At 46.6% G+C, this 72089-nt stretch overlaps 3 protein-coding genes and 1 pseudogene across 3 annotated transcripts; 3 read left to right on the top strand and 1 right to left on the bottom strand.

Moving 5' to 3' along the window:
- Positions 1–21856: 21856 nt before the first annotated feature.
- On the bottom strand, positions 21857–22753 carry LOC120851078. Its single transcript, XM_040223628.1, has one exon. The coding sequence runs from the start codon at positions 22751–22753 to the stop codon at positions 21857–21859; it is 897 nt and encodes a 298-aa protein (XP_040079562.1).
- A 3125-nt stretch (positions 22754–25878) lies between these two features.
- LOC120851069 (sulfotransferase ssu-1-like) lies at positions 25879–27223 on the top strand. The gene is made up of 2 exons (XM_040223618.3): positions 25879–26063; positions 26428–27223. The coding sequence occupies exons 1-2, from the start codon at positions 25879–25881 to the stop codon at positions 27194–27196; spliced, it is 954 nt and encodes a 317-aa protein (XP_040079552.1). The 3' UTR covers positions 27197–27223.
- Positions 27224–37162: 9939 nt separating this feature from the next.
- On the top strand, positions 37163–51265 carry LOC120851068 (annotated as a pseudogene).
- Positions 51266–62889: 11624 nt separating this feature from the next.
- LOC115320497 lies at positions 62890–64659 on the top strand. The gene is made up of 2 exons (XM_040223627.1): positions 62890–63334; positions 63956–64659. Exons 1-2 carry the CDS (start codon positions 62890–62892, stop codon positions 64657–64659), a joined length of 1149 nt encoding a protein of 382 aa, XP_040079561.1.
- The last annotated feature ends 7430 nt before the right edge of the window (positions 64660–72089 follow it).

Consider the following 72089-nt stretch of genomic DNA (forward strand, 5'->3'; position numbering starts at 1 on the left):
TCGAGCACCTCGAAGGGCGAGGGGGTACTGTCCCCCGTGTCTTCTCGAGAACCCTGCCGACTTTCGTCCTCCGACAAGGTGTACTTTACAAGGAGAACTTCGGAGACAACAGCAGACCATGGCTGCTGGTAATCCCCATCGACCTTAGAGCGGAGATCTTCCAAGCCTGTCACGACGACCCGACGTCCGGACACCTTGGTTACAGCCGTACGCTGGCCCGAATTCGTGAAAGGTATTACTGGCCCAAGCTGCCGAAGACCGTTCACTTCTACACACGGTCCTGCCACGAGTGCCAGCGACGCAAGAAACCGCCGACAAAGCCGGCAGGTCTCCTGCATCCGATTGCTCCCCCGACCGCACCGTTCCAGCAGATTGGAATGGATCTACTTGGTCCTTTTCCACCATCGACGCAAGGAAACAGATGGATTATCGTCGCCACCGATTATCTCACGAGGTACGCCGAAACGAAAGCCCTTCCTGCAGGGACTGCTGTGGAAGTCGCCAAGTTCTTTATCGTGTCCATCGTTCCCCGGCACGGCGCTCCCGAAGTTTTGATCTCTGACCGTGGATCATCGTTCATGGCCCAGCTGACGCAAGAAATCCTTCGTCTCAGCCACACCAGCCATCGGCGCACAACGGCGTACCACCCGCAGACCAACGGGCTGACGGAGAGACTCAACAAGACCATCGCCGACATGATCTCCATGTACGTCGACGTGGAGCACAAGACATGGGACGAGGTGTTGCCGTACGTCACATTTGCCTACAACACGGCCGTGCAAGAGACCACCGGGGTGACACCCTTCCAACTGGTTCATGATCGTAAAGTAACGACAATGCTGGACGCGATTTTACCCAACGAACCGGCTCTCGACGGAAGCGACGACGCCCAGGTGGTTGCCGAACGGGCAGAAGAAGTCCGCCAGCTCGCCAGACACCGTATTCAAGCCCAACAACGTGTCGACACTGGCCGCTACAACCTTCGTCGTCGGGACGTCCACTTCCAGCCCGGAGACAGGGTGTGGGTGTGGACACCGATCCGCCGCCGTGGTCTTAGTGAGAAACTCCTAAAGCGCTACTTCGGACCCTACAAAGTACTTCGTCGACTCGGGGATCTGAACTACGAGGTGATGCCCGACGGAACACGGACTTCATCACGCCGCGCTCCTCGACCGGAAGTCGTCCACGTCGTGCGCCTCGAGCCGTACTACGCGCGATAAGACTGCGAATAGTGATCTTGTGCATCGCTTGATAGAATTGTGTTTCGCGAGCCTCCGTATGTTTTTATCTTTTGTTTCTTTCGCTCTGTTTTGTTGCCTTTTACGTAGCATCGAGACGATGCCTTTTTAAAAGGGGGAGTAATGCCGCGCGCGCAGCAGGCGAAGTAGGCAGCGCGTGCGTGGCCTAACGGTTATCGCGCTTGCTTTCCACGGTGAAAGCCAGGGTTCGATTCCTGGCCGCGGAGGCACATTTTTGTTGACTCTGTAAAGTAATGTTCTGGTAAATTCGAGAATCATCTTGCTGATTCGATATTAGAATGTTCTACGCGCCGAACCTTCTACGCCGAACGATCCAGAAACCCACGAGGGTACATAAGGGATTCCGCCAGGCGAGCGGAGTCAGTTTTTCGCCCAGCGTTCGACTCAGCTGCTACGCCGACTTCGACGCCCGCGACGCTCCATTATTATCTTTTGTACCCTTTTAATTTTGGCACAACTTCGCCACATTAAACGTTTATTTCTTTCTGTTTATTTATTGTTTATTGGTCACCACCCGTGACAATATTCCAGTCGTGTTCAAAAATAGTTTGAATATGATCCACAATATCCGTAAATGACAATCGAACGTTAGTATTTTGAGCCTCATGGCTGTATTTTTTGTTATAAGCGGCCCACTCTGGCAAGCGCTCGGAGGCCAGCCCTGCAGAGAGCATGTGACATCCAACGCAATCGTGACGTAGTTCGTCTCGGAACGAGCAAAGCTACGGCGAGGCTGACGTCGAGAGGATGGCCTAGTCGTTGAAGCCACCGAAGCGGCTGCTTATTGAGTGACGGGTTAATCTTCTATTATCTTGAAGGGGGACAATAGCGACGTCTGGGACACACAAAAGGGATTCTCGGGGAGAGGGGAGTTCCTCCTCCCCCTCTTCTCGCGTCGTGGCCGGAGGCGAGACACTCACCGTCACTAGCTGTCAAGGTTCCTAGACGGTCATTACAAACGAGGCGTCAGCGACATCCCCCAGGTGCTCTTTGCTAATCGTTTAATTCGTTTTAAAATTCTTTTTCGCGACTTTTTTGACAAGATATTGGTGTATTCGGTGTGATACTGCTCCTTTGAACAAATATAGACCAAAAAATGAGCGCCGAAAGTTTGTTGTATTATCAGAAAGAGGGTTACCTCCTCGTGGACCCCAGGCCGAACACGTTTCAGGCCGCTTGAAAGACGTTTTAAAAGCGTCTTCCAATCGCCCACGGTGACTTTCATGACAATATTACTATAGTGCAGTCCGCCAGAATCATCGCAAAAACATCTTCTTATCGCCTTTAAATAGGGATCCTTTACATGTTCTTCTGAAGAGCTCTTCATGTATTCCCTTAGGGTCATGCGCTTGGCCATAAACGGGATGCTGCTTTTCTGCACGACTATTTGATATGCTTTTTTTATTGGTTTCCAATTGTTATGTGTACTGTTCCCCGAGAAAGCGAGCCAGTTTCACGACAGTGTTTTGAAAGTCCCTCTTGAGCTCCCCGTAGCTTCTGAATTTCGAAGAGATGAAAAATTTGAAAACTGAGTGAAATCTGCCATACATCTAAAGAATCTGTTCCAGGTCTAGCGAACTTCTCACAGCTGGAAAACCGACTGCCTTCTTGGCGTAGATTTTCGCTCTGGTTACCCAGACGAATTTATAGCCCTGTTCCTTGCCCTTCTGTCTTCTCCGCCAAAACAGCTCCTTGTTCGCGTGGGCGTTGTCATAGAAGTACTGTATCAAGGGAGCGCTGGCGGTGGCACCCTCAAAGACCGTTTGCAAGGGACCAAGTTCTCGCGGTATTTAAAGATTTCTTGAAAATTCTTTTTGGAAGTAGATCATTTTAGCAGAGCGAACAAGGATATTTATTTTGTTTCTGGTTGCACAAAGGACTCCGCGCAGTTGAGCATTTGCAGGTGATCGCCCACAACGCGCCCCCAACTTTTCTTTCTCCGCGATTGCCGACAAAATATCTGCGCTTAACCAATGAAAAGGGGACAGTGTAATAATAATAATATTAATATATTTATTTGTGCGGATAATTTCTCAAGTCGAGGCACGGGTCTGTCAAAGCCAGCAAAGGCTTGTGGGACAGCACCCTACTGGTCATAATCACAATATCCCCCATACAAACAGTGTCAAGCTCACCGTGCAGCATCTCACTGTAATGCAATAAAATATGATAAAAATACCATGCACATAGTATCAATAGCTACACTGTGATGCGATAAATAATCCTGTAAACAACAACAACAAAAAAACACGCACACACTCACGCGCACTCACTCACGCATAGTTATGTTGTTCCATTAAAATCTTTGAGCACTTGTTTTTTTTTTTTTAGAGTCCACACCATATATGTTTTCCGGCAGGTCATTGAAGATTGATGGCACATAGTAATTGCGAACTCTTATTTCATCGCTCATGGTGACAGAAGGCACTTTATAACGTTCGGTCCGACGAAGTGATCTAGATACTATATTGGGCCCTTTATAGTCATCGTTCCAAAAATATTTCAGTACAACAGTCTGAACTAATAAAGCATTGAAGAGCGGCAAACCTAAAGTTTTTAGTTTTTCTTCTTCAGTTTCTGATGATGGACCAGACAATACTCTTAAACATTCCTTTCAAAACTGAATCAATTTTTTTCGGCACCATATTACAGAGCCATGCTCAAAAATCGTTATGCCATACCTTAAAACACTGTAAGCTAAAGCTTGATCTATCACCTTTTTGGTTGATTGAGGGTAGGGATCCCAGAGGTCCCTGCCCTCAAAGTCCAAGAACTTTGAGGGCAGGGACCTCTGGGATCTCTCTCCCGTCAATGTGGAGTTTGATGTTCAAGGGGCGTTGTTTTTTCTGATTCAGTGGAATGACGAGTAGCTCAGACTTAGCTGGAGAGCAGGCCAGGCCCGCTCTCCTCGCCTTCCCCACCACCACCTCTATGCCTCCCTGCAGCGTTTCTTCTGTGTGGCCGTCATTCCCCTGGTTAGTCCAGAGGGTGATGTCGTCTGCATAGAGGCTGTGGTGGAGGTGTGGGATCTGTGCAAGTTTCTTGGGGATGTCTAGGATTGCCAGGTTGAAGAGTAATGGCGAGAGGACGGCCCTTTGCGGAGTGCCTTGACTGCCTAGTGGGTATGTATCTGAGACGAGGTTGTCTAGGTGTACGGCGGCTGTTCGGTTTGATAAGAAGTTCCTAATGTAACTGTAGGTTTTCTCGTCCGGATTGACCGACCCTAGACCCGACATTATGGCCTCGTGCGCGACGTTGTCAAAGGCTTTAGTCAGGTCGAGGGTCAAAATCGCTGCCGTGTTTAGGCCGCTGGGTGGTTTGATGATTTGTTCTGAGAGTTATAGGAGTATGTCTTGCGTTGAAAGACCGGTTCTGAAACCGATCATAGTGTGGGGGCATTGCTCCGTGTCGTTCATGTATGTCGTGAGTCGGGCTAGGATGACGTGTTCCATGAGTTTACCCAAGCACGACGTGAGGGAGATGGGGCGGAGGTGTTCGATCGCGAGCGGTTTGTTTGTCTTGGGGATGAAGATTACTTTGGCATGTTTCCACAATCCCGGTAGTTCTCCCGTTCTCCAGCATGTGTTCAAGAAATCTGTGATTGCTGTGATGGATAAGTCATCGAGGTTTCGTAGCGCCCGGTTTGAGATCTGGTCGGTAACCGGGGCCGAGCTGGACCTACGTTTGCCGATGGCCAGTCGGACCTCGGCTTCCGTTATGTCCTTGTCCATTTCGCTGTTGGCTTGTCCCGTGTAGGGGGGTAGTGGGATCTGGGGTCCTATCGGAAGGTACGTGTTTCGTATTTGTGCAAAGAGTTCGTCGTTTGAGCCTGAGTATGTTTGGAGGATTTTGGTCATCCGGTGTTTCTGCTCTGTCTTGTTCTCATCTGGGTCGAGGAGGTGTCTTAATAGCTGCCACATCTTCATTCCGAGGTTTTCCTGCATCTGGTCGCAAATCTGGCCCCACTGGTCGCGCGCGAGCGTGATCGCGTGCGCGGCGATTTCCGTCTCCAACCGTGCCAGCTTAAGCCGCATTCTGCGGTTACTCTTGTTTCTTCACCATCGTTTTAGGATTCCCTGGTATGCCTGTCAAAGGTGACTGAGACGGGAGTCTACCGCGCCGGACGGGATGTGGGGGTCTAGGCCTTTCGTAACTGTTTTTATGTCTGCAAGGGGTTCTTTTGTCCATCTGTTGATATCCGTAATGCATTCTGGGCTTTCGCACTCATCCGCATGTTTAATGTTGGATTCCCGGAGGGCTCTGAGCTTATCCCAGTCGGTCAGGGTTTTCTGTCTGAGAGTTTGAGTGAGTTTGTGTTTGGGTACCATCTCTGTCTCGATTATGAGGTGGTCGCTGCCCAGTGTTTGGTCGGTAACCCTCCATTTCACCCTATTGGTGTGTAGGGGTAGAGTGAGATCCGGGGTGCTGTCGCGTTGGGCGCTGTTGCCGATGCGTGTACGGGCGTTGATGCCTGTTTCTAGTGTGAAATGGTATGTCTGGATTTGTTCCCAGAGGTCTCTGCCCTTTGGCTCGCAGGTTGGGTATCCCCAGGTCGTGTGAGGAGCGTTAAAATCTCCTACTATGAGCAGCGTGTGGGGGCCCACCTCCCTCCTTGTGAGCGAGAATAAGCGGTTGAATCGATGTGCCCTGGATTTAGGAGTGATGTAGATGTTTAGAATATATAGTCTGTTCGTTCCTTTTTTGCGTGGGAGGACAGTAATTAGGTCGTGGGGGATAGTGTCGCTGTCGAACTGACTCCTATATGCCGGTATATTTCTCTGTACGAGAACCGCCGTTTTGAGGTCGGTCGCACTTTGAAAGGTTTTATAGCCGGGCAATTTAACAACTGTGTTTGTCTCCTGCAGCGCTATAATTTTCGGGGGGGGGGGCATCTAGGCTTTGGAGGTACATCTGTAAATTATGTCTTTTTACGTTTATATCCCCGGCAATTCCACTACACAAACCTTAATGGGGTTGCTCTTATTGTTGTTCTTGTGGGGCATTATGTCTTTCAGGTTGGGGTATGTGACTGGTAGCGATACTGAGCCTGTTCATTATTTCTTGCATTAAGGGGTGTAGTTCCGATCTGAAGGAGTTCATTCCTGGTCGGAAGGTTTCCATGCTGTTTTGCATGGTGGTCATGTTTTCGTGGGGTGCGGCGTTTCCTCTCCCGATTGCGATTATTTTACTGCCTAGTTCTTGTTGCTGAAGGGATTCTCCTTCGGGGTTAGGGATTTGTACGGTGGTTACCGCAATCGCTCTTTTTTCGGGGGAGGGAGGGGGGGCGAGGTGGCCTCTCCAGCGGGGAAATTTGGTTGTGAGATTGCCGCGTTTTGTCTGCGGATCCTGTGGAGTTGCTCTCTTACGACATTATTTTCTTGCCTAAGGGTGGCCATTTCGGCTCTGATGTTGGCTAGCTCATCTGCCAGTTCTTTGGGGACGGTTGGGGGAGTTAGGGCAGAGGTGGAGGTGTGGGAGGCCCCATCATCGAACTTACCGATTTGTCGTTATTGGCGGTCGTCTGTGATGTCGTCGGGAGGGTGTCCCACCCCTTGTGGTTTGCCTTGGGCCGAGGCTTGGAAGGGGTTTGTTGTCGATTGGTCGATGGGGATCTCTTCTGCCTCGATTGGGACCTTGTTTGGGCTCTTTCCTTTATCGGGTCTTTGGTCCTGGAACGGCGGCGTTCCTGCAGGGCGGGCCATTCCTGTTGGTTTTGAAGGTTCAGAGGGGTGTTTTCTTTCTCTTTCTCCTTCTCGGGTGGCGGGTGTTGGGGGAGAAGCATGGCTATGGGTCTACCTTCTGTCGAGGCCTCCAGAAATATTGCGGTGCCGTTCGTGAGGTTCATCATTGTGTATCCAGTGTGGGGGCGTGGAGCCCTGAGATGGTGGTGATGATCATGGATTTGAGCTCAGCCACGATTCTTGGGACGAGGGCCGTCGGGGCTGCCCTGATTTCCGCCTGGATAGCTGCACGAAGTGTTTCATCCAGTTGTGTTGGGGACGGCGATGGCGGTGTATGCAGAGGTCGATCGCGGTTGATATTTTCCCGGACGGACGACGCCAAGTCTTCGGTATCGGCGGTTGTAGACGTCTCCCGCCGAGAAGGCAAGAGCGGGAACTCCTCTGTCTCTCGGAAATGTGGCTGTGATGATTGAGTGTCTGATAGTTGTCGGGCAGTACTAGTATTTTCCTGTGGGGTTCAATTTTCGTCGGATGTTCCCTTCATTTGTGGATTAGCCTCGAGCAGACTTGAGAGCAATTCTTTAACCAGTGCAGTGAAGGTGTGATGAAGGTTCATTTCTGTCGCTACACACTTTTGGTGGAAGTCATACAGCACCTCCGCGGAATTCCCCGAGTGACCACACATGCATTGCGCTCGTGTCGCATGCCCTCTCGGAAGAGTAGAAAAGAGAGGAGGAGGAGCAGCAGCGTGCGCCTCAGGCGAACTGGGGACGGCAGCGATCATTTGGGGAGACCGGGAGCCGAGGCTGGTTGGGTGTCGGCTGCCAGAGAAGTATGCGGGAGGGTTGGGTGAACCGTGAGTCCCACTAGCTGTTTTGCAGGGGAGGCTGGTTGTTTCCGTGGGATGCCTACTGCTGTTGTCATTCCCGCTCCGGCTTCTCTCAGACGCGTTGGAGGTGGACCCGTTTGTGTAAGGACGTTTGTCTTCCCTCTGGTGTTCTTCCTGGAGCAGCAAAACAAGCGGTGGCCAACTTACTGCCTCCATCCGTCGCATATCGGTGTCGCCAAAAGGAGGCTCGCTCCGTGCAGGCCAAAATGCCCCGCGGGAGGATGATTCCGGCAAACCAAAGGGCTCGATATGCCGACCTCCAGTCATCGCTCTCCGCAATTGGGACCGCTCACTGGGTGACGGCACGGATCTGCAGCGCATCTCTCGTCTAGGCATCCCGCCATCTCCTTGGTTGCACCGCATGAGTTGACGACTGCGGCCGCAGTTTGACGATGATGAGGGCCCCCGAGTATCCATGTCTCCACGAATCCAGGTGCCGCCGTGTCTCGAGAAGGATCTCTCTCCCCTGCGTTGCGACACAGCTGCACCGTGGCGCCGAGTGGGGGTGGTGGGTTTGTGGCCAACGGAGAGCTCTGCGTTCCGGCTCGGTGTTTCCTGACCTGCATGGAGTACACGCGCAAAGGTAGGTCTGCCTCTCCATGGGTTGTTTTCTGCTTGTGGCTTGTTCCGATATTGATATTGATGTGAGCGGGGGCATCTCCATGGAGGTCTGCCGGTCGTGATGGCGATCCCTTTGAGTCGTTTTTTGTTCTTTAGCCGGATAAACCCTGTACCACCGCGGGCCCAGAGTCACGTGGTCAGGCATACTTGGGCCCTCAAAAAAGACGAAGATTGTTTTGCCTTTTCTCTTACGGGCGATGTCCAGGATGGTCCCTTTTGCCTCCACCATAGTCCGAATCACTTGTAGAGAGTGTTCGCCGGCCATGCCATGCACTGTTCCCACGGAGGCATTTGTCGGCGTAGCTGGGAAAGAGCGCACCAGAATTTGGACCAGGTTGCGGACGAGCAGAAGCCTGTCTCTGTTTTCAATGTAGGGTGTGTCAACCGCTAGGATGTTTTTAGAAGGATTTAGTCGGATGTTTGCGACGGCCGTCTTGCTGAAAGCGCTTCTGATTTCTTTAGAAATTTTGCTCCGTTGTGTTGCTTCGAATGGGCGACTTTCTAGCGAGGGATGAAAAAGCACGGTGTAGAGTTTATCAATTTTGTCTGTTGGCTTTTTGAGTTTTCTCTCCGATCGGTATGTGACCAGCGTGTAGCCATCCTGAGTGAAGAATTCGGCAGGCGCAACGCCGCGTGGACGGCGCTCACCTGGCGGATCATGACTGGTCGGTGCTGCTGTTCCGACGTTAGGCTCCCCGTCGGGATTGTCCCCCCTAAGGCTGTTCGAAGCTGTTCGATGTTGGCACGTTCACCCCCGTTGTTTCGCCGTTGTTGGTTCGGGTGTCTCGTTCATTACCCTCTCCACGGGCATGGGGCGCGAGACGGAGGAAGCCTCTCGCTGAGTCGAGGACGCTGCCGGTGAGTCCGGGGCACGGCCGGGGTGTAAAGGAGGCGCGTGTTCTCTCTCTCCGTCTTCCGAAATGGGTGACGTCGGCCGATTTGGGGGCGCGTGGGCGTGGCCTCCCTCCAGGCACCCCGGGAGGCCGGCAATGGTCCCGGTTTGAATCTCGTCGACCGTTGGGGCCGTCCTGACCGCCGGCGCTCCCGAGTCAATCCTTTCAATGATGCCGATGATTGGTGGTCTTGAGCTCGCTAGCCTCCCCTGAACCATTCCGTTTTGTATCCATGGCAGTCGCTGGAGCGTGGGCGCCTCGAGGACACAGCGGTCGGGGGCGAAGGCGTCTTGGGCTCCCTGGAGCATCACGTCGATGGGGGGCCATGTTGGATTTGGCCGGCGTCTTAAGTTTTCCCTCTAAACCATCTCCGGGTCCCTAATCCGCGACTGGGTCTTAAAATTTATCTTGTGTTTTTTTCTACGCGTTTGCGCTTTGTTTTGTGCGAACTGATGGATATCAAACCTTCAGAGATTTTGCCGAAAGAAGTAAAAAGACGAGAGCTCGCGTGAAGGTGGTCGAGCCAAGCTGGCCCCCTCCTGCTGTCTGGAAACCGCGTACGAGCCGTCTGTCTCATCGCTGCCCGGACCGCGTCGAGGAGGAAGACCGTTGTGGCAGATGGGAGATGGAGTCCGTGCACCGTCAGTGGCTGCGCACGGAGAGCAGCCCGCGGCGCTTCTGCTCTCTGTTACTCGCACAACAAGGCTAAGATTAGACGCTCAATCAAGCGGCGCACTTTGACGCTTTGAAGTCGTTACGACGCGGTCAAAGTCAGTACGTGAGGTATAATAATAATAATAATAATAATAATAATAATGATACTAATACTTTTAATAATCAAGAATCAAGAGTAATTTTTATTAGGTGTCCAGGAACGACCATGCGGTCTTGGTACTGGCACACCGAAACTTACACACTACAAAAAGTGGGGAAAATATAAAAAGAATAATAATAATAAGAAAAACATAAAAGACTCAGGGCGTTGAGAAAAAGATATGATACATAAAACGCATGCTGACACAAAGATACAATATACACAACAAGGAAAGAACGGAACACAGGGTCCGAACGCAGAGTAGGAAGACTAGCACAACAATGAATATACCTTATTAAAATAACATATAATAACATCAAAATCACGACAGGTTCAGCGAGACTCATACAAGACTCTGAGAGATCTGACAACTTCTGTTACACCAAAATGTCAAGATCACTTGCAATGCCAATATAGGCCCGACACATACGAAATATGGGGTCCAGGATACTTAACGTCCGAGGAGAGTAAAAAGACGTTGTCAAACGGCTCGCTATCCGAGGAACTCGTAAACATGTTGTGGGATTTGTTGACTTCACGCCCTAGTCCTCATTGAGGTAAGAAATACCCACCGCGTAGTCCGCTCTTTGCGCGGCTACGGCCGGGTCCGTCCATTGCCTTTTTTTGGGTACCGGTGGACGAGAGACAACACCAACACAGCGAGTCCATTTTCGACGTGTTTATTGACTCAAATGTCAACATGCTTCGCTGCTAGACAGGAAAACTCTGGGCGCTGGATCAATTGCCAGTATCACCCGGTCGGTTTCCCGCGCTGCCGCAATAGACCGATTCACGGAAAGCTAGAGGCCCACAAAGAAAAAGCAAGCTTCGTAGAGCCAGGCCTTCCGCCGACGAGAGCCCCCGGCCCTCATTCGGGGCCGGCTTACGTAGCCTCGGAGATATGGACGCGCCCGGGGATGCCGCTAGCAGTCGCGTCCATTATAACTCTCAAGCGTGTGCCGAAGGCAACATTCACCCAAAGTGGGCAAGGGAGAACCGGCCCCTTCGGGGAATTCGGCCTCGTAGTTCCTTGTATCCGGGAGGCCGACGCCATTGGTGACGACGACTCCCAAAGCCTGCTCGAAGCTAGGCCTGGATAGGGATATAGGGAACCCCATGGTTCCAACAATATCTGTGAGAGCAGCTCTGAACAGCCGGCCATGCCATGAAAGACTTTAAAAAGGAAATAATAATAATAATAATAATAATTTTTATTGCAGGTATCTCATATTAGTACATCAGAACGCAGGCATGTCGAAAGCCGAAAAGGGCTTGTGGGACTGTGCCCTGCAGCGGCATAGAATATTTAAAAAATACATACACAGAATAAAAAAAAAAGGAAACATTGGCGACGAAAAATACGCTTGTCTACACAAAGCAAATGATAAGAGGTTAAAAGAGCATAAGAATCACATGCCATCCCTCCCTCCGCCCCCCGAAAAAATACGACAAAATCTGGAGGGTAAAAATATATAAGAAATGCCACGCGTTGCGGAAACAGTTGCGATACAGATGTTACAACAAACACCAAAACCATAACTCAGCGTCGCAGATAGCTGGTTTTAAACAAGATAACAAGACACGCGTCAAGTTTAGAATAACTCGAAACAGTGTAATACAGAAAAACACTACTACTACTACTACTACTCCTAATAATACTAATAATAGTTTATTGCACCAACACAGAACCAGGTGCGGGTCCATCAAAGCCATCTAGGGCTTGTATGATCAACACCATCTTGATGAGCATGCTGCTCATGAAGTGAAACAGAAAATCACAAATACTAACAAAAATTGTTTTCGGAGTCACTTAAATAAAAGAAAAAAGGTAATTTAGTATGATTTCTCACACTATGGTGACACCAGATTACCATCGAACTTAAGGCAGGGATACACAAAACATCAGAATTTGTTTTCTCCATCGGTCTTGAGACGGGCCTTAGCAAACACAGTTGAGGGCTTTCTTTAATTTTTGCAGCGACTCTATGTTATGTAAGTATTCGTAAAGCTCATTAGATATCTTTGGTACGTAAAATGATCTTAAGCATTCTCCAAATTGCGTTCTTCTTCTGGGCACTTCGAACCGTTGATTGCTCCTGAAAGACCTAGACACATACTTGGGATTCCTAAAAGAATTGTCCACAGTGCCTGGTGATAATTGTGTGCTTGAACAGGGTTTCAAAATTAGGCAACTCTAACGCTTTAAACAAGTTGTCCTCTGCCAGAAACTCCGAGTTGTAGGCTACACTTCTCAGCATACCTTTCAAGATACCATCAATCCTGGTGTGCCATCGCCTGGGACAGTTTCCAAATAAAGTAATGCCATACCTTAAAATACTGTATCCCAGTGTCTGCATAATAAGTATCCGAATTTACATGGGGACAAACACTCTAATAAAATACCGTAGACAGGATGCTCTTCTCAGTCGTTTGCAAATATTTGCCATCTGCGTGTTCCAGGATAAATCAGAATCGAACATAATTTTCATGTACTTAACATCACGAACATATTCAACAGGAACACATGAACAATCGGCACAACATGACGTATGCAAAATCAAGGGCCTATCTAAGCAGACACTCCTCAGCGGGTTTAAAAGAACAGACAGGTTTTGCTTTTGAGCAATTGATATTAATAAGGTTTGACGCAAACCAATTCAACAGGTTATAGCGTCATCCTGCAGCATATCCAACGCGGTACTATATTGCTAATAGGGAGATAAAAGCAGGGTGTCATCCGGGTACTGATAAAGGGTACATTTCTTAATACAAGATTACACGTCGTTGACATAAATGTTAAATAATAGAGGTGACAAAGTGGGACGCTGCGGCACTCCAGCTCTCAGCCAAGCTCTAAAACGTTTTCTGTCGCCAATCAAAGTCATCTGAGACCGGTTTGTTAAAAAGTTAGTAAGAAGTAAAAGAAATGGACCTCTGAAACCTTAAAAATTGAGTTTTTGAAGCAGTATGTTCTGACTAATCGAACGCCTTGGATAGATAAAAAAACAGAGCACTGGAGATTGGCATATTGTCAAAACTGGTGTTCAATACGTCCAATAGCTCTTCCAAGGGAGGCTGTGTGCCGCGACCCTTGACAAAACCGTATTGGCCGGATGACATAAGGTTATGCTTCTCAAAAAAATGAGGTCATAACGTTGAACAGACGCTTCTCCAAAATTTTAGACAACGAAGGCAAGATCGATATTGGGCGATAACTTTCGAAATTTCCTCTAGTCCCACCCTTGAATAACGGCTTAACCGTTGCAGTTTTTAGGTTGAGTTGACCGGTATGCAACCAGAAGTTAGTATTTCCTTTAGAATAATGAGTAGCACATTACACAAGGCGTCAAAGTTTCTTCAGAGCTCACCCATCGCAATGTTGTAGCCACCGGCTGGTTTTTGGAGCTGAGGCCAGACATTAAAGAATACAACTCTTGCCTCTCCAAGCACGAAAGGAAGCAGACGGAGCTACGCTTCTCTTCAATGTCATGGTTCTTTCCTCCCAGTCTTTGACAACTACGGAAAACAAAACGAAATAAGCATTAAAGTCGTTTGCAAGTGAGAATGCATCGCGTCCAAAACAGATCCCTAATTCGGAGGTTGCCCGTATAGGAATCCCGCACAGTTCGTTTCTAAGACTTCATGTCTTGGCAAAGTCACTAGATGATTGAAGAATTTTTTTTATTATCTTCTTTTAGCCGAACGCAGCATGGCGTTGGCGCGGTTTCGGGATATCTTGAGGTATCCGTCTTCGTCGTTTACTTTTTGGATTCTTCCGGCTGCCCGACCATGCCAGCTCCTTTAGCTTAACTGCTGCCAAAATGCCAGCATCCACCCACGGAAGGTCAGGCTTTCTTTTTCGAACTCTCACCTCTATTATGCAATTCAGCTTTAAAGAATTTAGAACTTCAGTAAACCTGTCATAAAGTTCGGATGTACTTGACGAGCCAACAAGATCCTCCCAGCGGAAACGCCTGATGAGCTCATCGCAACGTTTCCCATCAACTATAGTGACTGTTCGTCGGGATTGGGAGCGCTCTGGCGTATTCTCCCCAAAAACACAACGACACGCAATAAAGAAATGGTTTGCCCCTTTTCTGGCAAATCGCGGCTGATCTGATTAAAAGGTCAGGCGCTCTTATGTTCGACCGGTTGACACCTACTTGTTCAAAGTATGATCCTCTCTTGTGGCCGAGTCAATCAGGAAGTCAACACCGAATTCCGCGAGCAAATTTAAATGATCCACCGCGTGGCTTTTAGAAAGCGTCAGCGTATCAATGTTCTCCCGTAACGCATAAACAGCGTCCAGTCTCCAGGCCTTCGAGTGGCGTCCGGAGCTTCCGAATAGAGCTGACAGTGCTTTCGGATGGCGATCTGTACAGAGCAAGCAGAAAGAAACTGCATTGTGAGTTTGTTATTTTTTGAGCTAAGCATTCGGCTGCTTTGAACGTTAGATCCCGACGTTCTGCGCGCCAGCCATTCTTGACGAATACGGCTCTACCGCCCCCCTCTTCTGCCGTGTCGTGCGAAACAAAAGTGTTTAAAACCATCGAGATGATAAAATTCAGTTCATCTATCATGAGCGTTTGTTTTCGATAGTACAAACGCATCAACGTCGGTGATGACACCTCTTATCAAAAAACACAACTGGTCCCAATATTTTCTAAAGTTGCGAATATTTACCTGTACCACAGCATGAGTGATGCCATCGCTAAGTGCGAAAATACTACTACAACTGCAACTATCATTACTACTACTACTTATAATAATAATCAATCAATCAATAAAATAATCAATCAATCAATGAATCAGTCAATAAGTCTGGCTTTCAGACATTATCATACAGTGCATGGGAACAACCCTCAGGTCTTGGTGCTGGTACTCTGGTGGATAAAAAAATACATAATACACATCTCCGCAGAAAAGAAGATAAATTTCTAAGCATAATACTAGGCAGTACAGCAGTAATTAGTATAATAAAATAAAAACGAGGCAGTAACAGTAGGCACGGCACACAAGACCGCAGGACAACGAGTGCAACACTAGAAAGCACGCCATGGAGAGGACGAAATTCAGACATAACAGAGCCATTCAGCAATGCTAATCCTGCACGGGCAGGTTTCTAATAGAAAGGACAAACGTCCTGTAGTATAGGTAGAAAATATCAAGATTTTCAAAGTAATGATCCAAGCGCTGTGCCATTCTCACAATTCGGTTTATCGGACTAAACGTTCCAGGAACATAAAAAGATAACAGAAGACGAGTGGGCTCATGTGGGACTCCAAGGCGCTGTTCAGAAAACAGGCGCGCAGAATTGATGAGTCCATGCGGCGTTTTAAACAAAAATAGTAAGTCCGCGTTCTCTCGACGCTGGTGCAAGCTAAGCAAACCAACACGCTCCAAAGCAAAATCATATGTTGAACAGTGAACATCCTCCTTTATGTAGCGATCTTTAAAGACAGAAACAAACGTTTTTGCACACGTTTGATCTCCAAGTAGTGAGTTTTACAGATTCCATTCCAAACAACTGAGGCATATTCTAACTACGACCTGGATAGCGAACAGTACAACGTGATAAAAGCAGTCGGGTTTTCGAACTCCCTGGTTAAGCGGGAGGCGACGGCCAACATTCGCAATGACGAGTTAACCAGCCTACCAACGTGATTAAAAAACGCAAGCCAGAATCAACCATGACTCCGAGATCTTTCATTCCACTTACTCGAGTCAAAATCTTCCCTGGAATATTATGCGCAAAAGATATATTGTGAGTTTTCCGAGAGAGCGTCATGACCATTTGGTTTTGGACGAGTTCAAGAAAAGGTCGTTTTCAGAGCACCATCGGTACAAAGAAGATGCATCTCCCTGGAGTTTAGCACAATCATGTTCAGTAACTATTTCTCGATACATTTTTATATCGTAAGCATATTGCAGAAATGAAGAATTTAAAAGAGCAAAAGAGACGTCATTTACGAAAATGATGAACAGAAGGGGTCCTAAAACAGATCTCTGTATAATGAAGAGTGCATGTTGTTGACCCGTACATACGCCTCTCTCTCTGACAAGTAGCTTTTGAACCAGTCGTGTGCTGAGCCACATACTCCATAGGAGGAAAGTTTGGATAAAAGAGATTGACTACGTTAGAGCACTTGCTTAAGTCAAAGTAGACAGTGCCTAACTGATTTCTGTTACATATCAGACGAGATGCGGCAGACATAACGCTAACAAGATTAGTAGTAGCTGATCTGCCGCTCATAAAACCATGCTGATTGGGAATTGCTAAGTTTCGAAATTTGAAAGACAGGAATTGATGGACGACCATTTCAAAGAGCTTAGAAAATGGAGAGAGAAGAGAAATAGGTCTATAGTTACAAATATCACTTTTTCCCCGACTTTAAGACCGGAAGAACAGCAGCGACTTTCCACGTTTCAGGAAAGGTTCCGAACCTCAACGAGTTGTTAAATATGGAGTACGGTACCGGCGTGAATATATCGTGATAGTTTTTGAGAAACACGGAGGGAATGCCGTCGGGCCCTTCTGGTAATGTTGCTCTTATTTTCTTAATACAGGAACGTACGCTAGTAATGCAAAATTATCGACAAATTGACTATCGATACTATCGATAGTTTTTTGAAAACAGTCGATAGTGTAGAAGAAATATCGATAGTCGACTATCGATAGGAATATCGATAGTTTTTTTTACTATCGATAGTCAGATTTTCGGCGACTATCGATACTATCGATAGCACTATGGATAGTTTTGCACTACTACCATACGCATTCCTCATCGACATTAATGCAACTCAACAAATCACAAAAGCGATCTAAGTGGGGCAGCCAAGATGCAGAACGCTGCGCACTATCCCTGTAGACTGACCTAAAATGCTCAGCAAATAACTCAGGCACGAGACTTCCGAATCGCCCTCATAATTATCCAGGACAATCTTCGACTCGACATGCCTCAGACAATGTGAATTCATGCACTTTCAGAATTTCTTCGGGTTATTGACGAGATCTGATTCTACTGAGTAACGATGAGCTTGGCGGTCGCGATTTAGGACTGTTTTACATTGCTTTCTGCAGCTTTTGAACTTTACCTCCCACTTTAAAAGGCCGCATTTCTTAAACTTCCTGGGAAAGAAATCTTTTATTTTCAGTTGTGTTTTTAGCTCACTGGAACACCATATAGAATAGCAAGACTTAGTAACCGTCCTTAAAGGAATTAAAGTATCCATGGCCTCCCGAACATTTCGCGTGAAGAGCATGACCAGGTCATTTGCATCAGGCGACTTCAAGATCAATGCTCCATCAAAGCTCGTGAAGTAATTATGCATCCTGACATAGTCCCCTTCTGACAAATTACATGAGGTGTGGGGCGGGGAACCACCAGAATGAGCACGAGCAGAGGAATTTTCGAAATAAAGCACTATATCAGGTGCAGGATGATATGTATCCCGGGGAACTAATGGGAGTTCACCCCGTGCTGCACGCACACTGTCCATATTTGCGAAGCATAAATCTAGAAAATTATATTGGTGATTCCGAACAATATTGTGTTCTGTGAGATTTAAGAAAGAAGAAAAGTTTAAGAGCTGGGCGCCTTTCTGCCTGCAGTAAAAGTTGTTCGAAAAACGTCAAACTTCGGCCAGTTGACTCTAGGAGCAGTAAAATCCCCCAAGATAAAGACACCGCATCTCTGTAAGTCATTCCCTGTATTCTCTATGCCGACAAGACAACTATGAAGTTCATCTGGCGGGGTCTGGGGAGGGAGGAAGGTAAAATAAACCGATTCAAACGCCTCCTTCCTTTGCAGCCTCAATCTCGACCCATACAGTCCGGGGAAGTTTCTCCAAATCTTCGCGTCTCCTTGAGTGGTAGCGCCTGTCGACTGCGACCAACACTCTACCTCCCGTTCTGCTCCACGGCGTAACATCTCGATCGCCACGGCGCACCTCAAAACAAGGCGGGAAGTAATCGGAGGAGCCGATGCTACAGCACAACCATGTTCCAGTTAAGCAAAATATAGAGCAATTGAATAAGGGAAACATTAGAGAAAAAGCTATGAGCTTTTGCACGTTGCACGAACGTTTTGGTAATAATAATAAGTGCTTAATAATAATGATAATAGTAATAGTAATCTTTAATAACTAATTCTTAGAGTCAGGATCAAGTTCCAGGTCTTGTCAAAGCCTCAAGGGCTTGTGGGACTAGACCCAGCAGTTGGAGCAAGCTTATTGAAAATGTTCACATTGTCACGTACACACACTCACACACACACACGTAAAAACACGAATCACACACCGATGACATCTTCTGCTCCAGGTGCAAGTTCACATTTCTGTCGGTCTTGAAAAAGTGCAGGAAAACACGTAGTCTCATCAGAAAATAAACACACATATACGCAAATACAGTAGCCCGAGAATACAATAAAGACCGTAGTCGTATCGGAAGCAGGAGCGAACTGCCAAGGCCTAACTTACTTCCTCAAAAAAAAAAAAAAAAAAGGACGCGCGCGTTTTTTTGCAGTATTGCTTTATTTAAGGAAAAAAGAAGCTTTTTATACTTTCCAGAAAGAAAAGAATGAAAGATATGCGCCAGTCACAATTACTTTGAAAACTTACTTACACGATTACTTTCATAAAAAAAAAAGTTTTTCGTGTTTTTTTTATATTTTTTATCAAGAAAAAAAGAAAAAAAATCCTAGTGAGGTACAAAATATTTCTTACAATCACGTTTTTAATAATAGCTCAAAACGTGTAAACAAAAAAGTGAACTGAAAAGATTACCTTATAAAACTAAGGTAGAAAAAAAGAAGATGGATGGTCACTGTTTTCGCACATCCGAGAACATGCTTCTCAGACATTTTTTCAACATCTTGTTTGAGTTAATGGAAAGCAGAGATTCTGGAAGACCATTAAAAATTTTCGGGACATAAAATGTGCGCAGACTTTCACCATAGTGAGTTCTCACCCTAGGAGTGACGAAACGTGGAACAGATCTGAGTTCACGAGATGGAGTAGACGCGAGGTTGGAGTCACTTTCCCAGAAATGCCGCCAAACGACAGTTTGAAGGAAAAGCGAGTAAAAAGACGGCAACTCAAGTGAAATGAAGAGGTTAGCATTGGATGAAAAGTCGCTGTTGTACGCGACACTTTTTAGAATCCCTTTTAAAACTCGGTCAATTCTTAAATGCCAGGAGAGTGAACAATTGAAGAAGACAGTTATGCCGTACCTTAGTACGCTGTAAGCTAAGGCGTGCATTATGTTCCTTCTAACTGACAATGGTATAAAACCTTTAATGTGGTACATCATGCACGACACGCTCCTCAACCATTGACATACGTAAGACATATGAGTGTCCCATGTAAGATCACAATCAAAGTGAATACCTAAGTACTTTACTGAACTAACATATTCAACAGGTCTACAATTACAACATGGACAATTGGAGCTGTGAAGGAATAGTGGAAAAGTCAAACTGACATTTTTTAAAAAATTACGGAAGCAGATCAGTTTTGTTTTCGAAGCATTTTCACGTAGCTTGTTTGCCGAAAACCAGTCAATAATTTTGGTTGGGTCTGCCTGAAGCATTTCCATAGCACGCTGGTAAACTAGGTGCCGAGAAAACAAAATAGTGTCGTCCGCATATTGAAAAATTGTTGAATTTGTCGTTGCCGCAGAAATGTCATTTACGTAGAGGTTGAATAGTAAAGGAGAAAGAATGGAGCCCTGGGGAACTCCAGAAGTAAGGAAAACTTGAGAGCTGCGGACATTGTCTATACTGAAACAACCTGTGTACGATTTGAAAGAAAACTCTTGAGCAATGTATGAAATGGTCCCCGAAAGCCGATTCTATAGAGTTTGTCTAAAAGGATGTTGTGGTTCACGGTGTCAAACGCTTTGGCTACATCAACGAAGAGGGCACACAGATACATGTTATCGTCGAAGGAAGAGTGCACAATATCTGAGAATTTCTGAAGGAGATTAGTTGTACTACGACCAGCAACAAACCCGTATTGACTTGGAGAGATTAAATTGTATTTGTCGAGAAAACCGGACATAACAATAAAAATATGTTTTTCTAATATCTGTGAAATGCAAGATAGTATTGAGATTGGCCTGTAGGATGACACTTGGTTTTGTGCGCCACCTTTGAAAAGAGGAACAACTATGGCTTGTTTAAAGTCATCAGGCACATTACCAGTTTCTATAACATTATTTATAAGAACGAGGAGCACGCTTTTTAAAGAGTCATAATTCCGACACAAGTCTCTAACTGTAAGGCCGTCTACACCCGCCGACCTGAATCGCTTAAATCCAAACAGGTAGGACCGCAACTCAGCTTCTGAGAGAGAAGGAAGGAAAGCAGATTCATAGTGAAACGGAGTTCCGGGTGTCGAATCCACCGCGCTATCAATTGGCACAGTAATAGAGTTAGCGAAAAAATTATTAAACGCGTTGACAGTAGTCGCCATATCAGTCCCAAAGTGTTTGCGTAATGTCTCAGTTACGTTCTTTTTTAGATAGCCACGAAGCTCATTGACGACAGTCCAAGTTTTCCTGGAGTCCGAACGAGCGTCCGATATTTTTTTAGCGAAATATGTTCTCTTCGTTGACCGAATGAGGGCATTGACTCGATTTCTTTGCATCTTACATTCTAGTTCGAGAGAGGCATTGTTGGGGGACCTCCGAAACTTCTTCCACAGTTTTTCTTTGTGACTTATAGCTTCAAGAATATCTGGGGTGAGCCAGGGCAGTGAGGGTTTGCGTTTTTTAACATATACAACGGTCTTCGATAACTCCCGGAAATTTCTAATGATGTCTACAAACATTGAGTACAGGTTCGTGCTGTTAACCGAGGATAGGAATTCATTCCAATCATATTCTTTAATTAGTCGATTAAAAATGTTGAAGTCAACCCGCTCTGAACGACACGCACTTTCGAAATTATTACCTTTTCTGGAGGGAAAAACACATTTACATGCGACAAAATAATGATCTGCAAGCTTTTGTAAAATGACAGCGGAGTGTATGGAAGCATCTGGAGCTCGCACGTTTACATGATCTAGGCAGGATGATACCAGATTTTCATTTAATACTTCTTCGCGGGTCGCACTCTGAATGGTAGGTATGATTCTATGCTCGGAAAGTAGTGATAAATAATCACAAACACAATTTTTGGAAGTTTTCAGGGTGTCAATGTTGATATCTCCCACCAAATATAAATGTGCTTCATTAGACAATTCTCTCAAATTTTCCCTCAGCTCCTCTAAGAAGCCAGAGCAGTTGGACGAAGGAGGTCGGTAAAGAGCAAGCAAGCAAACCGCATAGTTAGAATTAGAAACCTTTAGCATCAAGCTCTCCGAGTGTTGAAATGTGACATCAGTTTGAGTTGTTGACCATGAGTTCTTTATAAATACGCCGATTCCTCCTCCTCTAGTAATTGGCCGTGTATAAAAGAAATTTTGAAATCCTAAAATATTAAACTGTGACAGATGATCAGCACTGACATTGATTTCTGTTAGCACAATTGCATCAATTTGGTCCCGCATTTGATCAACAACTGTCTTAAATTCATCGCAGTATTTTCGAATACTGCGAATGTTTATGTGTAAGACCATGAAAGAGTCGGTTGAAGAAGAAGAAAACGAGCTATTAAACGAGAGAAAATCGGCGTACTGTAAAAAACTAGCCGTGTCGGTTATGTGATTAGGTCCAGGTCACTTCTCTGCTGAATCCGTACCGGAGAAGCGCCCTCATCTTTTTTGGCATAAATTCGAGCATTTTTGACCCACACAAATTTGTAACCGCGTTCTTTTCCAAAAGTACGTGCCTGCCAGAAAAGTTCTCTGTTGGTTTGAGTTAAGCTGCCGTTGAAATACAGTCTTTCGGGTGGATTGTCACGAGAAAATTGCCTGAGCTTGCTACGAGCTTGCATCCATTTGTCTTTAGTGGCTACAGATGTAAACTTGACCAAAATAGGTGGTTTTATAGATCGTTTGCCTGGTAGCCTGAAAACCGACACGACATCAGCTGGTTGATGTCCCGGAATTCCTAGCTTGTCTGCCAGCCCCGCTAAGATGGAAGGGAGAGCCTCGTCGGGTTTGACGGTCATTCCATGAATTTCCATAATATGTTGGCGACCGCGTTGGTCAGCGTCGTTCATCTCGGTTTGGAGGCTTTGGATAGTATGTGCCTGTTCGCAAAGCGTGTCCTTTAGTGAAGCCACTTCCGTACGCAGCTCGTTCATGTCCGTCGCATGAGCAGACACCGTGGCGAGGAGGCTATTGTATTTCTTTCCTAGGAAGGAAATGGAAGTTTGAACCTCCTCCGCAGTCACTTTCATGCGATCTATGGTAGGCTTGAGGAGCAAGAGCTCATTCACCTTTGCGGGAAGCTCGAGCAGTAAATTTACGCTAGCCTTCAGAGAAAGTATTGAATCTAGCTTTTCGTTGATGGTCAGGATTTGCGCCGCGAGTGTCGTGGTTTCGCAGGACGAAATCGAGTCAGAGCCAGCATCGACCCCGTCTATATCAGCACGATTGTTCTTAGAACGGCAAACTTTGCACCTCCATTTTTCTTTTTTGTCGGGGCTCATGGCAGTAAACGTGGACTCAGCAATGCCGGAACACGTTTTCCCGAGATGATAGTTATGCTCGCAAACATGAGCATGTCATGAGTCTACCATCAGGCAAAATGCCTTTTTGGCAAGCGTCGCAAACAAGGGACATAATCGTCGAATTAAATGGCATTAAAATAACTAGAAAAAATATAAGTGCTGTAAGCACAGCTAGGCAGGTTACACCAGCGAAACAGTATATCAAGAGCAGCTTGGCACGGTCACCGAGAAAATGGAACTCCTCAAAGCACTGATGGTCGGTTACCGGCAAGGCTCGTCCGTGGATGTTCGCTGATTGGCCCAGGGTTGATGTTGAGTCGCAGAAAGTCGCCGAACGTCACGGATGGGCATGGGCAACGACTGCTGACTGAATGGTCGATGTACGGTAATGGCGGTGATGAACGGGGCTGCAGTCGCGATCTTCGAAGCAGTAAATCGGAAGCCACGAGTGGCTGTCGATCCTTGAGCCGGTGAGATGAGGTCGCCTAACTCCCCGTTAAACCATTTAGCAGGCAAGTTAAAGGTTATCGAATAAAGATTTTAAATTACATTTCTCAGAGCGATTAGAACGAATGCCCGGACATAATCACTTCTTCTTCTTCCTATAATAATAATAATAATAATAATAATAATAAATTTATTTATATAATAATATATTAATATTAATATAATAATAATAATAATAATAATAATAATAATAGTAATAGTAATAATAATAATAATATTTATTCACGAGAGAAGAATTACCAAGTTCAGCTTCGGACCTGGTCAAAGCCGGCAAGGGCTTGTGGGACCAGATCCAGCAAGAGAAGAATCAAAGGGCGAGCTCGCATATTGTCACACAGTATGGAAAAATAAAAGAGAAGAGAAATGCACAAAAGATTGTCATTGCTCCCGCAGGACGAACAACGGAGTTAGCCGCGGGGCCAGCAGATCAGTCGGAGCACTAAATAAAAGAAACGGCACTCAGCGGCGCACACACACACACACACACACACACACACACACACACACTTGTACGTCCGTATTGAAGAAATGCGAAGCAGAACGTCGGGACGAACATACCAAGACTGTAGTTACAAATAGTGTAGGGCACTAAAAAGAAAAGAGCACAAAAAAAAATCACTGGGCAAACTCGCAGAGGTCTTAGGGCTTCACGATAATGCAGATAAAACAACAATCTACTTCACGACAAAATTGAGAAATGAAAAGAAAAATAATATCGCAAACAGAATAGTCATCGTTTCACCGATATTATATAAAGCTCACAGTCACTGTCGCGATACGTCAGAAAATGTTGTTTTTAGAGTTTTCTTTAGTTTCTTATTTGAAGTAATGGAAAATATTGAGTCTGGTAAATCATTGAACACTTTCGGCACATAAAAAGCGCGCGTACTTTCACCATATCGCGTTCTCACTCGTGGTATGTCGAATCGAGAGGTAGTCCTAAGTTCCCGCGACGAATCCGATGTGACCTTAAATTCGCTCTCCCAGAAGTGGCGCCATATCAGCGTTTGGAGAAAGAGGGAGTGGAATGAGGGCAGTTCAAGCGAACCAAACAAGTTAGCGCTTGACGAAAATGGTGTGTTATACGTGACATTCTTGAGGATTGCGTTTAGAATTCGGTCAATTCTGGAATGCCAGAAGAGTGGACAGTTAAAAGAAATTGTGATCCCGTACCTCAGTATACCGTAGGCCAGAGCGTGCACAACCCTTTTCCTGAGGGAGAAAGGTAGGAACCTTTTTATGCTGTATAGCATACAAGACACTGACCTCAGCCGTTGACAAAGATGCGTCATATGAGTAGTCATATGACGTAATAATAATAGTAATAATCAATCAATCAATATTTTTATTGAAGTGCCCAGGAACAACCTTGCGGTCTTGGTACGGGTGCACTCAGGAAACACGAAAAACATAACACTACACGCAACAAACAACCAGTAAACAATAAAAACGCTTAAAACAGATGACATATGTCTCATAAAATCTCTACGGAATACCGCCACGATAGCGAAAAAAAAGAAAAGCAAGAGTATAAAATTTGGTTCTGAGCAACTCAATCAAGTGCAAGAAATGGTATGCAAAACGCAAAATTCGAATTCCAGCGCTTTTTTAAAATTCAATCAAGCAAAAATCCTTCGTTTATGCACCAGACGCACCAAAACAGCACCACAAGGCTGTCGTCCTTCTCTTCCTCAGGCGCCCATCATAATACTCGTGACCCACACTGTCAGAAGACGTAAACAGCCTTGTTGACCTCAAACCAAGCTAAGCCGATTGCAGCTTTCGAAAGGGGGACAAGGTATGACGTCGGCTCATAAAGATGAAATTTTATTTTTTCCCTTGTCAACATCTAACAGACAAAGTTGTTATCACCCGCTGCCGGATTTAATAGCTTCAGAGATTAGTTAAGCTATGCATATATATCTCGGAGTAAGGATTCTGTACAGCATTTGGTGGTTGCCTCTTCACTCCACGCTACTATCTACTACTTACGGTAACTCGACGAGCGAAAACCTAAGGTACGTTGCTAAATTATTTTTATTTATGCGAATACCACGGCTTCTTTAAACTTGCGCCTCTCGTTCTGTAGTTTAAGAACTGAGCCAACACACAAATAGGCGCTCGTTGTTTTCGGTGCTGTCAAGGTGTCTGCTTAACTCAAGCCATGTCCTCTACAGCACAATCCTGTGGAGAAAATTCAATCAGAAAACGACGCGTACACCAGTTAAATTTGGGTAGAAACTGACGGAGAGGAGGAGATGGGAGCAGAAGGGGACGTCGAAGCGCAGGCTCTGGTTGGAATGGCTAGTGAATAGACGAAAAGCTAGCTGCCTTTATCTCTACTCAGTCTTGGAACGCTTTCGAACGCCGGACGCCGGCGTTCCGTGTGTGAACAGATCACGAAGCAAGAATCTTGAAGATATTAAGAAACGCCCTAAGTTCCTTCAGCTATCCGTGACTGCAGTATGCATTACCTCCTCCCCTCGCCCTTTTTGTGTTGCTTATTGGATGAGGTTAAGTACTCGACTAACTTGTATAAAAATTTCAGAATGTACTGACCGAATAAGTTCTTCGAAGCTCTTCTCACACTTTCAGGCATGTCTTTGAGGTGTTTCCCCATATACCAGGACATCGGCGGAGTCAAGTACTCGATGGGCTACAAGGCTCATCATGTCCGTGAAGCACTGAATTACATGCCCCACGATGGCGACATTGTCATGGTCTCGCACCTGAAATGCGGCAACAACTGGCTGGAACAGATCATCCAACTGATTCTTTACGGGTAATGGAATATGGGAGAAACCAATGTTTTAGTGACAAAGATGTGTTTCTTAGAAACCACTTTCTCATTTAATCGTCGTAGGTAAGGTGGCAGTTAAATGAAAGCTTTTACTGGGTAATCTGGAGTTTGTTTTTGCCCGCATATTTACATCTCCTGTAAAGACTCTTGGATCGTAAGAAAGGGCGCACAACTTTCTTTCCTACACGAACCATTATCAAGCTCCCAAAACCAAAACTCGTTGTAAGTGGAGAGTTTGACAGGCTTTGCCCCCGTCTTCGCACGTTCCGGGCTAACCAGTTAAATAATACGCGATCGAAGGTGATACTGTATTCCTTATCAGTTAACCGTGTTTCATCTTTCCCAGCGGCCAGTCTGCCGGTGACCTAAGTGAATACCACAGGCGAACGCCGTACATCGAGATGGTCGGGACCGGACCGGTACAAAACATGCAGCCCCCTCGCTTTTTTAAGACGCACTTCAGTTACGAGCGACAGCCCATGAACCCCAAGGCCAAGTACGTGTACTTGACGAGGAACCCTCTAGACGTCTGCGTGTCCTTCTACCACTTCACTCGCTCGCTGCCGGTGTACAGATTCGGGGATGGAACGTTCGATGATTTCTTCGAGCTATTTGTGACAGGCCAGAACGATCGTGGTGACTTCTTTGATCACTTGATGTCCTGGTACTCTCATAAAGATGACGCCAACGTCTTCTTTGTCACCTATGAAGAACTCAAGAGGAACTTCAACGACACTGTCTCCAGACTTGCTCGTTTTCTCGGAGAAGAATACGCTAGACCGCTGGAGACCGACGAAGAACTCTTCCAGAAGGTTGTTGATCATAGCAGCATTAAGTTTCTGTCTCAGCTTCTGACGATTACGGAAGGCAAGATGAAGACCATGGAGGAGAAAGGAGACAACGATGTACTAGATGCTGCGAAAAGGTTTGTCTGCAACAAATCTGGAAAACCGTCGCCACTAAAAATTTTCGTCCGTAAAGGAATTGTCGGCGATTGGAAAACACATTTTGGGGAAAAACATCTGGATCGTCTGCGTAGTAGGATTCAAGAGAAGAAAGCAGTTGCCGTCGTCAAAGCTCTCTGGGGTTCTGAAGACCTGGGTGGCGTCGTTTAGTTTTGAGCACATTTGAAGAAGTTCACTTTGGCGGGGACATTTCAGCTGAGTGTGCACTTTTTAAGCAAGGCACACGAAGGAGCGAGAAGATTCCTCCATTAAAAAAGCAAAACGTACTTCGATTGAACGTTCTTATTTACTTACGTCACGAGCTTTGGCGTTTTTTTTGATCATTTATTATAATAAGTGTAGTCGTTCTTGATGTGTTTTTATGTTATTAACACGGTTTACTCAATAAACAAGTGCTTGGGGCTTCAATGGTCAAAAAGACATCTGAGCCTTTTTTCCGTAGATGGGTTTACGTAATTCTGCTTTACTTACCTTATTGTGACAGCTGGTATTATTTATAACTACAAGAAAAATAAACTGCTATTTACATATATGTCGTTGATCAGTATGTAGTTGGGCATCATGCCAGAAAAATATTTGTTTTAACAGCTCAGTAGCATTTTACGTTTGTTTAATCATAGTTTTATAACGAATAGAACAACCGGCCGTGACTTTTGATTAATTTTCTAATAAATATATATTTTATATCTTACGAACAGAAAGAATAAGTTTTCTTCGCTTGAGAAGATGCCGCAACACAGTGTAACAAGATAAATGTTCTACTGTTCGGACGGATAACGTATACAGTAAATTTGAGTTGGTAAACTAGGCCTATTCATTTTTCTGAAATATTTCCACTTTAAGTGAGACGCGTTGAAGTACCCGTGTTTCAGGAAGTAGTTACATTGAATATAATCAACTTCGCGATTGCTAATGATATCATCCAGAACTGTCATGAACACAGCTCGCACACTCCAGGAACAATGACGCCGCAGAAAATATCCGTTAAGTTCCCTTTCCTGGAGAAAGCAGACACAGCCAACCACGGCGAACGACGAAGTAGCGATAACGATTGAATCTGAAGAATGCTATGTGTGCATAGCCAATGAACAAGTACAATGTCATGTTGATTAATCTGCGTGCATCGCATTTTGTTTTGTCCAATTGTATTCCGAGTTTTATCATTCCTTGCAGTCATTCTATTGGTCGCCGTGATTTCCTCCTCCCAAGTTCTGCAGGAAAGCGAGCTCAGGGAGGCTTTGTGAAATCCACAAATAAACTTTAACCCCATAAAGCAATACATTCCGGTAATGAGTTAGTTCTAGTATTGCATGCACGGACAAACGCAAGCACTATGTGTTAGCGTTTCGTGTTCCACACTGCGCGTGAGCGGAGCACATACAACGTTTTTGGATTGGCGCATAGCGACGAACGCATGCGCAGAGTGGAGCACGGAACGCTAGCGCAAACGCACCGTGCTTTCATTTGGTTTTTTGTGCAGTACTAAAACGCTGTCATGCTAGGAGACATAATTTGTTATTGTAAACTTCAGTACGTAATGTCACCGCTGCCAATGTTGTTTATATGGACCTTCTGAGATGTCGCTCATATTGAGTCGGTATCGCCGACTCGATATGAGTGACCCAATATGCGTTCATGTAGGCTCTGTGAACCATTTCTGTATTTTGCAAATGAATCCAATATAAAATGCACTAAAACGCTTTGTCCGCCCTAAAAGACATCACTTCGTTTCGTCCTGTTTCCTTTTCTTACGAGCTTGCTATCATAACGGCGACTTGCCGTATCCACAACTGCAAACAGCCTCGTTGGCAACCGTTATCACTTCTATCCTTGTCAGGAGGCCTTAAAGATTAGTTAAGATATGTAGCTCGAAACCACTCGCATTTTCGACTCCAGGACTGCGATTGCTTCCAAGCAGTGTTTTCCTTACTGACAGTCGGTTGGTGAAGAGAAAGCAGAGGCAAGCTTTGTTCCACACTTTATTGCATTCAAGGTGTTCTAACCACTTTTCACATCCACCAAGACAAACCCCTCCGTCATAATACGTTCGTGTTCATGAAAATAGTTTTTTTCAGAGCGTCATTACAATTTAAACCGTTTCAACTGAATTCTGATTCAATATGGGGCAAATACATAGACATCACTACATCGAAGGTGATAGTTTCATCATTTACGGTATCGTTTCGTCACCGGCGCACCCCTGGACAACTGGTAGTCAAACGTGTTACACGACTGTTTGGTTACATGGTTTTGCGGAAAAAAGACGGACACAAGAGAGAGAAACAAACACGAGCGCAACTTACAACTGTATTGAGGAAACCTTTAGAAAACATACGGATACATCGTCAGCTTCAATGCGTCCACGCATGCGTCGTGTCACTATCACACGCTCGTCACAGAAACTTATCGAGGAAGCGTTTCTCAGCATTATACAAACTTATCGAGGTATCGCTCACGCATAGGTCGCCTTTCTGTTTGATAAAGAAGGCTTCCAACAGCTCCCGTGCTTTTTGTCCCTTACTTCCGCCCAAAATTACAGTGTCAGAAAAACGTGGCTCACACTTACAGTTTCTGCAGTGTGCAGGCAAATATGCCCCGTCATTAGTATTTACATTTTGAGCATGCTACCTTAGGCGGTCGTTGGCACACCTTCCCGTTTGCCCCCCTATGTCTTCCCACACGTGAGCGGGATTTCATGGATGACCTCTGTTTTGCAGCCAAAAAACGGCCTGGCATGCTTTGGGCTGCATTTTCGCTTCTGTCTGCTTTCTCCAGTATTGCGGGGGCAGAGTTGGCCGAGTTTTGTTGGAGCTGTAAACACAATTGGCACTCCATGTCTGTTCGCAACCTTCTTGAGGTTATGCAAGAGTTTGTGCATGTATGGTACCGCTTCAGGCCTCACATTGCTCAGTGTTGACTGCATCTTTTTTCCAGCAGTGTGTCCCTTCACTCTTTGCAGGATGGTTTCCGCCACACTCCTCAAGAACGAATCAGGGAAGCCCGCTGATAAGAGTCGAGCCAATTGGTTGCTAAAGCTTGCCTGTATCCTGTGAGCACACGATTTTCTGAGGGCGGACTCAAGGCAAAGCCTAGCAATTCCTCTTTTAACTACCTTTGAATGGGCTGAGTCATACGGCAGGAGTTCCTTTTGAGACCGCGGGGAATGCATCCAACAAACGTGTTCTTCCAAGTACAAAAGTTTCAAGTCTAAAAACTGAAGGCTGCCCTGTTGGGCAGCTCATGTGTAAAAGACAAGCCTTTGCCATGGCGCCTAAAAACCTGTAAAACCTCATTCACACCATCAGTGTACGTCAGAGCGAAAGCTCGCGCTGCCGCTCTGACGTACACTGATGGTGTGAATGAGGTTTTACAGGTTTTTAGGCGCCATGGCAAAGGCTTGTCTTTTACACATGAGCTGCCCAACAGGGCAGCCTTCAGTTTTTAGACTTGAAACTTTTGTTTTTAGGTGGAGCGAAAGCTCGCGCTGCCGAACCCAGGGATCCTGGGTTCGAGCCCCACCCCTGCCCGTTTCGATCTGGATGAGCATCGTACCGGCGTGCGGTCGTGTATCACTACTGCGTGGTGCACGTTAAAGACCCCAGGCTAGTGGTTGTACCGCACTGGCTAAATTGCTCATCTACAGTGTAAACCAGTGTCGCCCCTACTGGCAGACCAACCTTACGCTGTATAAATCACTCAAACGTCCAATTTGACTTGATTTTGTACGTCAGAGAAGTCTGCTTTCTAAAAACAATTAAAAACTCATCCACGTATCTAAACACTCTGCAAACATTAAACTCATTAAGAGCCTGCTCAAGCATCCGATCAATCGCTGCTAAAAAAATGTTGCATAGTATAGGGGCTTCGCACGAACCAGTGCATATGCCTTTCTTCTGTAAATGAAGTTGATTATCAAAGGAAATAAAAGTGCTGTTAAGGTACACTTCTAGTAAGTTTAAAAAATCTTCAACTGAGACTCCTGCCGTGTTCTGGAAAGAAACAACTCCATTTACATCAATACGTTCCCTTCCATCGTAAACCGGCGACACGGAAAAATAAAAAAACGGACAAAACAACAACAAGTCTTTTGAGACTTGTAGTTGTTTTGTCCGTTTTTTTATTTTTCCGTGTCTCCGGTTTACGATGGAAGTTCTTCACCAGCTCGCCTGTGCTTTTACCCTTTCTACGTTCCCTTAGTGCACTAAATAATTCACAGTGCGGGACTGAATAAAACAAAACTTCAATGTCAACTAAAAAGGCGTGCCCTATGCTCTGGTTATCCTGAAAGAAAACCTCATCTGATCTCTTTGTGAGGAAAGGGTCTGTAACCTGCAAGACATTTCAAATGTTTCAATAGAAACTGACTTGCAAGTAGCTGCCACGTGCCCTTTTCACTCACGATAGCCCGAAACGACACACTCGGCTTATGTGCTTTTGCGGAAAAGAACACGCTTAACGCATCGATTTTTTACATTTCGACAGGTCCTTCGCTAACTTTATCAGATCTAAACTCTTACACGGATCAACAAACCTGCTCCTTCTTTTAGACGCCTTAGCATTAACCAGGAGCAAAGTCATTTTCTATTGCTCTTGCAGCTTTTTCGTTGAAAGTGGCTCTGGGCAAGGCTACGAACCCACCCTCCTTATCTGACTGTAAAAGACAGAGTTCGTGATCTTTGAAGTACGCTATCAGCCCCTTTAAAGAATGGACTTCTTCCAAAACCGACGCGCCCCATCGCGGCGAAATACCACGCAGTGCACTCTGGGAACTAGTTGGCCACTCAGTTTCGGTTTCGACTGAGCAGCTTCATCTCATGCTATCACAATGCGACCGCACGCGCTGCTTGCGTTTTCGATTCTCTGGCTTTTTACGAATGTACAATACACTCACTCTCGAGCGATAGAAAACGAAGACCGGGGCACTTTCCATAATTCCTGAAACATCTGATATTGTGCGTGCCTATGCAAACGTAGTAAGACGTTGCCTAGTCACCTCACCCCACGAATGCATCTTTGAGTTCAGATTTCAATAACCCCATCTAGTATTAGTGAACTACAACTGAAATTCGGTCACCTTGAGCCTTACACGTATTTTGTTTGCCAAAGTCCACTTCTTGTTACTTCATTGGACGAAAAGCAAGCCGCATCCACACAGGAGTATCAAAGTTGAATCCAGCGTTGACGCATGAACTTTTAAGGAAACGCAATAAATTCGACCTCACTACAGCACAAAATTTACTATGATGTCTTCCTCGTGTCATCATATATATCCCACTCGAATTTTATGCTGATAGACGATTAAGTTTTCGCAAACGCTGAGATCGGCTAGCTACGACGGAGACCCTTAACAAGCGTCCCCTACTCCTCGCTAAGCCTTTTTGGACGAGCTTTTCCTGTCGCCCAAGTTCTGTGCCTGAACGGTGTGTCTGAAATTTTCTCGGCATACTGAGTCAGGAATAAAGCAAACACATAACAAATATTATGGCCATTAGCAACCCTCAAATGCGCTTTGAATCATTTCGTTCGTTTGGCGCACCGCATAGGGGTTCATGCCCGTCCGGCGCACTTCCGGCAAGCGGTGCGACATTCCTCACACAAGTGCTCGACTTTTGCGTTCTTAAAACGGTTTGTATGCGCGAACGTGCCTATATGACTGCAGGATAACTTTATCCGGATACGCGATGTTGAATATTAGTGGAACGCAAGCGGTTGGGGACTTCACTTCGCGCAGTGCTGCGGGTCAGTACTAATAAGAGATAAGAAGTGTGTTAAAATTGAGCTTTTCAGTGGCGCCTCCGAGTTTTACCTCGCGTACTCAGACGTATTAAGAAAAACAGTAATTGCAAAAAATTATATATCGTCTATGGACGCACGAAACAAACAAACTTCCTGATCAATAACACTAATGTAAAGGCGCGAGCTCGATGTATGCATACTTATTGGTTGCTACAGCTTGTTGACTCGTACACAAACAAGATCCCCGAGCTTCGCAGCGTCGAGATTCCCAGCACTGGCTCGTTCACATACCTCGAAACGCTAAAAGAAAGGCTCAAGTACAAAAATACAACAAGCATGTCTTAAGACAAGCTGTACGTCTCGGGCTTGTGCTAAAGCTTCGAGATCTGGCCATTTAGGTTAGTTTAGAGACAACAAATGACGCTCACGGGACCAGAAAGCATGAGATAAGGGCCGTTAATAGTCCACGCTCTGTGTAAAATCTCTTATCGACGTGCCGATCGAAACTGAAACCATGCCACTCTCCTCCCTGGCCAACTAGTTCCCAGAGTGCAACGCGCGCTGTGTTGCATGCAGGGCTTTATGGAAGTAGTCTATTGCTACCGCCGCCACGCACCGTCCTTTGGGCACACTTCAAAAGGCAGTTCACACCTTCAAGCAGGCAACGTTCCTGGTCTTCTTTGTCTTCCTTGCTGGTCACTCCCCGATTCAGTGCCACAAGTTCATGTGCTGGAATACTCGGCTCAATCCCGTACTTGGGTTTCTTGCTGAATAAGGTGGTGATGTTCTCAGGAATAACCTCACCTATAACCATAAATCCACTCCCCCGTTCTTCTCTCTGTTTTTTGTCAGATGATCGAAGGGCTTGGCTGAGAGTGTACTTCCACCAGTATTCTTTCAACCGGGTTAAGGAGCCTTTTATCTGTTGCAACTTTCTTTCTGCGAGCCATAGGGGTCTTGTAAATAACACACCACGCGCAACCAATCATTGAGCATGCGAAATCGGCGCCATAATTCAGAACAAAGGATCTTACAGATTCGTTTTTGGTGTCCCCATGACGGGGGCCTCACATTGCCGCACAGAGCACCTACCTCTTGTGGTGTGACTCCTTTCCCGATGCAGAAGCCGATGAATCTTGCGCGACACGTTGCAGTGACGATGTGACAGATGAGCGTGTTGACATTGAGATGATCGGAAGAAACACAAAAAGAAGGGCCTACTGTAAAAAAAAAATGTACTGTAAAATAGTTTGTTGTTGGGCGAGTTCGGGAACATTTAGATACATGGTTTTGCGCAATTGAAGTTGACGATATATCTGTATGTTATATCATTAAAGTTGACTATATATCTGTATGTTTTCTAAAGGTGTCCTCAATGCAGTTGTAAGTTGCGCTCGTGTTTGTTTCTCTCTCTTGTGTCCGTCTTTTTTGCGCAAAACCATGTATCCAAACGTTCACCAACTCGCCCAACAACAAACTATTTTACAGTGTTATGCGACCAGGGCCAGAAGATGAACATATGCGAAAATATTTACTAAAACCTACGACAATATATATCGTTTCGCACAAAGATATTTCAAAATATTATTTTTGAAAGAAACTTACGAGCTTAATATTTAATGTCGGATTTATGGGCATAAAAAATATATATTATACCCAAATTCTTAATTCGCTTTTTTTTTGCTTTTCACTACCGCAAGGTTTTTTTAAATTGACATTTAGAAAATATAAATTCACTCGCATTAAGATGGTAACCTGTCAATGAGAGAAAAACAAGAAAACTAAAACAACTTTTATTTTTATTTTTCTCTAGGAAGAAGATATAACCGAAAGAGGTTAAGCATCCTCTACGGGACAAATCGACATATGTCTGTGCGATGGTAAAGCAAATTATGATTGAAAGAGACAGGGTGAACATTTCGCAGGACGGTTCGAAATATGGTGATGATAAAATGTTCAGGGCGATACTCTTCAAATTGACTTTTGAGTAGGCTTGTTGTTCGGGATGTTTCTTGACAGACTCGCCTTCAGCAGAAATGTCCGATGATTGGCTTCGAAGACTCTGTCCGCGTGGGAGGCAGTTCATTTTCGACGGTCGAAGAAGGAAGGCCACTAACTGGATACCGAGAGTAAAGGGCCTTCCGCTCCTTGGCATATTTCACCCAGGAAAGTTGCACGTGTACAATACAGCCCCGTGTCTCGCAGTGTTGGAATATGGGTTCATTGACCCCTTGGAGTTTGTTACAAGGGTATCTGGTGTTTCCACAAATTAACCTCAATCGTCATGGTAAGGCCGCTCCATCTCTGGAAGTTTTGAGAAATCTCAAGTGAAAGGCTCTAATCTGCACCATTTGATTGAGGGCGGAGCTTTGCGTAGTAAGCACTGATGAGGCACCGGGTTTTATTCAACCACTGTAGGGAGATGATAGTGGACGTGATACGTTTCGTGTATCGCATACGCTGCGGATTTCTGGTCTTGTGCATGGCCGCCAGCTCATTCTGTGCTCAACGTGACGGAAAACGCTCCCGCTAATAATGAAGAACTCTACACTACGGTCTACAAAAAGTCTGTTTTTTGCCATAAGTAGGAGAAAACTCGTCGTGGAACGGTGTGTCGAGCAGTACAAATCGGGAATATGTTCGCGTTTTAAGGCCGTTACAGGGAACGTGACCATTTATTCCGAGCACTTTGAAAAGACAGAATACTCGTACTTGCTTTCAGGTAATTACAAAGCAAATAAAGAAATGCTCGAAGCATTTTAAGCGCGTCTGTGTTAGCCAGCCGTTCGTGACGAGAGCTAAGAACGCGCCGTTTTGGCCAGAGGGACCGCAATGTTGCAAATAACGCGGCACAAAAAATGTTCGGTATATTAAAATATTTATTTTTGATAGAGCAATAAATAAAACCCCTAAACACGCCGATTGTGTTAATAGGCAGTTTTTGCGTGGCGTACGACACCCCTAAACTTCGGGTGGACGTTCAGCGCACTGACGTTCAACCGGCGCTATCAACGTTCACGAGCCGCTTGATAGCCGAGTTGTGCAACTTATTAAAATAGCTTAAGTAAGTAGAAACGACGGTAAAAAAAAGAAAGGTAATCGTTTTTTTTTTTCGTGGCTCTACTGCAAAACCTCGGTGGTTTTTTTTTTGTACATTTTGATGCGTACTTTAGCTGTTCAATATCTTCTATTTCGCCGTCATCAAGCCTCTCGTAAAAGTCGGAGCTGTCAGTGTGACGTCAGAGGGCTGCACGACGAACTGAAGTTTTGGAGTGTCGTATATGTAACAAGGGGTGTAAGGACAACAACATTTTCTTCTTTTTTTAGAGTGATGAGCACGGCAACGCTCCTGGCGCGCAATACAAGTTGTGCTTCAAAGGCGCAGCGCGAGGTTGCGGTTGTAATGCTACGCCGTATAGTAGCCTGTGGTGACAAGCTTTCTATAAATAACCGTAGAGCAGTTTGATTACGTGTTGCAATACACTAAAACCGAGACGGTGAGCAGCGAGTTGTGAGGCTGTGACGCGAAGACACCAATACTGTGAACGCTGTTCTTCCAAAACTTGACGGTCACCGTTCGTGGCTCTTTTTTTAGAGCACTAAAGGCCAGGCAAAGCGCGAACATATCTTCATCACCCTCAAAAATATTCTGCCACAAACAGTAACGTGGCCAGTACCTAAAACGCGCTCGCTCACAACAAAGCTTCGCAATTTTGGGTTTCTGCAACTTTTAAATAACGGCATGCTCGTTTTCCTAACATGGATCGGCATCTCCGTCACTTGTAATATGATCCCTCCCTAATCGCTTCGCATTTGTAGACAAATAAGTCATTTTTAGCGCGCTGAGCAGCGTCAGCGATTAGGCGCGCGGGATATCCTGAAAAATCTATTTCCATCTCTTCCGCTATCTTGGAACTACCGCCCCGCCACCTATAGAACGTTGGAGTTGCGAATAACTTTGCGAGCTCGCTCATGACGTCGTCTGTGAATGGCGTGGCAGATAGCCCGAAACAGGCGATTTTCTTTCTTTTTCGAACAATGTAAGCTTATTCGTTGCTATTTTAACTTCATTCTTGCACTACCTAGACGCACCTCTGCTGTAAATCTTAGCGTGATACGTTGAGAAACCGATTTTTGCGGACTGCCCAATGTGGGATCTAAGCGTTAGTGTAATTGCACTATTTGGGATGTACTGCCTAAATACTCGAGACTTCTATAAGATACACATCACCAGGCCCTGTCCCCTCTGAATCGCAGCGATAATAGTTCCATGGGCAAGTCATCAACTCCTTAATCGCAAAATGATAAAAATCAGCAATACGCAACAGTTTAAGTTATCGCTGGTACAAAGATTTTCAAGTCTACTTTTATTTTGTAGGAATGTCTTCGAAGCACGTTCCTGTTTATCAGGATATCGACGGAGTCAGGGACTTCTCGGCATACAAGGTTGACCTCGACAACGAGGCACTCAGCTTCGTGCCCCACAATGGCGACATCGTCATGGTTTCGCCTCTAAAATGCGGCAACAACTGGCTTGAACAAATCATGCAACAAATTTTATTCAGGTAAGCAAGGTATGATGCACCGCTCTTTCTACTGGAACTAAAGCTGCCTCGGTGACTCGGCAAAGTGCCGGCCCACGAATCTGCAGATGGCTGGTTCGAGTCCCTTCTGACGTTACTGGGAGCAGATCCTATATCAAGGAAGAGCTATTGCACCAATGGAGAATGGAGGGAGCTGTGAGAAACAGAAGCGCAGCTGTGTTTTTACGAAGCTTATGGTGAGACACATCATGATTGGCGTAAACTGTTTTGTTTGTTTCTTTTGTCAAGAGGGTTAGTAAGCTTAAAGCATGCGATGTTTGATGATTTCTTGACTACTAACCACACGCCACCTTATTTATTTATTTATTTATTTGGTGATACTGCCAGCATTCTGTAGAACGCCCAGGCAGGAGGTGTACAAAACCAATATTCAAGAACAAGCGGAAGCAGTACAAACAAAGAGACAGAGCCACTACAAAACAAAGTGCAAGAGTAGGGCTTCACTAAAAGTATCTATTGATCTCAAATTTACAACACTTTCAGGAAGCCTATTCCACTCACACGTGGTTCTAGGAAAAAAGGATGCTTTAAACAAAGTGGTTCGACAAGTGTTAATTGGTGTTTGCCTCTCGTGGGCCTTGTTTCGTTAAACGAAGTGTAATCACAGAGATGCAGTCGCAAATTACCTTGTATCATATTATAAAGAAACTTCAGCCGCTCTGTTTTTCTCCGGGTTGCTAAATCACTCAATCCCGATCTTGGATACAAATCTGAAACGGATGACACAAAATCATAACGGTTGTACACAAACCGCAATGCTTTTTTTTTTGCACAATTTCTAACATATCGATTCTTTGTATGAGGATCCCATACAATACGTGCATATTCTAGCATTGGTCTTATGATGGTCTCATAAGCAGTCAGTTTCGTTTCAGGTGAACACAGGTTAATATTTCGTCTTAAAAACCAGAGCTTCCGCATTGCTTTACGAGCTATAAACTCAATGTGTGCACCCCGTGACAAATCAGAGGTAATTAAAACTCCGAGGTATTGATATTGTTTAACAGACTCGAGCGGTACTCCATTGATAGAATCTGTAAAAAGCAAAGGGTTGTTCTTCCGCGTCACGGTCAATTGAACGCACTTTTTACAGTTCAGAACCCTATTCCATTTTATGCACCATGCATGAACCAAAGATAGACAATAATTTAATTCTTCTTGATCAGACGGGTTGTTTACTTTAGCAAATAAAACATAATCGTCAGCAAAGAATCGGCTTTGTACATTGGGGTGTTGTACCTTTAAATCGTTAACAAAAATTAAAAACAAAAGCGGCCCAAAGACCGAGCCCTGGGGCACGCCCGAGAAAACGGGTGACCTCGGGGGAAAAAACAGAGTCAACACCAGAGTGTCGAACCGAAATTTTTATCGGTTCGGTTCCGGTTCGGGTTCACGGCTTTCGGTTCGGTTCCGGTTCAGTTCCGGGGAGCAAAAAATAACGGTTCAAACCGGTTCAAACCGGTTCAAACCGGTTTGAACCGCTAAATTGAGAATATATTTTCCGCGTTGTTCTGGCAATATACACTATTTACGCCGTGAAACGGTTAACTATATAGTTTCTTCGATCGTCCGTGCAATTTACTTTTGTTTTTAGGTACCAAAAATATTAAATTCAGTTATATAATTTCGACGCGAGAGTAGAAAAAAATCTACATTAACATACATAACGTCGTGTTCATACGACTCCACATCCCTTTGTTTACCAGTAACATATATTTTACCTGAATCAAAATGTTTAAGTACAAGACTAAAGAGGTGAGCTGGTTGGTACATACCTGTAAATAGATCAGCTTCATATTTAGAACTATTCTGTATTTTATTGTGCTTTCTTCGCGTTTAAGTAAAATTCTAAAGCTCAAGCTCATCTGTTTACACGGCATAAAATGTCGCAAAGTGTGATAGGTCGCCTAAAATACCCGTGATTGGTACAACTTTGTGTCGCAGTGTTAAAAATGAAATCGTGATTGTGTCGTTGAACTAAGGAATTATTACATCACATAAAATTATGAAATGAGCACCGCGGTGCTCCTGCTAATTATTGGGGCACGCCACCGCTCTAGGAATGGAAGGCTTACCGCTCGCTCTCGTTCAGGTGCTCATCCAAGCGTGGCTGCCTGTCTGGTTCTCCTGCCTGCCTGCACCAGCTACAGCTACCGGACTGACTAACGACCCTCAACGGCTTGGCTGGATGATCGACAACAGAACAGCCCTGCCATTTCTTCAACTTGAAACCATCGGAACGCCTTTCCCGCCAATCACGGAACTCAGCGCAGACCTTGGCTGGCAACACTGCTCTACTACGATAAGCCCGCGACTACTTAAACAACAAGCTCCGGACCGGCACTTCGGGCACGTCACCGCTCTAGGAATGGAAGGCTTACCGCCCGCTCTCGTTCAGGTTGGTGTAATTCACCTTGATTGTTACAGAAACGATGACCTCTTGTTAATAGCGGTGTCGTGCCCGACCCATTGGTATATGTTCATCATTGATAGCATTACTTACGCCAGTGGCTGTTGTAACCAATTACTTCTCTTATTATCCGGTGATGTAGAGACTAACCCTGGAATGACTCAGGCTCAGGAAGCCCAATTAGAATCTGTCCTGGCCATTGTACGGAGCCTTAAAGAAGGGCAAAATGAAGTTTTAAGCGAACTAAGAAAACTGAGAGAAGATCAGTCTCGTACTGAATCAGCCGTGACTGTCCTGACTAAAAGAGTAGCGAATGTGGAAGCATGCGTGTCTAGTTTGGACGAGATACGCAAAGATGCAGAAAACACAAAAATATCTTTAAAAAGCATGACAGAACAAATTCATACTTTGGAATCACGGTGTGAGGACGCGGAGAATAGAATGCGACGTTCCAATCTTGTGTTCTATGGTCACGCTGACAAACAAAATGAAACGTGGGCCCAATCAGAAAAACTGGTTCTTGACATGTGCTCTCGCAACTTGGATCTTTCGCTACAATCTAGTTTCGTAGAAAGAGCGCACAGGCTAGGTCGCTTTAACAATAATAAAACACGCCCTATCATTGTCAAGCTTTCTTCTACCAAGCATAAAGATAGCATCTTGAGCGCGTGTTACAAATTAAAAAAATACCGGTTTTGCCGTCAGCGAGGATTTTTCACCAGCAGTACGCGAGGCACGGCGAAAACTGATTGAGTTTGCGAAACAACAAGGAAAGCAGTACAAGCTGCGCTCGAACAGATCAGTCATTGATAACAAAACATTTTGCTTCGACTCTGCACAAAACAGTATATATGAAGAAAAAAAGCCATAGGAGATTTGTACACGCCGCCGCCCACCCCAGTCTTCCCGAGTACGCAGAAACACCAAGTCATGTTCGGTCGTTTTACAAATATAAGAAGTGTTTTAACAAACCGCGACGACCTATTATCACTAATTGAATCATGCACTGCCGACCTCGTCATTCTTGCAGAAACGTGGCTGAAACCCGAAATTGCTGACTCAGAAGTGTTCCCCCCCCAATATGGATTACACCTTACACAGATGCGACAGACTAACGAAGAGGGGTGGCGGTGTCCTAATCGCTATCCGATATCATATTAGTGCGTCACAAGTTAACGTTCCAGGTAACCTCGAGATGGTATGGCTTCAACTTCACTCTCAGTGTTCCGATATCTTGATTGGTGTATGTTACAGAGCACCCGATCATCACGCTAGTTTCATTAGCGAACTTCAGGACTCCCTCTCGTCCATCTTTAGTACCCTTAAACCAAATGCGGCGGTCATCCTCTTTGGCGACTTCAACTTTCCGAATATTGATTGGAACTCCCTTTCATCAGGTCATCAGTTTGAAAATGAGTTCATCGACCTAGCTCTTACGTTTAACCTCTCCCAAATGATAACTAAACCAACAAGAGTTAGCCATCACTCTAGCAACATTCTTGACCTGTGCCTTACTACTAACCCCTCACATGTGAATAACGTCACTCATCTTCCCGCTATTAGTGACCACAATGTTATACACTTAAACCTGCAGTTTGACGTCGTCATCAGATCATGCCATTATAAATTTATTAAAGACTACAATAAAGCTGACTATGATACAATTAATAGAAATCTTCAACAGTTTTATGATACTTTTCATATCAACTTTTATCAAAGAACAGTTGAGGAAAATTGGAATCTCTTTAAAAACAAGGTAACAACTCTGACTGACATGTACGTTCCAACCATCAGAATTAAAACAAACAATGCAAAGCCTTGGTACAACAAGAAAATCTCCAAATTAAGTGCTCGGAAGAAACGACATTTCAAGCAAGCTAAAAAAAAGGACAATACTATTGCATGGGATAATTACAACGCGTCTGCTAAGGAATATAAAAGAGAAGTGAAAAATGCAAAGAACAAATTAAGTTCGACCTTCCTAAACATTTTGAAGAATAAGCCTAATAAGTTCTGGGAGATCATTCATCCTAAAGAGCATAAATCCATCCACCTGACTAATATGAATGGAACTCCCGCGTCTGATAGCGAAAGCGCCTCACTAATAAATACCTACTTTAGCTCAGTATTTACACTAGAAAACTGTGACAATATTCCTCTCCTAAATCACCTTTCTCATTCTGCTATGCCTTCAATCGAAATAACATATTTGGGTATCGTGAAAGCGATAGAAAATCTCAAAAATTCTGCCAGCTCCGGTGATGACCAAATAAATTCTAAATTGCTGAAAAACACAAAACATATCTCATCCCAATTTTTAACCCTTAATTTTCAACAGTCACTTGATGTCGGCAAGCTTCCGTCTGATTTGAAAATCGGTAGAGTCATCCCTATTTTTAAAAGTGGGGATCGTAATGTTGTATCGAACTATCGCCCAATATCTCTCACCAGCATCTCATGTAAATTACTAGAGCACGTTATTTTCTCTTCTATCATAAAATATCTGGAAAATTACGATCTGCTTTTTAAAAATGAGCATGGTTTTCGTAAGACATATTCGTGTGATACCCAGCTAATGCATTTCATTCATGACCTTCACAGTAACTTTGACAAGAGATTACAGACCGATGTCATTTTCATAGGCTTTTCTAAAGCACTCGATAAAGTTCCCCACCAACGTCAGCTACAAAAACTAACCCAACTGCGTATTCATAATTCAGTAATCACTTGGATCAAAAATTTCCTATCCGATCGTACACAATATACTGTTGTAAACCAGTCCCGTTCGCCTCTTTCTCGTGTAACGTCCGGCGTACCCCAAGGTAGTGTTCTTGGCCCCTTGCTGTTTTTAATCTACGTTAACGACCTTCCTGCTAACCTAACATCTGAAATTCGCCTCTTTGCTGACGATTGTGCTTTATACAGACCGATAAGTAATAATAATGATCACCTACTCTTACAGGCTGACTTACTAATAATAGAAGAATGGTGTCAGACATGGCAAATGACAGTTAATGTAAATAAAACGAAACTAGTCTTTCACCAGATCACAGTCCCCATCACTCTTTTCATATCAACTCAGCGACACAATAATTGACCCCTGTACATCTTATAAATACCTCGGCGTTCATTTAACTTGTGATCTATCTTGGGCAACTCACATTAATTTTATTTTATCTACGGCTAATTCATCATTAGGATATCTTCGGCGCAACCTCAAACTGGCCTCACCTGAAATTAGACAATTATCATACATAACATTTGTTAGATCTCGTCTAGAGTATGCGTCTTCTGTATGGTCCCCATGGCAGCATTACCTAGTTATGAAGTTAGAGGCAATTCAAAACCGAGCTTTAAGGTTAATTTTCTCAGACTACTCTCGTTTCACTAGCGTAACAGGCCTAAGAAGCAAAGCTAACCTTCACACACTCTCATTTAGGCGCGCTCTTTCTCGACTAGCCCTGTTTCATAAATTATACTATAACAATGGCTCTATTAGAGCATCCCTCTTCCTTCCACCCCACAGCATATCTCTCCGCCATGATAACTCCCGCAAAGTTCGCCCGATTTTTAGTTCAACTATATCATTTTATAATTCCTATCTGCCCATGACAATCAAGGACCGGAATAAATTACCCGATAGTGTTGTAACCGAGACTAACTCCGATAGATTTGCCGAAGAACTGATCAATTACCTGGAACTTACAAACATGTCTATCTGCTAATTTTTTTCTTCCTTTTTACAGTTCACAGTGCATACCGTTAAAATATTAATAATATTGTGTAATGTTGATGACTACTTGTATTTTGTTCTTTGATTCGTCTGTATTGCTGACTTCCTCTCTGTAAGTGTTAATTTATTTTAAACTATGATTATTAGTGTGTTATTGACCCCCCTTGTATAATGCCCTAACGGGCCCTCAAGGAATAATAGATGAAATGAAATGAAATGAAATAAGGTTTACGAAATACACTTCACAATATATATGTATATGATGACGACACAACTGAGCTAAAAGCAATGAAACTTTCAAAATGTAACAAAAGTTTTAGGATAATTCCTTTCAGTCTATTTTTTATAGAAACACCGAGCGGCAATCCAAATGCTTGTTGTTCTAACCAAACATTGTTTACAGTCAGCACTGCATGCCTGCCACTAATCATGCAGCGAGAAGTAATCGCAATTTTTCACTCTAATCTATACACACCTTCGCACTCAGATCGAATCTGGCCCAAAATAGCGCTTGCCCAATTGAATATTTTCTTATGCAGAATAAGCTGGCATAGCCCGGTTGTTGAGGTTTGTTCATCAAAAGATGCCGGTCAATTTAATTTGCAAATGAGCATCACCTTTGCTAACTGATGATTTTATCTCGACAGCGTTAAAAAGCTCATGTCGCAGAAAAGCCGATGTCAATGGCGTGACTGGAAAATCTTGATTGGTCGATAGGTTCAGACCTCAGAGCTACATACCCTCGCGCAATAACTTCAACCAACCCACAATGCTCACGTGAAACGTGACATCCCGCGTGGAATGAGAGTGATTAAAACATGACATGTAATGCGAATTAAAGGTCGCCGTATGTCTGAAATGATTTCAGTTTTGAAAGTAATTATTTTGCCTTAAAGAAAAAAAATAAAGAATTTTAGGCGGGATTCGAACCCACGACCCTTTATGTTGCGAGTGAGACGTTTTTCACTAGGAACGGCGTGAGCGTCTGGTACGACAAAAACGTGTTTTTTGGTAAGAGCGTTTTCGCGAGCAAAGTAGCTTCCGGAGTCACGCTTTTTGGTCTGCGCCAACGATGCTGGGAACAGGAACCTTTACAACAGAGTATGTTTTTTTTAAACTCCCCCCTCCCCACCCCCCCTTCCCCACACACACGCACTTCTTTATACAGCGGAGCTGTTAAGGGCTAGTTTCTCAAGTGTCGTGTCCGTCAGCAAACAAATGATGACACTAAACTCTGGACAGCTACCGCCATCTATAAATGACAACGGCAACCAGACAACCGGCTTGCCGGTTGTCTGGTTGCCGCCGTCGCGCGTAGATGGCGGCAACCCCTGCAGCCTTTACACTCTGGCTTGCCCACTTGGGGCCGGCCATTACTTCATTCCCAGCACAGTACAGCTTCGCTGGTCTTCCTTCTTCACCAGAGTGGAAAGGCTGAAAGTATTCCTGAGGAATTGCCTCCTCCGTTGGTGTGTGTTCAATCGACAATTTTATTTGACACTTGTTAACCTCAACCCTTCATTGCTTTTATTTTGCACCCCGTGAAGTTTAAATGCGTCATAAAACGACTTCGGGTTGGAATGTTCATGACTTTTCCGAGGCGTACTGGTCCCCTGGCCCAAGTATACTCGCACAGGCCGCCACTAATTCAGAATCTTCTTTGTTGCGGTGAAATTGCGAGGATAAAATAAGTGTATACCTTTTAGTTTTGCCTTCGCAAAGATTGATGACGTAACTGCGGGATCGAAACCACCCGTCTGACGACATTCGAGCACGGCTCATAGATTGGACACGAAAACTGCGTGAGCACCCGACTTCGGCTCGTAACAGTCAATGCATTGGCAGACGCTTGGGTAGTGACTCGTGTCCAACCACTGTGGTAATGAGAATAGTCGAACTCTAACAATGCCTGGTGCTGAGCACGCGTTTTCCCCTTTCCAACCCCAGCGCGGGGGTATGATTAACGTTGTTGTCATAAGATAGGCGCCAGGCCACGTGGCCGCTTCTGGCTCCGAGTTGAGGGGATGAACGATGCTCATATTTCTCGAATTTCTCGGGGACTGCGATTACCTAGAAAAAAAAACAAAAAAACAAGGCCACGTTCAATCAGTTATTAACGTTAGGGAATGATCCTGAGTAGAATTTAGTGATGCATAGAAATATTTTTATAGCTCTTTTAAGCAAAGTACAGAGGGAGTCGAAACTTGGGCAATAACTTGAGAACGACGCTCGTGTGAGACTTAGAGCGACTGCCAACGTTCGGCTGTCTCTCTGAGGTCACTAAAATATCCTTCTTTTAGTATTCATTCCGTACACACGTGTACATCTATGTAATGTCATATATAAGAGGAACGTGTCGTCCGGTTTTGTCCTCTATGTTACTCTCCACAAACACCGTAACTTAACCAGCACGCTCCATTTCCACGAGCGCATTTAGTAATTTCAGTACTTCTATTCTCAGGGACATCTTTCGGACGCAGTTCAGCAACAACGAAAAAATATTTGGGTGCCTCAATAATGTAAAATGGGTCTTGCAACATTTTTTTCTTGTACTTTCAGTAAATAGTTTTAAGAAATAACCCCTAGCGTTGATAGCTTGCGGAAACATCCATTAGTTTTACCCTAATAGAAGATGCAGAAAAAATAAAGGAAAGAGACAGCTGTCGATATCGCCTCAACTCGCAATTTAAACAAGCGGCCACGTGATCTGATACCGCCAGTGTTCATCACAGTCATGCCCTAGGCTGCAAGGGTTTGCAAAGCAAAAGCTTGGGCTGAGCTTCAGATATTGTTAGTGTTGGGCTATTGATTATCATATCTAATTGACATGAGCCGTTACCTGAATGTTTGGCCATGCTGATCGTCATGAACCCGAGCACTCGACTAGGGGTTATGAAAATCGCTTACGTCACGGTGTCACGTGACTCTCGGTGCGAAATCGTGATGTCATGTTACGTCATGCTGTCAACAAGGTTAATACATCTAGTGACTTCCTCAAATCGAGCTGACGCAGTGATCCACGTGACGTCACGAGGTCACATGACAACATGTATTGACACCATGACATTACCTGACAACGTGACACATGATTAATCATAGTGCCATGAAAACCCACAACTTACTATACTTTTCAATTCTGTATATGACGATTTGATCCATGGATAGAAATACAGCCGCAAATTTTTTATTCCCATATGTTCATTTTGTGATACTAACAAAAAATATTACCTTGAACCGTTTTGAACCGGTTACTGTTATATTTTTTTCGGTTCGGTTCCGGTTCAGTTCCAAGACGGCGGCGAAGATTTCGGTTCGGTTCAGTTCCGGTTCGGCTAAAAATAACGGTTCTGTTCCGGTTTTCGGTTCGGTTCGGTTCCGGTTCGACACCCTCTTCAACACTAACACACTGCGCACGGTTAGTAAGATAGGAATCGAGCCATCGTAATATGTTCTCGTTACTGATGATGAAGCGTAACATATGGAGTAGTTTGTCATGGGAGACGCGATCGAATGCTTTCGCAAAATCTAAAAAGATAAGATCTGTCTGTCCGCCGATATCAATGACAGCCGCAAGTTCATGTATCGTATGAACAAGTTGTGTTACAGTGGAAAAACCCCGTCTGAATCCATGCTGTTCGTCCTGAAAAAACATACTGTCCTCAAAAAATGTTATAAGATGTTTGAATACGAAGTGTTCAAGAACTTTACTGGCTGTACACAAAAGTGAAACAGGTCTGTAGTTTTCGACGCATTGAGTCACCCGATTTAAATACTGGTATCTCCCTAGCCTTTTTCCATTCATCAGGCACGTCTCCCGTATTGAGACTGTGGCAATAAATCAAATGCAAAAATTTTGCCGACCATTCAGCATATCTAAACAAAAAAACATTCGGAATGTCGTCAGGACCGTGGCTCTTCCTAACGTCAAGGTTAAGGAGGGCCGCAAAAACTCCCTCTTCAGTAATGCTGATGTCCGTAATCGCTATTCTAGAACTCTCATTACTTGGAACTATTCCCATTTCCACAGTAAATATAGACGTGAAGTACTCGCCGAAAGCATTTGAAATTAACTGTTTGTTATTTCTTAGGATATTGCACAGTCTCATGTCCGAGAAAGAACATTTCTTTCGTTTCAAAAACCTCCAAAACTTTCGGGGATCACTAAGCAGATAGTTATGCAAGGTGACGTTAAAAAAAACGGTCTTATCATTTTTAACAGACGACCTCATCTGTCTGCGCAAAAACGGTAAAGACGAAATGTTATTCCCGTTATCAAATTTACGAACTCGCCGTATTTTACGCTTCAAATGTAGAATGTCACGTGTAATCCATGGGTTGAACTTTTTCACTCTCCTAATACGCAATGGAACAAACTTCTGAATGCAGTGCTGAACTGCACCCCTAAACCGTAACCACAATTCATTGGTAGTACTTGTAACAGGATCATACATATTGTAAAAAAGCGAATAACTTTCCTGCAGAACGTCTAAAATATCGACATCATCTGCATTGTTAAAGTCACGGTACCGCTTAATGTTGATAGTAGTTGATAACTGACAAGCCAACGTTAGAGTGCATACTACTAAATAGTGATCAGAGATACCTTCGACTATTTCGCACTGGGCACCTTGTAGAGGCAATCTTAGAGGAAACAAAAACCATGTCAAAAAGGCTTTCACTGGCATTGGTAACACGTGTCGAACTACGAACGACTTGAGTCATATTCATGAAAAAACAATGTCAACCAACAAATGAGAGTGCTGACACTCCCGCCGTAGTTGCATATGATCCCAATCAATATGTGGCAAATTAAGGTCACCGCTAGTATAACATGAGTGTAACGATGGTAAGATGCAGATATAAAGTCTTGTAGTGCCAGCAGGTGTGAAACGTCGGCATGAGGCGGCCGATAAAAAGCACCTACAAAGATTGACGTCGTTGAAAAAAGAAGTTTAGCCAAATCATTTCAGCATCGAAGGTACAGCTCACAATAGAGCATGATATGCTATCTTTCACAGCGATAGCCACACCCCCGCCTCTCGAACAACGATCTTTTCGAAAAATTTTGTAACCAGCAGTAAACACTTCATCATTCGTCACTTGCTCATTAAGCCAAGTCTGTGTGACGACGACCACTTCTGGTTCGTATTTCAGAAAAACGGCCTCTAGCGCCGTGGCTTTCTTTAGCAGACTACGAGCATTCAAATTTAGGAGCCTAAAGGGGAGGATGCTTCATTTGACTGCGGAGGCATACTATCACGGCCTGGGGTGTCACTGTTCGGTTTTAGAATGCCAATAAATGGCCTGAACAACGAGCCTGCGGGCCACAACTCAGCATTTAGAATGTTATCGAAATCATTTTCACCTACTGACACATGAAAGGAAGAGTAGCTCTCGTGCTTCGTGGTTAACTTCGTACAAACAGAGAACTGTGGACGAACTGCACTGCTCACAATGTCAGCAACGTCGTCACATGTAGTCGACGGATGCAGACGTGAAACAAAGAGTGCTCGACGCCTAGGAGGCCTAGGAGCGGCAGACAGCTTACTGTTTGCGCCAGTTCCCACAGAAGGCTGAGGCCTGCGCTTGCGTTGAACGGTAATGAAGCCATCGGAGCCGTTTTGGTTGCCCTGTGCAGCCGGGCCGAGCGAAGTTACAGCGGAATCGTTGTCTTGCAGATGTGGTTCATTCGGCTGTCCGGAAGACGGCAAAGCACCTGAGTGACCGTTCACCGATGCGGCCGTTGCCCCTCGCGCGAGCACGGGGGTTGTCTTTGCGATTATCTCGCCGACGGAATTGTCGGCGTTGCTTTGCAGAGTTGCTGCGTAGGAAGGCCAGGCTGGTTTCTGCAGCAGACTGTTTCGCAGTAATTCCGTGTTCTTGGCAAGATGCACTCGGAGAGACTCGTTCTCGCTCTTCAGAGAGCGTACGTCGGTTGTAAGAGGGTCCATTTTTCGGCACAGAAGTCGTACCAGTTGTCGTAGCTCGAGTTGTTCGTACGATGTGGGTTCTTGCTGCATCTCCTGCGGCGTCCCGTTGGTCACAGCCGAGTCCTTACTTGGGGTGTCGGTCTCGAGGACACTTTCCGGGCCGTGCCGCTTCGTACAAGCGGAACACTTGGACGTGCTGACTCCCTTAGCAACAAGGAGATCGTAGTCTTCATTCCTGACTCCAACACATAAGCAGTGAAACGTCCGTGAGCAAGGACCAGAGCAGACGATGAACGGCTGGCGCCTGAAGGGGGCGGAGCAGGACTCGCACACGTCCTTCCCGTGCGCCATCATGCGCAGCAATGATGGCGCACGGAAAGGACGTGCGAAAGGAAATATGTAGAGGCCAGTCCGTCAACGAACTAACGGAGTACTACGAACGTACGCCATACATCGAAATGTATGGCGTACGTACTTCAAAGGTACGGGCCCTTTGAAGGACATGCACCTTCCTCGCTTTTTCATGACTCACTTAACTTACGAACGCCAGCCCATGAACCCCAAGTACATGTACTTGACCAGGAACCCCCTGGACGTGTGCGTTTCCTTCTACCACTTCACTCGCTCCGTGGCGGTGTACAGATTCAGGGATGGAACGTTCGACGATTTCTTTGAGCTCTCCGTGACAGGCCAGAACGATCGTTGGGACTTCTTTAATCACTTGATGTCCTGGTACGCTCGTAAGGATGGCGCTAAAGTCTTCTTTGTCTCCTATGAGGAACTCAAGAGGAACTTCGGAGACACTGTCTTGAAACTTGCTCGTTTTCTGGGAGAAGAGTACGCCAAGGCGCTGGAGTCGAAAGATTTCTTCCAAAAGGTTGTTTAACAGAGCAGCCTTTCCTTCATGTCCCAGTTTGTGATGTTTACGGAAGAGAAAATGAGAAAATTGGTTGAAAAAGGCGATAAGGACATGTTAGAGGCCGCAAACAGGTTTGCCTATGTTGGTTCTGAAGGATTTACAAAAGTGTACTCGTTTGTAAAGGAATGGTAGGCGATTGGGAAACGCCCTTCAAGCAAGAACACCTGGAGCAACTGTGCCTTAGAATACACGAGAAGAATGTGGCCCCTGCCCTTAAAGGAGCGATGCAACAATTTTTGTACTGTGCACAAATACCGCTTAAAACGGATCCCTAACGTTAATGACCTATGAAACACGCGTTCGTTTTTCACCCCACGCAATAGAAGTTCCAGAAAAAATTTAAGAAAAACGGGCAGCGTTCACCCCCTCAACTCGCAGCCAGAACAAGCGGCCACGTGATCTGGAGCCGATTATATGCCGCCAGTGTTGATCATAGCCACGCGCTGGGGTTGGCAAAGCGCAGGACACGCGCTGAGTTCCAGACATTGTTATGGCTCGGCTGTTGTCGTCGTTGCAGCGATTGGACACGGGTCACAACCCGAATACTTCTCGAGCTAGCAATTGTCACGAGCCCAAGTCGAGTGCCCACGCAATGCTCGGGTCCAATCCATGAACCGCATTCAAATATCGTCACTTGGGTGTACTGCGATCCCCGAGTTACGTCATCAAATTTTGCAAAGGAGAGATTGAATGAAAATTATCGCTTTTGTCCTTGAAATTACACCGCAACAAAGGGGTTTCTTGGCCAATGGCGTTGCGTGTGAGTATCCTGGAGTCCCAGGTGTGCCAGTAAGCTCGTGTAGAGAGAAAAACATTCCAATTGAATATCGTTGCACAGCTCCTTTAAGGCTCTGTGGTGCTCCGAGGACTTGGGAGGAGTCGTTTAGATTTTCCGCTTTTTAAGAAAGCATCAGGCTGTATCAATGGCTAAGACTGGCTTCGACATTATTCCCGATAATTTTTACAGAATTAAGCACCTTTCTAGGTGTGTCGCCAACGTTGCTGTTGCTTTTTGAAATGATGCTTGCAATATTGAGGTTTATGAACAGAAGCATTTGAGTGAGTTACCTCGGGATACAAATTTGAGTCACCCGGACGTTTGTGCTTCGTATGCTTCTGCCAATTAATATTCAATTTAATTAGGTGCTCCGGTGTGTCTATTTCGGATTTCTACGACGAACACTCAAAGATAATCAAACTCTGCCTTGTGAATCCGGGACCTCAAGGCCTATTTATCTTCTCAGTACGCATTATTTTTAAATATACGTTGACTTCATTGCGAAAGGTGGTAATCAGATTTAATAAAGCAAAAACATGCTTCTGTAAATGGATCAAAATTGAATCAATATTTTTAGGCCACGTCATGGTATACTATTTGTTTCCCTTAAGTCGCCTACTTGTTCTTTGTCTTAAAGCAAATAACAGAAGTTCCTCAAACAATAGACCTTTTGCAAAGTTCGTAGAAGGCCGCGCGCCAAAACGGGCAACAAATTACAGGGAAAGTTTTAAACGCCTTCAAGTTAGCAAGGCCGCAGAGCTAGAGTTTTTGCGTCATATTGTCACGGATGAGAGTAACGCTCAAGCGCGCTATCTTTTCGGTCAGCTGCGCTCGCGGCATTAATGCCGCGAGCGCAGCTGACCGAAAAGACAGCGCGCCCGTGGCCTAACGGTTATTGCACTTGCCTTTCTCGTAGAAGGCCAGGGTTCGATTCCTGGGACCGACGCATCTTTTCGTTTATTCCTGCAGACGAGTGTTCTGGTAAATTCGAGAATCCTGTTGCTTGTTCGAGGTCTGAATGGTTCTACGCGTCGAACTTTCTACGCCGATTATTCCAGATGCCCACGCATGTAGTTCATAAGGGGCTCCACGTGGCGAGCCACAGGCAGTCTCGCCCCAGCGCTCGGTCCTGCGGTTTCGCCGACATCGACGCCTGCGACGCTCTCCTGCTTTCTTTTGTTTCCTTTTGCTTTTATTAATTTGGGCACAAGTTCGTCCCATTAAACGTTTAGTTTGCTTCAGTTTTCTTCGCCTCATCACTTGTCATTCATGACATTTTTGGGGGAGGTGCTGGGTAGTGCATTCTGTGCCCCTTAAGCGTATCTCCGCCAAAGACATCCCGGCCAAGCGACGGGCTCAGCCCCGGAAGGCTACCCTTCGTCGAAGACGCCGAAGCCCGAAGGAGCCGTCGTACCAGAGGTCAGTCCCCCGAACTTGGTCTCTTGCCCGAGCAACGGAAGAAAAAGACCCCGACCATGACCACCCCGCCAGTCGTCGTCCTGCCCGTCGCTGCGCGGACACCTGCTCCCTTCCTTGGCGAGATCTTCGAGGACGTCGAAGACTGGATCAACCGGTACGAACGCGTGGCTCGCCACAACGGGTGGAGTGACGAACAGCGCCTGCAAAACCTCTATTTCTCGCTTGAAGGAACTGCAAGGCGCTGGTTCGAAAACCACGAAGCTTCGTTGACCTCGTGGGATCTTTGCAAGAACGAGCTCACCCGAACATTCGCCAATCAACACCGAAGGGAGAGGGCCGAAGACCTGCTGCAATCAAGGACCCGGGGCCCCAATGAAAGCGTCACGAGCTTTGTGGAAGACGTGCTTCGCCAGAGCTCCCGCGCCGACCCTCAGGCCACCGAGGGAAAGAAATTGCGCATTTTGATGCGTGGCGTGAAGGACGACATCTTCGGAGGCCTCGTCCGTAACCCGCCGACCACCGTCGAAGCGTTCGTCACGGAGGCGACCAACATCGGGCGCGCGCTTCAGGCGCGCGCTTCCCACTACCACCGGCATCCAGGCGTCGCTGCACCCAAGCTTCTTAACGGCGAGAACACTCCGGGTACGCCGGACATCCGGGAAATTATCCGGGAGGTCGTCCGGGAAGAACTGCGAAGGTTGCTGCCAACCGCCAGTCGTCCGCCAACCCTTTCCATCGCCGAGGCTGTCCGAGAAGAAGAGCATCGGGTGCTCCAACCAGAGGTTCCCGTCACCACGGTGGCACCGGACGAACCAACGTTGAGCTACGCCGCCATGGTCCGACGCCCGCCGCAAGCTCCCCGCCAAGCCACGGCGCCACCCCGAAAAGATGCCCCAGCGCCGCAGTACCCCCGACGACAGGAAGGTCAGGCGCACGTTCGCCCAGAGCAACCGACGCCGAGGAAGACAGATGTTTGGAGGACGGCCGACCGACACCCGCTGTGCTATCACTGCGGGGAAGCCAACCACATTTACCGTCGATGCCCCTACAGACAACTGGGGCTGCGCGGGTTCCACCCGAACGACCCGCGCCCAAGGTACGACGAACGCCCTCGCGACATCGAGGAGTACCTCCGACGCTTGGCCTTCCCAGTGTCGTCTCTCCGCCGTGAGGCCTGCTCCCCATCGCCACGACGTTCAGCGTCCCCAGCGCCACCACCCCGCCGAGAGAGCCTGTCTCCCCTGCGTCGCCGGGAAAACTGAGTGCGGCAATGCCTGGAGGTGACGTTGCCGAAAACGACGGAAGCAAACAGCCTCCAAGAACGCCGGAGCGCTCCCACTCTCCCGACGCCCCGCATCGTACCGACACCCGCGCAACGGTGTCCAACAGCCTAATTAAACGTTGTTATCGACGGCCTCGACGCATCAGCACTCGTGGACACCGGGGCAGACTACTCAGTATTGAGTGGGAGGCTCTCTCGCCACCATCGAAAAGTCACGACGCCGTGGGATGGACCGCAGATATGAACCGCCGGAGGACACCTCATCACGCCGGTCGGAAGGTGCACCACTCGCGTCGAAATTCACGGCAAGATGTGTCCTGTGAAATTCGTCATTCTACAAGACTGTTCCAGAGACGTAATTCTCGGCATGAACTTTTTGTGGGAATATGGCGCCGTCATCGACCTTGTAGAAAACAGATTGACGCTGCGGACACCCGTTCCGCCTTCAGAGAAGCTCCAAACTGCGTCAGCCGCCGTCCGAGTCGCTGCCGACCACGTGAATCTGCCGCCGTAGCTGCATCGGTCACAACGTACCCGTCGTGACCGATGCAGCTACCCGTGGCGAAGTTCTTCTGGAAGGTAACCTCCAGTTTCTCCTGGGAAGAGGAATAGGCGTCGCAAGAGTAGTAGCTGAACTTCAGGATGGGCGCACTGTGGTCCTCGTGACGAATTTCCGACAAGAAACGAAACACCTCACTAAAGGTGCAGCTGTGGGCCATGTCGAAGAAATCCGAAACTCCGCCGAAGTCGCTGCGATTGTTGAAGAATCATCGCCCGCTCAGCAAGACTTTACGTCGCCAGTGCAGCTCGACATTGACCCTAAGCTTCCGGACCTAAGACGACAGCAGCTGAGTGACCTCCTCACCGAATACCGCGACTGCTTTGCGACGTCGTCGAAGGTGCGCCAAACTGCCGTTGCCAAGCACTGAATCATTACCGAGGACGACGCGCGCCTTGTGCATCGATCGCCGTACATAGTCTCCTTTAAAGAAAGGGAGGTGATCCAGGAGCAAGTCCAAGAGATGCCAAACGACGACATAATCCAGCCCTCAAGCAGTCCTTGGGCCTCTCCAGTCGTACTGGTTAAGAATAAGGACGGAACGCTTCGGTTCTGCGTGGACTACCAGCAGCTGAACGCGGTGACGAAGAAAGACGTCTACCCACTCCCCCACATCGACGACACGTTAGACCGGACGCCACTCTCGACACTTCTCATCGATGGACCTGAAGAGCGGCTACTGGCAGGTCGAAATCGACGAACGGGACCGAGAGAAGACAGCTTTCGTCACGCCGGATGGGCTGTACGAATTCAAAGTAATGCCCTTCGGACTATGCACGGCGCCAGCAACTTTCCAGCGTGTTGTGGACACCGTACTGGCAGGACTGAAGTGCCAGAGCTGCTTGGTCTGCCTCGATGACGTTGTAGTGTTTTCAAGTGACTTCGACGAGCACTTGAGACGGCTCCGAGCTGTTCTTCAAGCCAGTCAGACCGCCGGACTCACACTCAAGCCGTCAAAGTGCCGGTTCGCCTATGACGAACTGAAGTTCCTAGGCCACGTGGTTAGTAACGAAGGCGTCCGCCCAGACCCCGAGAAGACTCGCGCCGTCGCGGCATTTCCAGCGACGACAGACAAGAAGGCAGTGCGACGATTCCTTGAACTTTGTACCTATTATCGACGCTTCGTTCGGGATTTCACAAGGATTTCCGCACCACTTACAAATCTCACGAAGAACGTGGAGAAGTTCGAATGGGCCGAGGAGCAGCAGCAGGCATTCGACGAGCTGAAACGACGACTCCAGACTCCTCCTGTGCTTGGACATTTCGATCAGGATGCAGAAACAGAAATTCACACGGACGCAAGTAACGCGGGACTGGGCGCAGTACTAGTTCAAGTACAAGAGGGTACCGAGCGAGTCATCGCCTGCGCAAGTCGGACACTGTCCAAGGCAGAGAGAAATTACTCTACGACTGAGAAAGAATGCCTTGCGGTCGTCTGGGCAATCACGAAGTTTCGTCCGTACTTGTACGGAAGCCCGTTCCGCGTAGTCACGGACCACCACTCGCTCTGCTGGCTTGCGAACCTCGAGGACCCGTCAGGACGCCTCGCTCGATGGAGCCTCCGGCTACAAGAGTTCAACATGACTGTGGTTTACAAGTCAGGACGCAAGCACAGCGACGCTGACTGCCTGTCCAGGGCCCCTGTCGAAACACCTTCCGGCAGCAGCGACGACGATGATGACGAGTGCTTCCTAGGGGCAGTGAACACCGATGACATGGCACGACGTCACCGAGACGATCCGGAGCTGCGCGCCTTAATCGAGCGCCTGGAAGGGCGCGGCAGTACCGTGCCCCGTGTTTTCTCACGAGCCCTGCCGACCTTCGCCACTCGACAAGGTGTACTCTATAAAGAGAACTTCGGGGACAACAACTCGCCGTGGCTTCTGGTAATCCCGACCGACCTTCGAGGGGAGATCTTTCAAGCATGTCACGACGACCCGACGTCCGGACACCTTGGATACAGCCGGACACTGGCCCGTATTTGTGAAAAGTATTACTGGCCTAAGCTCCCCAAAACCGTCCACCTTTACACCCGATCCTGTCACGAGTGCCAGCGACGCAAGAAACCGCCGACGAAGCCGGCAGGTCTCCTGCAGCCAATTCCTCCGCCAACAGTACCGTTCCAGCAGATCGGAATGGATCTACTTGGTCCTTTTCCGCCGTCGACCCTGGGAAACCGTTGGATAATCGTCGCCACAGATTATCTCACGCGGTACGCAGAAACGAAAGCCCTTCCTTCGGGGACTGCGGTTGAAGTCGCCAAGTTTTTCCTCGAGTCCATTGTCCTCCGCCACGGCGCTCCCGAAGTTCTGATTACAGATCGCGGATCATCGTTCATGGCACAGCTGACCTAAGAAATTCTCCGGCTCAGTCAGACCAGCCATCGCCGTACCACTGCATACCACCCGCAGACCAACGGGCTGACCGAGCGACTCAACAAGATAATCGCCGATTCGATCTCCATGTACGTCGACGTAGAGTACAAGACGTAGGACAAGGCGTTGCCCTACGTCACATTTGCCTACAATACGGCGGTTCAAGAAACCACTGGATTCACCCCTTTCCAGCTGGTACATGGTCGGAAGGTAACGACGATGCTGGACGCAATGCTGCCCCATGAGCCATCTGACAACGAGAGCGATGATGCCCAGGCGGTTGCTCAACGCGCCGAAGTCCGCCAGCTCGCCCGACACATGATTCAAGACCAGCAACGCGTCGACGCCGGCCGCTACAACCTTCGTCGCAGGAATGTCCACTTCCAGCCCGGAGACAGGGTGTGGGTGTGGACGCCCATCCGTCGCCACGGCCTCAGTGAGAAACTGCTGAAGCGGTACTTTGGACCATACAAGGTACTTCATCGCCTCGGCGAGCTGAACTACGAGGTGATGCCCGACGGAACACGGACTTCGTCACGCCGCCCTCCACGACCGGAAGTCGTCCACGTCGTGCGACTGAAGCCGTACTGCGCTCGATAGGACTGTGGAACTCATGTGTTCCAAATGACTCTTTAGTTTACCGTTCTTTTTATTTGCTTTGTTTTGTTTTTGGGTTGCATCGGGACGATGCACTTTTTCAAGGGGGGAGTAATGCAGCGCGCGCAGCTGGCCTAACGGTTATCGCGCTTGCCTTCCACGCAGAAGGCCAGGGTTCGAATCCTGGCCGCGGCTAAGCATTTTTGTTGACACTGTAATGTGATGTTCTGGTGAATTCAAGAACCGTCTTGCCGATTCGAGGTTAGAATGTTCTACGCGCCGAACCTTCTACGCCGAACGATCCAGAAACCCACGAGGGTACAAAAGGGATTCCGCCAGGCGAGCGGAGTCAGGCCTGGTTCACACTTACAGCTAATCCGCTGCCGCCGAAGGGAAATCGACCGCGGCAATGCACAGTGGACGCTACGCCCGGCGGCCGAATTCTTGCAGATTCGCCCGCTGATTCGCAAGTGTGAACCAGGCCTCAGTTTCGCCTCAGCGTTCGATCGTGCTGCTTCGCCGCCTTCGATGCCCGCGACGCTCTGTTGTTATCTTTCTCCTTTTATTTTTGGGCACAAGTTCGCCCCATTAAACGTTCAGTCTACTCAGTTCTTCGCCGCCTCGTCACTTGTCATCCGTGACAATATACAGCCGGACAAGGCGGGGCCGCGATTGAATGAGAGTGCGTCGCGAGCGTTCGGCTTGAGGTCGTGCTCTCACTGACGGAACACGAGTCTCAGCCGAACAAACACACGAACACGACATTCTTAAGTTCGTGGCAATGCAAAAGGGGTGAAAACAGCTACGATGTCTGAGATTTATCGCCTTCTTTCTCGCAGCTAGAGACAAAAGCGCCCCCCCCCCCCTTTTCATACTCATTCAAGGAAACTGGTAAATAATGAGACGTACAATATTTAATAATAATAATGAAAAATTATGAGCCTTTTGAGAATAAAACAAAGTTACGTTTATATCCCTTCCACGGGAAACAAAACATATTTTGTATCTCTAGGAATCGCTCTGTGGATTCAGTGACAAAAATGGTGCTGTCATTTATGACCACGGTCCCATAGCAACTACTTCGAAGAAAGTATTCTGTATTTTTTTTTATTTTGTGCTAGATAGGTCATAAATTGTATTTCGCAGATGAATTGCCTACACGTGATGGAACATAAGGCACGGTGTCTGTTACCGATTCTGCAACACGCAGGCAGAATTCGAGGCTGGCAGGAAGGACATAAATAACTCTCGGGTTTATCACTAACATGTTTAAGAAAAAAACAACTCATAATCGCCAGCCTGAAATCCGAGTTACCGATGGTGGCACACCAGAAAAGTAAAAGTGCGAAAAGTCATAAAATGCTATACAGGCGCACTATGGGAAAAAAAAATGCGTGCACCTTTACTTACTCGCAGAACACTCGAAGAGCCAATCTCTGCTATCTACGAAATCAGCTCAGCGAATGATATTGAGGAATATCTGTTTACACCTCAAAATAAAGTCTACACTGTGGCATTACGCAATGGAAGCATGACGCTTTGCATTGCGTAATGCCTCGGCGCAGACTTTAATTTTAGGTCTGAACGGATGTTCCGCCTCATTGTTCGCCTAGCTGATTTCCTAGATTGCAGAGGTTGGCTCTTTGAGTGTTTTGCGGGTGAATAGACGCGCAGGCATTTCTTAGAGTGCAGCAATTGGAGAGTTTTATGAGTCACCTGTATGCAGATCCACTGGTGATATCGTTTCAAGACAAAAAAGGTGCAGGTCTGTTTTTATAGGAGCTGTTGATTGGAGATCTATGCCGAAGTAATGCAAATAAAGGACATATCTATTGGGGTCTTGCAAGAGACCACGATGCAACGCTACTGCCGGTTCGGGAATCTCAATAGAACCCGGCGGAATTTATGTTAGTGAGATTCCTTGCTGCTATGCCATCTTTTGTGTTCTTTGGGGCCGTGTTTGCACTATGCTTCTCCGCTCACTCGAGGTTTAAGATCGTCAGTTGTGCCGTAATTAATTGTTCCAGCCGGGAAACTCGGCGACCATAATGGAGCTACGGCCAGCAGTATTGGTTTGTTTACAGTTCCGGCAAATGAGTAGATACCGGGATAAGGCGGCGTCATGAATGGCTCCAACGGATACGCCGGCATAGTCTTGACATTAGACTTCTTACCAACAAAGGGTTTGTGGGCTGCCCTTTATGCCAGGTGTAGCTGTCAATACATCCAGCGTCGCCACCAACAAGGATGACGACGCTACTCGTTGGCACGAGCCCGACGGCACGTGGATTAAAGAGAACGTTTTCACCTAAGCTCGGAGTCGGTCACACGCGTCAACCTCTCCCTTTCTCCTCGGCGCTGACAAACTGACAGACACCGCCGGATTTTCGTGAAAACGAGCCCTTTTCTTTTCATTAAAGTCGCGCGCGCAGCTGTCACGGATTCAGAGAGGAGGAGGCACCGCGAAACACCTCCAAGACAACAAAGCCGTAGGCATGAATGAGATGGCGTTATGAGAGAAGGCCAACGCTGGACACAGATTGAAAACGAGTGTCGCGTCAGCGCTCAGCTTTGAGTCAAGTTTGAGCCAAACGTTTACGCAATCGGCGTGTCCAACCTGTGCTTAGCGTTGGCCCTCTGTGATGGCGCCATCTCATTCAGCTCTACGACTTTGTTATCCAGAAAGTGTTGCTCAGCGACGCGGCGGAATGCGAGCGTGCTCAGTTGCCCTTATGCCGTCGCCGGTTGTTCTTCGCTCTGGATTTCCGTAGTAGCTGTGCGTGGGTTTTGATGTTTGTGCGTACTTAAAACGATGGATGCGGCTCTCTCCGCGGGTAGTACAGATTTGGTTCTTTCCACGAATGATATGGATGATCGTATCCATGGAAGTTGACGTGGTCTGACATGGAGAGTACAGAAAAGGGATGAAAAGAATTACAAATGATTCCATTGGGGAATTCTTTTGGAATCCGTTAACGTGACTCTTCACAAACGCAACACACGTCCCCGTTTTGGAAACTCTAACACTGAACTCGTAACAAGATCAAAAAGTGGCGCCAAAAATACACGAAGCAAAAGAGGGAGCAAAAGTCAAAAGCAAACGGAAAAAAACTGATGCCGCCAGCGTTAGCTTTTCTTGATTGGGAACGCGTTTGGCAGTTCCAAGGGTCATGCTGACGTATGCCTTAAGAGACCAATGAATTTCCCTGCAACTTTTGAAGACCATTTCAGTTTTTCGGAAAGTAGAGGGTGGGAATTATAAAACCGCGCCATGAACGATTAGCCTAGGTTCGTAACCAGGGTTTGGGGAGCGCTGGGCCGGAGGACGATGAACTCGACGAGGAACTTGGCTACTTCCACCGCGGTTCCCGACGGGAGTGCATTTGTCTCGGCGTACCGGGTAAGATAATCAGAATGGCCCCAATTATCTAACGGAATTCCTCTGTTGACGGCGGGAAAGGTTCAGTCAGATCCATCCCAATTTGCTGAAACGGGGCAGTCGGGGGCGCGATCGGCTGCAGGGTGCCTGCCGGCTTGGTCGGCGAATTCTTCAGTCACTGGCACTCGTGGCATGATCGTGTGCAGAGGTTGGCAGTCTTCGGGAGCTTGGGCCAGTAGTACTTTTCTCAAATCCTCGCAAGAGTCCTGCTGTAGCCAGGGTGGACAGATGTCGGGTCGTCGTGGCAGGCTTGGAAAATCTCTTCTCGAAGACTAGAAGAGATTACCAGGAGATACGTCGGCATTCTGTCCCCAAAGCTTTTTTCGTAAAGAATACCTCGAGGGGCGGCGAATGTTGACAGGTGTGATGATGTGGACATTGTTAAAAGAAGAGGAGGGAAAGAAAGAGAAGAAGATGACGTAAAGAAGAGCTCGAGAGGGTCAGTGCAGAACAACTCACGGCCGGCAACCGGGACTGGGCGCTTGGGACACGCCCCAAACCAGGACTGGGCTGCCAGGTTGTGGGTTACAAGGGTGCCGCCTTATCTACGTTATCAGAAAGCTGATTCCATCGTCGGTACGCTAGGCGAGCTCCGTATTCAAGACCGAAAAGAATCCAAAACCGCCAGCATTCCGATACTCCTTCCGTCTTCGCCTCTCCCGAAAAAATACCCCGACCCTCAGACTGGCATCGACGCCCAATCTCTCGGAATCTTCGAACTGATTCGGACTTTGTAAATATGCACAGTTCTTGTTTATTTTCTATTTTGCTTTGCATTTAGTTCCTTTCTCACCTTTTTATAATACAAATCATCAATTTTTTCTTACTTTTTAGTGGGTTTTATTTACATGTCCCCTAGAGTTTCGAACCTTTCACATTACTTTGAAGAGGGAATCGACCGTGACTGTGGCGCCCCATCAAAGATTTTTTTTTTTGGTTGCAAACGAAGACGGAAGACAAAAAAAAAGTAAAAACTATGCCAAAGTTTGGGAACTAAAGGTTATGTCATTAAAAAAAAAAATATTAGATATTTTCGTAGATTATCACTAAGAGAATAGGGCGCATTCGCGGTAGAGTTCGCTATTCATCTCTATGTGTTCGCGGGAGTTCCGTTTAACGCCACTGGGTAACGGCTATTTCTGAAATTTCGACATCTGGTCCCCAAACGCCAGCGCTACATTTGGCTGGAGACTGGATGTTTGACGATGCGTAAGTTGACTTTGGCGAGAGAAATGCAGATTTATTTTATCCCAAACTCTCGGTACATATGAAGAACGCAGTCAATATGAGGGCTGTGTAGCTCAATCTAAGAGCACTCAAACACATCTTTTTTCCAGCACAGGGAAAGGTGAAAAACGTTTCTCCAGAAAGTAACAGCAAGCCGCCTCTCTTTGTGTATGTGCAGGGGAGGAGGGCAAGGAATCTTATGAAGTTCCCTCACGTTACATCAATCCAATAGACCAAGTTGAGGATGCTGAAGTCATAATGCTCTCTATATGAGGAAACACATATTATGAAATGCGTATAAAGTAAATATATTATCGATTTTCCAAAAACATTACAAGCAGAAATGTGCTTTACATGTACACACCCTGCGTCGCGCTTCATAATATTTCTCTAGAATTCTCGGCATAGTACCTAGATGAGGCAGGCTACTGGAGAAAAATCAATGTAGCACTTGTCAGCTTGTTCGCTATTGATCTATGTGCTCACAACAAGGAGCGACAGTTTCATTCCGAAAAGTAAGTAGAGGCCTGTTGCTCAAAAACAAAATGCAATCCACATTTCGCCAAGTTATGAAAAAAAGGTAACGCCTACTTTAATCATTTGTGGCGCAGCAGAATTTTCTGTTCAACAACAAAAAATGCTGCCGTCTGTAGTCTCAAGTACAAACGAAGGTCCTTTAGTTCTGATCCTTTTATGCCTCTAAGGCAGAGACGCGATGCTGAAGACACGGGAAGAACAGACCTCTTGATTCGTGAAACGCTTCCTCGGATGCCAGAGTCAAATGCAATACCTCTTTGATAAAAGTCGAAGTGCTTGTCAATATTTGATTCTTCACATGGCGATTAGAAAGCAGTCAATTGTAAGTTTTGTGGCGCTATTAAGCCTAACGGTGCTGTCCTTCGGGGTGCAACAGGTGAATCCCGAAGACTGTCCCTTCTGGAAAGACATTGCGGCTTCTGACGGTTTCCAGCAGTACATCGTCGCAGCAAGTGAACTGGCTCATGTAGACATTGCTGTGCCACCGGAGTTTGGCGTGGACGAAAGTTTTGCCCTGGCCCAATTGCTGAGGAAACTGCCGATAAGTGTTCGAGTTCTAAGAGGAACATCAGCGCTTTTTTACCTGCATCAGCGCGGCGCCGTGGATCAGGACCGCCACGCTCTTGTGCTCGTGTTTTGCAAATCAACAGCGTGGGACATTCTTTCAATCATTTTATCACATCCGTACGTAATGCATTTGTACGTGATTTCGGATGACCCCGCGGGGTACGTTAATAATTACAGTAATTTACGTAAAGCAAGGCGACGGGACGCATTATTAATTAATGCTGGATTTTCTTTATCTTTTATGGTGCGCAATAAGTTCATCTATGCTTTTGAATATCCTAAACATCGGTGTCTGAACTGTTCAAAAACCGACCATACTTTTAGTTTTGTCAACTTTCTGAAAAATCGTTCTATCCATGGAATCGCGATAAAAATGTATTGTCAGCACCATTGCTTTTGTGATAAAGCGAAATTGGAAGCGTTGGGCAGTATATTCAAACAACAGAACGCTTCGTTTCATGCCACACACATCACTACTTTAAAGGATTATTATTTTCGTGCTGTGCAAAGTTATGTGAACCAGTCTTCTCTTCTTTACTTTTCTATTTTACACACTGCAGGTGACTGGTTTCCGTCATTCTCCACTACTTACCCTTATGACAGCCTCGATGGGTTATTTTACGCAAGAGACAGGGAGCCAGTGTTGAAAGAAACTCTTCTATTTTTGCCGCTCGATTCATTCCTTTGGCTGGCCATTTTGGCAACTTTTTTCTTTTTATTTATAACTGGCTTCATAATCACCAAGATTCTCAACAAAAAACAAGCAAATGTTCATATTCTGACTTTATCCTTTGCAGCTTTCTTCTTGCAACAGGGCTGTCCCGCGACTCGAGGTAGTGAAAAGTACCTTTCGCTGCGATTCATTCTTGGAACATGCGCGCTATGCGCGACTGTGCTTGCCACCGGGTACAAAGGCGTTATTGTTTCACTTTTTTCAAACGTCCCTCTTGCGGGTGAGTCAGTCACAGCAGCAACACCAGTGAGAGATTTTAGGTTGTGTATTGTCAGTAATGTTTTCACCCAAGAGGTTGAAGGTATTAAAAGCCATGAGCTCAAAAAGTGTGTCAAGTCATCTGGTGAAAATAAAATAGGGAATGACGGAAAGGATCAGTTTATTATCATTGGCTCTGGGTATGACGAATTCAAGGACCAACTAATCGACAGGAACTATATAGAGTCTGTTGCGTTTCAGGTACCTACTGGACCTGAAATAAGGACCATCTCCCCTTACCGAAATGCCATAAGTAATCTTTTCTCGCGAGCCTTTGAAGCTGGCATTTTTAAACATTTTGTGTCTCTCTCTAATCATAAACGGTTTCGCACACGTAAATTCAAGACACATAAAGAAGAACCCGTCACATTGAGTGACCTTCGACCATGTTTCGTTGTATGGGGTGGTGGAATAATTCTTTCTATCGCAGCTTTTATTATAGAGAGCATAGTACAGATAACTCAAGGCCTCACCTTACCTTGGAATCGGTGTAGGGTTCACACACTTTGAGATCCAGACAAATTGTTGTGCATCAATCAATTCGCAAATATTCCTTGCAGTATTTCTCATGCAGACTAGGCGTAAAGATATCACAAATTCTGACGTAAACATGTTATGCTATGATGCAATATTATTTTCGTATCTTGTCGGAAAGATGATATAAGGTTTGGCGGTGGGTTCCAGTGTGTCAAGTGAACACCAACTAGACATCCTTCAGTTCATGTGGGGAGAGGGTGGACTCTCTTTAACTAGACTTCTTTTAAACTTTCATATTCAATGGAGTCAACGAAGCAGCTGTGGTTTGCGCCACACAAAACAGCAATTATAACATTTCGAGTCTTTTGGATCCAGGAAGGCTTCAACAATATCCGATGGTGTTGTCGGTGGATTCGTAGACCAAAGTTTGTAACTCTGCCCTTTTTAAAATTCGAGTGATTCAGTATAAAACTGCCAGGTTTTTCAAGTTGTCCCTCTATGCCGAACTTTCCCCCAATATCGAAGATCAGTCGTTGTAGCACAATGTCTAGGTACCTGACCGGTGCCCCGAAGTTTTTAGCTTTTCGACTGAGTAGAATACAGGATGACAAACACGTCTGCTGGGATTACGATGGATATTCGGGGCACAGAACTGTTCAAGGCCTGCGATACCTTTATCTCCACAAGAAAAAGAGCTGTAGGTGCGAACTGGTAGGACAGCTTTGGAACATATTATCTGGCCCTTCTTTGCATGCTTGTGGAGAATTTTGCTTACTTGAATACGTCTTGAGCACGATTTAAATGCTCAAAGAAATGTGACTTGGTGGAAAGTTTCACATAGAGACTTTCAGCTCAGAATTTTCAGTCATTATTATTTATATTATTTTAGACTATTTCTATCATTAAACGATTTATGAAATTGGCGTTAAACGTAATTTTAATGCGGCTGTGCTTGTGTGTTCACCTTTTTCTCTTGTCCTTGCCCAAGTTGTGATTTGTTATGTGTAATGATACTCTTTTGTGTGAACGTTTGCTACCTGTCTCGTGGCGCAGTTCCGAGTTAGGCGTGTCGACACTTTTTTCTGGCATTCTTGCTTATCCGCTATTCACACGAGAGGGAAATTTGACGTTCCCCCCACGAGTGCGCATTGAGTGATGCTGACATCACGGCTTTCTGAGGCGGCGCGGTGACGTTGAACTCCACTTTCTCCTGGTCGGAGGCGCGGAGGAAATGCCCAGATGGTACAAACATTTCTCGCGGAGTTGCGGTGGGAGACGCCCCGCCGGCTATCGTCACGCAGCTTTGTCCGGCGGTTACTCCATCATGTGAACATGGCACTGTGGAAGCAAACTTATTACGTGTGTCAATGCTCGGTCCAGGACAGCCAGAGTTATTTTGATGTGACGTGTTACGGCTGTTAGCCAGTACTCCCCGAAGAAATTCTGTGATCGTACTGCGCGACAGCTGCTGGTGACGTCGCCAATCACATGAGCACTCCAACCCTTGCGGCCACAGCTGTGTTTAGAAGAAAACAAGACCTACACCCGACAATCCGGATACAAACCCGCGACCTATGAATGATATCAATTGTTTCTCCCGAAATATACTGAGCCGCTGGCGGGACTAATTTCAGTGAATGAAAGGCTTTTATCAAGGGGATTCAATATTTACGAACCTTGGTTCTCACCCCATCATTGACTTTTTTATTCGTGGGGGGATGTGGTCGACACTCCACTGCGCAGTCGCGTGCGCAGGATCAACGGATCCGATAAACCTGCAGGACATATTGTTAGTCCTTGAAAATCTGTAAGGGTCCGGTGAACTTCCGATGGTGTGCGCTGAATGAGGCTCTTTGTAGGGAAAGTTGGGATGAGGTACGGGTGAAGAACCGAGAGCGCACGTACGTGAAAATTCTCAGGATCAGGAGGCGACGCAGAACGTTTAACGGCGCCACAAGGAGAGCGAATTACGCGACACCCCGAGCTGCCCTTGTAATGGCACTCGCGCAAGCTCTAAATGCACTCGGATTTTGTGGGAGTTGATTTGTGATGGTTGCTGCTTTGAGTGTGCCGTGCGGAAGACCTCGATGTTGGTGCATTCGTGCAATTATTCGCGGCTTTGCAATGCGACGTTTTCCCGTTTTGAATGTTCACTTATAACAGATATATTTACAGTCTTTTTGTTACTTGTCGTCGAAGCTGATCAATTAAAAAGATTTCTGCTGCCTGGTTTCTTGTAAGCCGGTGTCGCGGTATAATAATTTCTAGCTGTGCTTTGTCTGTCTTCTTGTAGGTGATGCTTGCAACATGTGCTCTTTTAATGTTTGCTCCAGCTTATAAATCCGCACATTTCCTTGCGCCTTCCCTGAAGAGCGTGAATCGCACTTGAATTTGGCTCGAATAAAGAAAAGCAAAAAGTCTGGGGAATCTTATTCAAGGTGTATATATATTGTTCCTTTGATGTCACGAAACACCAATTGACTATGGCACACGTTTTGTTCTGCACCATCGTAATTTTCGATGGAGCGAGAAAGAAAGCGCGCTCCGGCTTAGTGAAGGTTGAAAAGCGCAGAACAATTTTTTATTATGTGTCACTCCAAAACTAACTGACTAAATAAAATCTACACGGTCGAGTTTCCGTTTTCCGCTATGGCATAGCCTCCTCTATACACACAAAGCCTGGCGGTTTGACGACGGAGCCGTAGAGTGCTCGGTCGCACATTTGGAGCGCGAGGATCCGGTAAGTACAGAGCAATTCTCGGGGAACCTGGTCGTCAGTGCGCACCTTTCGCAGTGGCGAGCGCCCAAAACATGCTTTTCAAACCCGACGAAAAAGGAAGCGGTAGCACGAGGAACGCGAGGAGCACGAGCGGACGTTCCATCGCTCGGGAGAAGTACACGTTTCGGCGTCTCACTGCAGTGGGGAGCCCGTCATCGGGCTCTCCTCTCATCCATAGTCTGCAACTCTACCTTTTTAATTTCGGCGGCCGCGTCTCGTGGCGATCTGCCAGGCTTTTTCAGTATAGAGCAGGCTAAGGCTACGGTTATCCTGGGCCAGCTTGCTAGAAGCAGCGTCCCTGGTGAGGGGAAAGAAAGCACTACCAGAGCCAGCGCACGAGCAGAGCAGGACTCCAACCGCGTCTCGAGACACTTGCTTGCCCCAGACGTTGGGGTGCCTTCTTTCGCCCGGTCTCAGCCGAGACGCTCAAGCCGGCCCTGATTCCAGGGAGTACCACAGAGAAATATATGCGCGCACTAGCTAAGTTCAAGAACCCATCAGCGCCCCGTGAGGCTGGAGCGTACACACGCAGTCAAAGCGGGGCGGAAGCTGATGGCCGGGTGCTGGTGTTGAGTTCGAAAGAGATGTCCTGCAGTTCTTAGCTAGTCATATACTAAATGTTCTAAATGTTGTCTTGCAGCCGTTCTGTGCATGTGGCCACCGCGTAGTCAGCTGCTTCGCGATATTCTGCTTTTCGGCGCATCCGGTTCGTTCGAACTCCACGTCGGTTAAACCCCTATTGCTGTAGTATCGGTCAGGGGAAATTAAATTTGGCGCTACAGTAGATTGTTCAAATGCGCAATCCGGCTTTACTGAAAGGTGTCTTTTCGGGTGGGAAAACCTTCGGACCTGAATTTAAGACTCAAACTGTTTTTTTATTCCATTATACACAACTCAAGGTAAATTTTGACGTAGTTGTAGCAAAGGGCGCCTAAAGATATTAGATATAAGAAACGGTATTTATTTATATTATAGTCTTATATTACTTTAGTATTTAGAATTTCCATTGTTGTCCAAAAAACTTCAGGTAGCATTTGTTTTACACGATGCCTCCCGGACCTTGGGACGCTCAAACCGTTTAAAGAGATACTTCAACGAAATTTAAAATATTGCCGCGCGCGCAGCTGGCGAAGTAGGCAGCGCGCGCGTGGCCTAACGGTTATCGCGCTTGCTTTCCACGGTGAAAGCCAGGGTTCGATTCCTGGCCGCGGAGGCACATTTTTGTTGGTGGCCTCTGTCGTGAAGCCTTCGACGGTGGTAGGCGGGCTCCGCACAAGACCACCGAAAATGCTTTCCTTGACGCCACGCATCAAAACTCTGAGCTTCTTTGCTTCGGATGCTTCGGGATCGGCGCGGTTGCTCAGTCGCAGGACATCTTCCACGAAGCTAACGACGCTCTCGTTAGGGCCTTGAATCCTCGCTTGAAGAAGCTCTTCCGCGCGTTCTCTTCGTTGTTGGTTCGTGAACGTTCTTCGCAACTCAGCCTTGAGTTGCTCCCAGGAAGTGATCGAAGCTTCGTGGTTCTCGAACCGGTTCAGGGCGGTGGCTTCCAAAGCGAAGTAAGCGTTTTGCAGACACTGTTCCGGTGTCCACCCGTTATGACAGGCCACTCGTTCGTACTGTTGGACCCAGTCGTCGATGTCTTCGTGGCTTTCGCCGTGGAAGGGAGCCGGTGTCCGAGGAGCGACGGGTAGGTAGACGACGGCAGGAGCGGCGGGGGCCTGCGACTGGTTTTCCATTGTCGTCTTCTTCGGCTTGGGTTTGTCGAGGAGCAAACCGTACTCCGGATCCTCTCCCTTGGTGTGGCGGCTGGTCCGAGTTTCAGGTTCCGCGCTGAGTGGTCTTCTCAGCGAGCTTGCAGTCGGGCTTGCACTGCGGGTCCTGGGAGGGGAACGCTGCACGGGCATGCGGTACCCCGCACCTCCACCAAAATGTCACGGGTGGTGACCAATAAACAATAAATAAACAGAAAGAAATAAACGTTTAATGTGGCGAACTTGTGCCAAAATTAAAAGGGTACAAAAGATAATAACGGAGCGTCGCGGGCGTCGAAGTCGGCGTAGCAGCTGAGTCGAACGCTGGGCGAAAAACTGACTCCGCTCGCCTGGCGGAATCCCTTATGTACCCTCGTGGGTTTCTGGATCATTCGGCGTAGAAGGTTCGGCGCGTAGAACATTCTAACCTCGAATCAGCAAGATGATTCTCGAATTTACCAGAACATTACTTTACAGAGTCAACAAAAATGTGCCTCCGCGGCCAGGAATCGAACCCTGGCTTTCACCGTGGAAAGCAAGCGCGATAACCGTTAGGCCACGCGCGCGCTGCCTACTTTGCCTGCTGCGCGCGCGGCATTACTCCCCCTTTTAAAAAGGCATCGTCTCGATGCTACGTAAAAGGCAACAAAACAGAGCGAAAGAAACAAAAGATAAGAACATACGGAGGCTCGCGAAACACAATTCTATCAAGCGATGCACAAGATCACATTTCGCAGTCTTATCGCGCGTAGTACGGCTTGAGGCGCACGACGTGGACGACTTCCGGTCGAGGAGCGCGGCGTGATGAAGTCCGTGTTTCGTCGGGCATCACCTCGTAGTTCAGATCCCCGAGTCGACGAAGTACTTTGTAGGGTCCGAAGTAGCGCTTTAGGAGTTTCTCACTGAGACCACGGCGGCGGATCGGTGTCCACACCCACACCCTGTCTCCGGGCTGGAAGTGGACGTCCCGACGACGAAGGTTGTAGCGGCCAGTGTCGACACGTTGTTGGGCTTGAATACGGTGTCTGGCGAGCTGGCGGACTTCTTCCGCCCGTTGGCTAACCACCTGGGCGTCGTCGCTTCCGTCGACAGCCGGTTCGTGGGGTAACATCGCGTCCAGCATTGTCGTTGCTTTGCGACCATGAACCAGTTGGAAGGGTGTCACCCCGGTGGTCTCTTGCACGGCCGTGTTGTAGGCAAATGTGACGTACGGCAACACCTCGTCCCATGTCTTAGTGCTCCACGTCGACGTACATGGAGATCATGTCGGCGATGGTCTTGTTGAGTCTCTCCGTCAGCCCATTGGTCTGCGGGTGGTACGCCGTTGTACGCCGATGGCTGGTGTGGCTGAGACGAAGGATTTCTTGCGTCAGCTGGGCCATGAACGATGATCCACGGTCTGAGATCAAAACTTCGGGAGCACCGTGCCGGAGGACGATGGACTCATTAAAGAACTTGGCGACTTCCACAGCAGTCCCTGCAGGAAGGGCTTTCGTTTCGGCGTACCGTGTGAGATAATCTGTGGCGACAATAATCCATCTGTTTCCTTGCGTCGATGGTGCGAAAGGACCAAGTAGATCCATTCCGATCTGCTGGAACGGTGCGGTAGGTGGAGCGATCGGATGCAGGAGACCTGCCGGCTTCGTCGGCGGTTTCTTGCGTCGCTGGCGTTCGTGGCAGGACCGTGTGTAGAAGTGAACGGTCTTCGGCAGCTTGGGCAAGTAATACCTTTCACGAATTCGGGCCAGCGTACGGCTGTAACCAAGGTGTCCGGACGTCGGGTCGTCGTGGCAGGCTTGGAAGATCTCCGCTCTAAGGTCGGTAGGGATTACCAGCAGCCATGGTGTGCTGTTGTCTCCGAAGTTCTTCTTGTAAAGTTGTGGGCAACCTGGCGATTCCAAGCGGTTGGCCCAGGCTGCCCCTCCGACAATCATAAGTGGTCATCTTGACCACGAGGGGGCCAAGGGCAACTGGCCACGCGAGCGGCGCTCCGCCGCTGATAAAAGGTCGTCGCAGCGGATGCGCGGGGGCTGTTGGGATCGCGGCGCAGGCGATAGCGGTCATTAAATGTTTATGTGTTGTTGAACCGGTGTGCTGTGTCATTCTCCGAGACGGGTAGCAGCAAGGGAGGGGTGCTCACAAGCGCGAACTTCTTGATGCGGCGCTATTGGAAATGATCGACACAGGCGCAGTACGTCAGTCAAAAAGCCCGTGGGCTTCCCCGGTAGTCCTTGCTCCAAAGAAGGACGGCACAGCAAGGCTTTGTGTTGATTACAGGCGCCTAAATGAAGTGTCAGTCAGAGACAGTTACCCGTTTCCTTGTATTTCCTCAGTAATGTATGCCCTTGGAAACGCGACTGTTTTCACAACCCTCGATTGCAGCCGCGGATTTCTTCAAATCGAAGTTCATCCGGCTGATGTAAAGAAGACCGCATTCATTTGCCATAGGGGGTTGTTCGAATTCACTCGCCTTCCCTTTGGTTTGTCCAACTCTCCCGCCAGCTTTCAACGCCTAATGGACGTTGTCCTCGGTGACGCGAAGTACGAGTTTGCGATGGCGTACATGGATGACGTAGTGGTCTTTTCACGAACATTCGAGGAGCATCTCGTGCACCTTCAGATCATACTCGAACGAATGCGTCAAGCCGGCCTTACGATTCATCCAGATAAAGTCCAGTTGGCATCGCCTGTAATCAACCTTCTCGAATTTTTTGTGGATAACGGAACGCTGCGGCCGAATGAAGATAAGCTGCGCGCAATAACGGAGTACCCACCCCCTTATGACGTCAAAAGCCTACAGAGATATCTCGGGATGATTGCGTTTTATAGAGATTTGATTCCGCAATGCGCTGAGATAACTAAACCTCTGAACCGATTGCTCCGCAAAAAAAACGAAATGGTGCTGGGGGCAAGAGCAGCAAACCGCATTC

The sequence above is a fragment of the Ixodes scapularis genome, unplaced genomic scaffold, assembly GCF_016920785.2.
Source record: "Ixodes scapularis isolate PalLabHiFi unplaced genomic scaffold, ASM1692078v2 PGA_scaffold0__279_contigs__length_252992795, whole genome shotgun sequence".
Taxonomy (NCBI): Eukaryota; Metazoa; Arthropoda; class Arachnida; order Ixodida; family Ixodidae; genus Ixodes; species Ixodes scapularis.

What these genes read in the sequence shown, in the direction of transcription:
- LOC120851069 (XM_040223618.3), top strand. Translation starts at nt 25,879, where the DNA reads ATGTCTTTGAGGTGTTTCCCCATATACCAGGACATCGGCGGAGTCAAG. An exon ending in ATCCAACTGATTCTTTACGG is followed by an intron (nt 26,064 to 26,427) that starts GTAATGGAATAT and finishes CATCTTTCCCAG; the next exon opens with CGGCCAGTCTGCCGGTGACC.
- LOC120851078 (XM_040223628.1), bottom strand. Translation starts at nt 22,753, where the DNA reads ATGAGCCCCGACAAAAAAGAAAAATGGAGGTGCAAAGTTTGCCGTTCT.
- LOC115320497 (XM_040223627.1), top strand. Translation starts at nt 62,890, where the DNA reads ATGGCGATTAGAAAGCAGTCAATTGTAAGTTTTGTGGCGCTATTAAGC. An exon ending in GGGGTACGTTAATAATTACA is followed by an intron (nt 63,335 to 63,955) that starts GTAATTTACGTA and finishes TATCCTTTGCAG; the next exon opens with CTTTCTTCTTGCAACAGGGC.